Source organism: Archocentrus centrarchus, chromosome 13 (assembly GCF_007364275.1).
Source record: "Archocentrus centrarchus isolate MPI-CPG fArcCen1 chromosome 13, fArcCen1, whole genome shotgun sequence".
NCBI classification, from domain to species: Eukaryota; Metazoa; Chordata; class Actinopteri; order Cichliformes; family Cichlidae; genus Archocentrus; species Archocentrus centrarchus.
The window spans coordinates 30,703,626-30,775,268 of record NC_044358.1 but is presented as its reverse complement, the minus strand read 5'-3'; the positions used below and the strand labels follow the sequence as shown (position 1 = coordinate 30,775,268).

At 40.6% G+C, this 71,643-nt stretch overlaps 4 protein-coding genes across 6 annotated transcripts in view; 2 read left to right on the top strand and 2 right to left on the bottom strand.

The window, feature by feature from the left end:
* LOC115791038 (nuclear mitotic apparatus protein 1) overlaps positions 1–11,082 on the top strand; it is a 12,132-nt gene extending 1,050 nt beyond the window's left edge. For 2 of the 3 annotated variants that reach the window (XM_030745122.1, XM_030745123.1), the window contains exons 2-22: positions 123–172; positions 263–348; positions 437–510; positions 986–1,074; positions 1,151–1,225; positions 1,357–1,450; positions 1,579–1,744; positions 1,887–2,023; positions 2,340–2,451; positions 2,754–2,871; positions 3,839–3,979; positions 4,114–4,230; positions 4,318–4,944; positions 5,106–5,315; positions 5,449–5,630; positions 6,994–7,072; positions 8,111–8,303; positions 9,022–9,158; positions 9,454–9,738; positions 10,076–10,174; positions 10,288–11,082. In XM_030745122.1, coding sequence (XP_030600982.1) covers positions 134–172; positions 263–348; positions 437–510; positions 986–1,074; positions 1,151–1,225; positions 1,357–1,450; positions 1,579–1,744; positions 1,887–2,023; positions 2,340–2,451; positions 2,754–2,871; positions 3,839–3,979; positions 4,114–4,230; positions 4,318–4,944; positions 5,106–5,315; positions 5,449–5,630; positions 6,994–7,072; positions 8,111–8,303; positions 9,022–9,158; positions 9,454–9,738; positions 10,076–10,174; positions 10,288–10,620 — 3,393 coding nt within the window. In that variant the 5' untranslated portion in view covers positions 123–133 and the 3' untranslated portion in view covers positions 10,621–11,082. The remainder of the gene's footprint in view (positions 1–122; positions 173–262; positions 349–436; positions 511–985; positions 1,075–1,150; positions 1,226–1,356; positions 1,451–1,578; positions 1,745–1,886; positions 2,024–2,339; positions 2,452–2,753; positions 2,872–3,838; positions 3,980–4,113; positions 4,231–4,317; positions 4,945–5,105; positions 5,316–5,448; positions 5,631–6,993; positions 7,073–8,110; positions 8,304–9,021; positions 9,159–9,453; positions 9,739–10,075; positions 10,175–10,287) is intronic. The other variant, XM_030745124.1, reaches the window with a different exon arrangement.
* Positions 11,083–13,908: 2,826 nt separating this feature from the next.
* LOC115790491 (uncharacterized) lies at positions 13,909–15,955 on the bottom strand. Its single transcript, XM_030744294.1, has 7 exons — positions 15,922–15,955; positions 15,205–15,432; positions 14,968–15,070; positions 14,800–14,873; positions 14,337–14,687; positions 14,203–14,250; positions 13,909–14,020 (listed from the first exon to the last, which is right to left on the bottom strand). The coding sequence occupies exons 1-7, from the start codon at positions 15,953–15,955 to the stop codon at positions 13,977–13,979; spliced, it is 882 nt and encodes a 293-aa protein (XP_030600154.1). The 3' UTR covers positions 13,909–13,976.
* An 18,260-nt stretch (positions 15,956–34,215) lies between these two features.
* LOC115790289 (cysteine and histidine-rich domain-containing protein 1) lies at positions 34,216–43,646 on the top strand. The gene is given in 13 exon segments (XM_075074415.1): positions 34,216–34,279; positions 34,477–34,526; positions 36,360–36,432; positions 40,633–40,789; positions 41,064–41,167; positions 41,258–41,348; positions 41,853–41,906; positions 42,027–42,126; positions 42,455–42,468; positions 42,470–42,563; positions 42,685–42,712; positions 42,715–42,749; positions 43,061–43,646. Coding segments are annotated over 13 exon segments (1,011 nt in total). The 3' UTR covers positions 43,208–43,646.
* Positions 43,647–43,813: 167 nt separating this feature from the next.
* naalad2 (N-acetylated alpha-linked acidic dipeptidase 2) lies at positions 43,814–54,648 on the bottom strand. Its single transcript, XM_030745384.1, is given in 22 exon segments — positions 43,814–44,489; positions 45,606–45,698; positions 45,856–45,937; positions 46,049–46,313; positions 46,642–46,732; positions 47,571–47,662; positions 47,778–47,845; positions 47,938–48,005; positions 48,113–48,191; positions 48,269–48,311; positions 48,313–48,347; positions 48,350–48,388; positions 48,632–48,717; positions 49,191–49,286; positions 49,465–49,559; positions 50,691–50,798; positions 50,950–51,030; positions 51,263–51,387; positions 51,463–51,574; positions 53,232–53,418; positions 53,773–53,878; positions 54,381–54,648. Coding segments are annotated over 22 exon segments (2,223 nt in total). The 5' UTR covers positions 54,463–54,648; the 3' UTR covers positions 43,814–44,299.
* Between the last annotated feature and the right edge of the window lie 16,995 nt (positions 54,649–71,643).

Sequence of the window (71,643 nt, the reverse complement as noted above, 5' to 3'; positions counted from 1 at the left end):
CTTTATGCTGTGATGTTCTCTACATTAAGAGTGGGATCGTTATGAATATTCAAAAATGTGTCATGTTTTTCATATTTATAGCAATTTAACATGACTTTTTTTTTTTTTCTTTTAAAAAAAAGGGCCAGCCAACATGGCAACAAATTTGGCTGTTAAGGCGCTCCTTGGCTGGGTAAGCAGAGTTATGTTAGTGATGCACTGTAGTGGAAAAATATAACTTCTTAACCTTTATTCACTTTTTTCCTCAACTATTATTTTACAGGTGAACAGTCTAAAACTGTGCGACGCTGAAATAACCGTTGATGAGTTACAGGACGGGGTGATATTACTTAAGCTTGTTTATATGATGTAAGCATGTTGAAATGTTATGTAACTCGTGTTATGACTGGTAAAGTTTTAATCCTGATTTGTTACTACTGTTGTTTCCCCCTTTTAGAAAAAAGGAGCCAAACTCCTGTTTAAATGATTCCCCTGAGGATCGGCTCAGTGCGGTTGCAGAATTTATAGGTGGTGAGTTTTTTCTTTTCTTGTAAAATGTCTTGCAAGAGTTCCTTTTTTAAAGTGATTTTTTTTTTTTTAATACATATTATATAAATCTCCAGCTTCACTGGTGTGTCATAGCCTTTCAGCTTAGTGCTCAACCTTCACATCCCCGTTTCAAGCTCTTCTGCTACATAAGATTTAACTTGTCCCAGACCAACCACTGAACTGCTGATAATGAAAGTGATGGGCCAGTAGAAGCACTTTGTATTTCAGAAAATGTCAGTGTAGCTGCCTAATTCCTACTTTAAAGCCATGGTTTTGTCTGCCATGAATAATCACCTTGCATTTCTGTTGTGTGCGGTCTACTGGGAAACTGACTGGTACTTCATGCTTTTCTACTCTTACTGAATGCTTGTTGGACTACAACCCACATCCAGTCACTCAGACAGATTCTGGGTTATTGCTGACCTTTGTGAATGAACTGGTCTATTTTGTTTATCAGGTGAATGCAGATTTAGTAACACCAAAGGCACTTCTCTCTGTTGGGAGAACATCAGAGCTGGCATCAACTCGACAGTTGAAATTGCCAAGGTACAAAAAAAAAAAAATTGCAATAATAATAATGACCACAACCAGACACGTGACCTTTTTTTTGTGCTATAACTAGGTGCTTTTGTTGCTCATACACCAAGATATGATGAACGACCGCCTCACTCTGAACATGTTGGACTGTGACGTGGAGGTAAGCTGATGGCTTTTTATTTATTTATTTTTTTCTAATTTGATACTGCTTGTATTGTGGCCACACTTATCCATCTTACTTTATTATCATGGGTTGTGCGGTGCTGCATATGTATTTATTCCCACTGTTAGCGAGAACTAGCCCACCTGTGCGGCTCCTTTGTTCTGGAGAGTGAGGGCCAAGTTTATCTGGCCACTGGTCTTGATGCTTATTTGAGAAGAAGACGTAAGTCACATATGTGAAACCTTTAATTTCTTTATGATTTGCTATAAGAGCTATTCGTATCTCTCACACAGTGCAGATGGATAGCACTGCCTCACTGGCTGGGATTTAACTTGTAAAGTGTGTCTCAGATTTGCCCGTCTCTCAAGAAATTTTTGCAAGATCTGCCACCACGTCTACCTCCAACACGTCGACAGTCTCCTCGCTCTCAGATGACTCTGACGAGTCTCCGGTTTTCCACCGAGCAAAAACAATCAAGTTTGTGGAGATGGAAACTGTGGCTTCTACCTCAGTCAGGTATCAGAGTGGATTTAATCTAATAATATAAGACAATTTTATAGGTTATGTTAATCCAAACCTCTCCTTGTTAAGTTATACAGGGCACTCGGGGTGTTATTGGTGTCCTTACTTTTCTGATCTGCTTTTATTCACGCGACAGTTCTCCTTTAGGGGATGTTATGAACACCCCCAAATTTCAGCTGAAGAAGATGCAGCGAGAGATTATAAAGGAGAGAGACTACAGAGACTGTTTAGAGAAGGAGCTGGCAAGCAAGATCGCGCTCATCGCACAGAGAGGTACCACATTTAACTCTTGAACTTGAAGCAACTGGACTTCAAGTTTTTGAGGATGTTTTCAGAAACCTAAAGACGTCCAGTTTTGGTTTTTTTTGTTATTTTCAAGCTCTCAACACAACTGCTTAAATGTTTATTTTTTTGGATAAAAGAGATTACAACCAGTTAAGAAAGATGTGTTGCATTTGCTATTATTCAAAACACTTTCACTGTGGTTAAGTGTGTCCTGTGTAATGCCTGCCTTTTAATTTTAATTTTTGTTGCCTTTTATCTTCTCTTCAAATCAAACTTTGGTCCGTGCTTGCTCTCCTTTTTTCAGAGTCTCAAATGAACCAGTTAAAGTACCGCTTAGATAAGCTGCAAGAGGAACAAGATGATCAAGAGCACATTGCTAGAGCACAAATTAATGAGCTGCAGATCCAGAACAACAAGTAAGTGGACATCATCAGTGATCAACTTATTTTAATCACAAAATCAGGCACTGCATCAGTTTTTCAGCATCAGTTTGTCATTATGATCTCTCAAGTAGTGGGATATTTACTCCTACAGACCATGAAGCTCAATCAAGATGCTGGTCATACAAATGGTTTTTCCTTCTGTGGTATTCACACAGAAAACTAATAATCTATAGCAAGACTTATATTTTGTGTGTGGGAACACAGTAGATATTTTATACCTCCATGAGTTGTGTAAAGGTGTTTGAAAAAACCTCTTTGCTAACCTTTTGTTTTAGCTTACAGAGGCGTCTTGATGAGATGCTAATGCAAAATAAAGACCTGAAGAATAACGCTTCCCTCATGGAGCACAAAGTCGATGAGCTTACGGAAGAAAATGGTTTGCTTTCTACTCAGGTACTAATACATGTGCAGTTGTTTTTGTTCTGTGTTGTGCATGAATCTCCTATTTTCATACAGTGTTATGAAAAAGTATTTGCCCCTTTCTTGATTTATTTATTTTGTTGCATATTTGTCACATGTTTCAAATCATCGAATATTTCACATTGCCATGGAGGAATTTCATTCCTCACTTCGTTTTTGTGGAATTATTTTAATTCAGCCATATTGGAGGGTTTTTGAGCCTGAACGGCCTCTTTAAGGTCACGCGAAGGCATCTCGATCTGATTCAAGTCTGGACTTTGACTTTTGACTCCCAAACCTTAAATTTGTTTTTGGTTTGGTTTGTTTTGTTTTGTTTTTTTGGACTTGCTGGTGTGTTTTGGATCATTTTTCTGTAGCATAACTTGAGTGCTTTTGAGCTTCAGGGCACAAATAAATGGCCGGATATTCTCCATCAGGATTTTGTGGTAGAGAGCACAATTCATGGTTCCATCAGGTTGTCCAAAATTGGCAAAGCAGCACCAGACCATCTCACTGTCACCACCATGTTTGACTGTTGGTATGATGTTAATTTTAGGAAATGTTAGTTTTATGCCAGATGTAACAGGACGCAAACCTTGAACCAGAGTTGAACCAAAGTTCAACTTTTGTCTCGTTAGTCCACTGAATATTTTCTGTAACTTGAACTGCAGGGTAAATGTATGTTTCCGTTCTGTGTGCACAACATCAACTACATATCTGTGGAAGAAGGACCCGTGCTCTACTTGGGTATTCAATTTTCAAATTAAAATCTTTTGCGAGGGCTTTTCTGCTGTAATGGCTGTAGAAGATTCTTAAAACAAATTTGTATGTTGCACTTAATAATTACTTGAATTCTCAGTTTTGAAGGATTAGCAGTCAGTGAGAGTGGGTTGGCAATAGCAGAAAATCTTAGGTTACACAGAGTCGCATGTTTTCAGGCCGCCTTTGAATATTTTCTCAGGTGAGAGCAGCATGTTCACGGTTTGCCATCTTTGAGACAGAAGTTGGCAGACTGACAGAAGATCACGCGTCTGCTCAAGAGGAGTGGAGAAAGGAAACGAGCCGCCTACAGTCTGAGCTCGACCAAGCCACTGCTCAGAAGGTAGCTGATCGATTCACAACTGCTATCTAGCATGTGTTCACAAAACACAGCAATTGTATTAGTTTTTTGCTTATTTGCAATTAATTGTATTTCTCTTTTTTTAAATGCGTGGTGCTCTCCCTCTCATTTCTCAGGAACTTCTCACGGAGCAAATTGAGATCCTCCAAGGAAAGATTTCCTCTTTGGAAGATGAAATAAGGAGGGCCAGTCTTAGGGAAGATGTAGGAGAAAATATGGGACCCATTATGGAGGTAAGGTGCAGAATTGTATGTAAAAGCTGAGAGAAAAAGACTTTCGTATTCTCCCAGTTTTTGAAATCCATTTACTGTTTGTTACAGATGGATCAGCTAAAGACTGAGGTTTTTACATACTGCAAACATATTGCTGTTCTTGAGGAGGAAGTAAGTCGACTGAGGCTGGAGATCCAGACTAAAGAGGCTGAGGCAGAAAAGATTCAAACTCAGCTAATCAAACAGGAGCAGGAGAAATTACTTAAAACTCAACAGGAGTCTGCTCAGCAGATAAACCTCCTCCAGCAACAACTTGCATCAGCAAAGGCAGACCTAAAACAACATAAAGAGACACAAGCTGCAAACCTCAGGCTGAAAAAGAGCATGCAGGAGTTGCAGGTTACTATACTCAAGGAGAAGGAGGTTCTTGTCCAGGAAAAAGAGGTACTTTTGGCCAGGATACTCCAGGCAGAAAAGGATCAAGAAGCTCTGCAGGAACGAGTCGAAGCCCTAGTCTCTGAGAAGGAGAGACTTATTCAAGCCAACCAGGCTGCAGAGAGAGAGAATGTAGCCTTGCGTAAGCTTGAATCTGTACTGCAGCAGGAGCTGGAAATACTGAAAATGGAGAATAAAAAACTGCTGAAAGCGAAGGGAGAAGAAATAGAGTTGACCAAGAGAGACCTGCAGGAGCAGCTTGCAGCTAAATCAAAGGCTGCTCAACACTACAAGGCCCAGGTTGGTGGGACTACTTGTTTCCCTGAACATGTATACATTTGTTAATTTCCTTTCTGCCTGTCACAGAGCAGGAACATTAACTGGTTTTGTGAAATAGTTTCAGGTGCATTCTTCTTAATCTGGATTTCACAATTATCTCTCTTGTGTTGTGACTACTACAGATGGAGAAGGCTGTGAGTCATTACAACAGCAAGAAGCTGCTTCTCCAGAAACGCCAAGAGGAGGTGGATGCTCTCAAATGTTCTCTAGAGGTCAAAGAGCAGGAAATGCAGGCCATTATCACGGAAAAACGGCTACTTCAGCTTGATTTGGAAAAAGCCCAAAGCAGTGAGAAGATGCTTTCAAACAGGGTGGCCAGCTTGGAGGCACAGGTTGGTATTGCAGTATGAAGCATGTACACTGAATACAATAAGCAGAAATACACGCACAGAGAATAAACTGAAAACCCTGAAAAATAAAAGCGCTTGGAGTCCTTTTGCATTCTGACATTATCTTTATTTTTAGCTGGCATTGGATGACCAAACCTCCAAAGTACAGAATAAGACTCAAGGCAGTGCAACAGGCTGGTGTTTCTTTGAAGTCCCAAACACAAACTCAAGTGGTTGCTCAAGAGCACAAGAGAAGAGAGCCATGAGCTCTGACAGCCTGGACCAGAGCTCTCTGGACGACTCCCTGAACTTGAAAAGGTAAGGCCCAGAAGGTGTGGCCTCTCAGAACCTTTTCGTACCAATCAGATGTGTCACAGCCCGGCTCAAGGGAAGGACAAAACTAGGGGAGGTCACACATGATGTTTGTTTAACTTAACAGAACTAACATAAACAAAACTGTCTGTCAATAGTCTGTGCAATGTGTGATACAGAGTAATCAAAACCCCAAGGAGAACCCCTCCTGACTGATGCTGGCAGCTTCAATATATCAGAGGCCACTCAGCCAGCTCAGCTGCAACCTGTTTACCTCACAACCTCTCCAGAACTCACAGGGTGTCACAGGTGGGGGGAAAAATTAAACCGCTACACTGGAGTAAGGGTGGACGATATAACTCCAAAATCACATTATAATGTTTCAGAGAAATTTGTGATAATATTCATGACAAAAAGTTTTGTCAGTGACTACAGTTTATAGGCAGGAGCGTTTATTAGTGCAAACAAAATGAAGGGCATTTTCCATCCTTTTTCAGTGACTTACTGCCATTGACAGACTACCTAATTCAAACTGTGAAGATGCCAGCAGCAACAGTGCAATAGCACTACCTTACATTTACCTTACAATATAAAGGCCTTGAGGCAACTGTTTGTTTTGATTTGGTGCTATATAAATGAAATTGAATTGAGTAGCAGTGACACAGCATGGATCAAAGTATGTGACTGCTTAACGTTTTAGTTTAAATAAGGTAGCTTAACTTTGTACCTGCACAATACTGACACATAATCAAAGTGAAACACATTTTCTGCCTGGAATGTTGAATCTTGGGTCAAAAATTTTAACCAGCTGCTTGAAGCCCCTGCTTTTCCACCATGTATCCTCATCAGTAACTTCCATCCAATAGTTGCTCTTCATGTCATACTGAGTGCAACTAGTGAGTGCTCCAGTGATGATCGGTTAAGTCATTTATTAACTTTTGGGTTTTGCATCACCAGCTGCTAGTATCACCTTTCTTTTAAAAGCTGTGGCATGAGTAACAGATGTTGGAGTCAGTGGAAATGCTGCACTTATAAACACCAAACAAACCAAGAGGTGTGTTTGTGGTTGTGACAATCATAGTGTTTCAGGGAAAAGCGCCTTTTTAGCTGTTTTGTCTGTACTGAGTGATGGCCCATCTTGGCCCCAGATTTCTGCATTTAAAAAGCACTACTTACACTTATTGTAGGTACTTCCAGTAACTAGCAAACAACAACTGTCCAGACCTTTAACATTTGTTCCTAATTGTGGGCAACTGTTATAAAACTGAATGGAACACATTTGAACAATGTAGAAAGTTATTAAGTTATTTTCTTCACACATCTTTCAGAAATCCTGCGTACTTTGTAAAGTTTCTTTTTCATCTTCCAGGGCCTGCACAGAGGACAAGATGGAGGCAGATTCCACCCAAAATAACCCAACATCTGCCAAACGATGCAGAACCACACAGGTTAGAAACATCAATGTGACCAAGGTGGAGGAACTCACACTCTTACTGCATGATCACAGTAATGTAGGTTACATTTTAGGGGTTTCCATATTCCTTTTTGACTGCAAATTAAAACCATAGGTACCAACAAATCAGGGTTAAGCAGGTTCCGATGCAGGCTGTTAGACATCTTAGTAGCACACAAATAGTTAAAAAGACACAGACAGTAGCATAGTGAAGACTGAGAAACACACACAGATTAACAGAAAAGAAAGAACCTGTTGATCATGCCCCGGCTTCCTCATCACACCGTCCGACCGAGGAGAGCCCGTGCTGAGATTAAGTATGAGTCCAAATAAAATCAAACTGTCCAAATGATCCATGCACTTTGTAAGCATACATTATGGGGTCTCATTAATCTTCTCATACTATCTAAAAGAGCACAAACATCCCAGAGTATTTTTAATTCATCAACAAGATAGTAGACAGATTTATCCCTATAAACAGTATAAATCGAAAAATGGGCAAACAGGATGACTGGTGTCCTATACATGAACCCAAAAAGGGCAGTTTTATGAGCCGAGACCCCTAAGCATGAATTTGAATGAGCAAAAGGTTCAACACTGGGCTAGAGCAGAAGACGAGTATGCTTTGAGAGTGATCTGAGAGGGCCTGCTTGGCCATAGCAGACTGTTAGGGAGGGGTAGCAGAGCTTCTGGTGCCCTGAACACTATTAAGAGCAATTCCAACCGGCCTCAAATCTTCTTACTACTTTTAGACACACAATATGCATTTATTACAGTGTAGAAAACAGTTTAGTTGCAAACAAACAGAAGTAGGAATAATAACTTTAAATATCAGCATTGGGGTGATAAAAATATTCCATAACTATAATACTGTAAGAATATTTGACTGTAGACCTTTTCTAACTTTCATGTTGTGGACAGCACTTTAACTACTCATCAAAATTGCCATTCCTGTTCTAGTTTTGCCTTTCTACACATCTCTGCTCCCACTGAAGTATTATTGTAGTAACATAACTTGATTTGTGATCTGTAGAAGAGTTCTGGCTGCCGTGAAGACGATGAGCCTTTCTACAGCCTTCCTTCAGCTCACTCTCAGCTAAACCCATCCAGTGCCAACTCCACTCGGCCCGTGTGTTTGGAGCTGTTTGACATACCTGCAGAAAGCTGTGCCAGTGACCAACTCATTGGTCTTCCAGGCTACAGACATAGTGTCGTCTATGCACAGCGTAAGCAAACACCTGGGTGACCCACTTAAGTGTTAGTTTCCCTCCTTGTGAGTTTCAAAGTTCTCTACATTTTAGTTAATAGAAACAAACCTAACGTGAATATTTGTGGACTCTTTGACACCTGAGGTCTTGTTCCCATCTACACTGCACCACAGTGGTCATAATAAAATCATATTTATATTGGCAAGTTAAACTGCTACAAATTTTCCTCAGGGCTTCTTTATTTACAAGCATTACAGCAAAAAAAAAAAATAAGCTGTCCAAGTGAGATTTAACTTTATAGTTTTTTTACTCATAATTTTATTAAGTGTCATTTAGAGAGAAACTAAACTAACAGGTTAAATTTATTTATGGCAGAAATCATATTTAAGATTATGTTGATCTTAATTTATCTTTTTTTTTTTTTTTTAAACACGATTACTTATAGAAAAAACTTCATTTATTAAATAAAACAAAAATAATGCCTTTTAAACTGGGTTTCCTTGAAGATTTGTAATTCGCTGTGAGTCTGTCACTGTCTGGCAGGGAGTGAATCTGAACTTTGATGGATGGAAGAAATTAAATGAAAGGGGTGTGCTCAGGGGTGTGCAAAACGAGAGAATTACTGGAAAACTGTATGCAGAACAAGACTGAAAGTGAAATGAAATAAGTCAACTGCATAACTGACAAATTTCAGATGCATGCATATAAAGGTTTTCCTCCACTGGTTTCCTTTCAGCCACAAGTACCTTCTACGTGGGAGCGGAGAACGAGCCTGACGGTGCACCTGAAGACTGGCTGAGGATCGCTGAGCTCCAGACCAGGAACAAGGCCTGCCTGCCTCATCTGAAGAGCAGCTACCCTTTGGAGACTGAGGTTCTAAATGAGGAACACTTGGACTCACACTGTAGCCAACAGGCGTAGTTTCCCATTATGGAGTTCCTAACTAGAAGTCAATATATCGAGTACTCTCGCAGGTTATTGCTGTGGCATCACACCAGTATGGAAGTATTTAGAGATTCAGTGTCTGTTTGCTAAAGGTATTATCCAGTGCTATAAGACTAACATAGCTTTTATAGATGGTTGGAGTATTACATGAATTTTATGTTCTGGTATTTGAACTTTTTATGCTATTTATTGTTAAAAAATCCTTGTCTCTCTCTTTTTGTAGACCGGCAGGAATGGCCCATTCATATTCACAGACGAAGAGCTCCGTACAGGCGACCCATCTGACACAATCCGCCGGGTGTCCAAGATGCCAGGCCAGGTGCAGGGCTCCCATCAGCACTCTCTCACGTTGGGACAGACAGGTGGTACCGTCAGTACTCGTTTCCACCATCTGTCCTTGTTGCCAGGCCAGCTGCCATCAAAAACCATCAACTCGCATCAATCGAGGAGCCTAAAAGGCCCAAAGCAGTCTTCATCCATGTTGTCTGTGCAGCAAACTTCACTTGAGGTTGGTTGAACAGTTATAGTAGCATGAATGTTAATCTTTAATTTTTGGTTCCACTTTTAATATTCCTAAGTTCACTCTTAATAGTAAAAGTGTTTAAGATTTTAAAGGGATCCTTTTCAAAAACATTGGCACAATGTTTGAGTATTTTTCTCCAAAACTATAATAATGGGTGGTATAGCTATTGGACATTCACAAAAATAAACAAATGTATTAGTGCCCACATGTTAAAAATACAAATTCATTTTCTGGGCAGCATGGTGGCACAGTGGTAAGTGGAAGAAAAATAATTTTCCACGTTGGTCTTTTTTTTTTTTTTTTTTTTAATCTCAATCCGAAGAAAACAACAAACTACAGCTGCTTGCCTCGTCCACTCACCCCAAAAAACAACCTGAGCAGTGGACCTTCTAGCTCTATTCTTTATCCTGTCCTCGGTCCAGTGAGTACAATTTTTGATACGACAAAATTTAAAAGCTTGTTGATAATAGGTGTTTACATAGTTAAATATGTTGATGAATGCTTTGCTAAGTTACATTTTTTTTTTTTAATCAGGCTGAATGGAGGCAGTCAGTGATGTTTATGGTTGAAAACAGCCCTAAAAGCAGCAACGGCCTAAAGAAACGTCTGAGCAAACTGCGTGGCTCCGCACGAAAATCCCCACGCAGCAGTTTAAAGAAGTCGCCCGCACAGATGAGCACACGCAGGTCTGAGGACAAAATGCCATCTGGGAGTTCTCATGGAGTGGGACAAGCAGGAAAAGTCGGAAGCTACAAATCACCTCAGGTGGCAACCAAAGAATTAAAGAAATCTCCCCAAACCACTAGCAGGTCTGTAACGTTTCCTGGACTGACAGGCAGTGCTCACAAGGTAAACATGCACAGATAAGTCTATTAGGTTTATAGGGCACACTTGTCTAGTCTCACTTCAAAGTGGAACATTTATTAAAGATTATTTTGTTGAGCTCTTGTAGTCCAGAATTAGTCACAAATGTTCTTAATAAAATGGTAACTGTGTATCATGGTCTAATCTAGTGGAGATGTTATGCTTGAATTTGCTTTTAGTTATTCAGTGTTTTTAGTAATTGTTGAATTTGAAACTATTTTCAGAAACATGTGCCCATAAAAGAAGAGAACCTTTCTTGAAGTTTTAAGAGACTAATTAACAGTAACTTGAATTCATGTTATGGTGGTTTGTTTCTCCACTGGCTGGTTGGTGGTTGTCACAATGTGACAGAACAACTCATGGTGTGTTTCTTGTATAAATAACTAGATGGGGGGGACACATTTCTCTCCACATACTTTAATGATTACAGATGCTACCGAAATGCTCGCGTTTTCCTGTAACTTTTTGTTTAACCTTTTTTTAAAAAAATGCATTTATTTTTTTCCTAATTTACAGATAATGCAAAGGGTGAAAGTTTGAATACCCCCCCCCCCCCCCCCCCCCAACACATACACACAACATAATTTGTTCTTAAATCATCATCCTTCAGGACTTCTTTTTACAATCATTTTACTATTGTTTGTATTTATTTTTTTTGTATTTGTAAATGTTTAATAAAATTATTTAAATATTACAGAAAGTGCTTTGTCTTTGAACCTGTTGGAACTTGTTACGTAGAACATGTTTCACAATAGCTTCATTTTGATATAGTTAAAATATTTCTGAAATATGACTCCTCTCTGCCTGGTAAGGCACAAACTCATTTTATTATATGAATACATCATGCAATACCATCTGTAAAGCATCTGATTGGCACCAGCTTTTATTTTTCAGCATGGCAATGATCCCAAACACACTGGCACTGCTGTAAAAATCATACCTGGATAGAAAACACACAACGAAATACCATCAGTCATGGATTGGCCTCCCCAGAGCCCGGACCTCAACATTATTGAAGCAGTGTGGGATCATCTTGACAGAGAACAGAACAAAAGGCAGCCAACATCAAAAGAAGAGCTTTGAATGTCCTTCAAGAAGCCTGGAGAACTATTCCTGAAGACTACTTAAAGAAATGGCAAGAAAGCTGCCTCAGAGATACAGCTGTGGCCAGAAGTTTACATAAACTCTTAATGGGCATGAATATCATGGTAATTTTGTGTTTTTAATGATTTATTTTAACTGATTTGTGTACCTTTGACCCTGTGTGGATGAGAGAAAATCCCAAATAGATTTAAACTTGTGAACCCATTTTAAAAAAAAAAAAATCATTAAAGATGTATGCAGAACAATCATTTCACCCTGGAAAAGAAAATGTTCAAACCCCCAAATTACCATGACATTCATGCCAATGATGAATACATGTGTATGTGGTGCACTGGCTCCATGGCTTCCACTGTCCAACACCATAGGTGGTGATGATGGAATCCAGAGTGGTTTTCTGTTGTGTCACTCTTTTTTGAAACATGACAGTAGAGCTCATTCAGCCTCTTCTTCAAACTCTGTAAATGAATATTGGTGTATAGGTTAAAGTTATTATCCAAAGGAATGGTGTAACATTTGTATTTTGTCTGAAGAAACACCGTAATCCAGTCATTTTGTAGGTAGATTATAGGCAATTGCTTCTCAATACCACAACAGAGTTAAAGCTCTGTCTCTACATCCCCTCTGCAACGTTATTGTGACCATTTAATTCAATCCTAAAAATGAGTAAAAAAAAAGAAAAAGTAGGAACTTTTTGCTGTCGCATCCAGCTCCTCGCAGGAGAAAGCAGGGGCCACATCAGCGGCCCCAGTCTACCGATGCTGGGAGCCCTGCACAGCTCCAGCACGTTGAGTCATCAGTGCAGTCCGAGCCTATTAACACTGCAATGGATGGACCTGTGGCTGAATCAGTAACGGGCACAGAGCTCCACTTCAAGTCAGATGCCAGCAAAGTGGAGCACGGTACTGGTATGGGCTGGTATTATAAATGATGAGCTGGTTGGACCTTTTCGGGTTGAAGATGGGCTCAAACTCAACTCCTAAGCCTACTGGCAGTTTTTAGAAGACACTCTCTTTAAGCAGTGGTACAGGAAGAAGCCTGCATCCTTTAAAAAGACACTGATTTTCATGCAGAACACTGCTCCATCACATGCATCCAAGTACTCCTCTGCATGGCTAGCCAGTAAAGGTGTTAAAGATGAAAGACTTATCATATGGCCCCCTTACTCACCGGACCTGAACCCAATCGAGAACTTGTGGGCAATTCGTAAACGGGAGATTTACAGTGAAGGAAAACAGTACACCTCTCTGAACAGTGTCTGGGAGGCTGTGGTTGCTGCTGCACAAAAAGTTGATCATCAACAGATCAACAAACTAACACACTCCATGAATGGAAGGCTTATCACTGTTATTAAAAAGAAGGGTGGTGATATTGGTCTCTGATTTTTTTTTAATATAATTCTCACTAAAATAGATCAAAATTAAAAAAGTGAGATGGGAAAATGTGTCTTTTTCACTTAGCTGCGTAATAATTCTGCATAATAATAGTAGCCCAATAATTGTGCCCATATATTCTCCTAAGAAAGCCCAAACCTCACTTTTACTTTCTTAAACATTCATGTTTGAGGTTATTAACATTTTGGATTAACTGAGAGCACTGTAGTTGGTGATTAATAGGGATGATCCTCAACAATAGGACTTGCCTAATAATTGTGCACACAGTGTATATGTATAGATGTTACACACAAATAAAATCAAACATTTTTCTTATAGCTATACTCTTTAATTAACCAGATATTCATGTTTAAATGACAAATATTTTCAAAAACATTCACTCTTACTATGGAAACATCACTGACAAAGGGCACACAAGATCTTTAATGAAATTAATAGAAACATTTCATCACCACTCACGGATTCATTATGTTTATAATTTAAGAGCCCACACCCATTTTAACTTGAAGTAAAATATATTCAGATATTTTTTTTTTTTTATTTTATTAAAAGCATAAAATTTTCCAGAACATGTGAAACTTTGACTCCTGTGTTACACTGGGTTCTTATATGTAAAGGATGTCACTGTAGCAAGATTGTAGCCATCACCTAGATTCCACCATTTCTGTAGAGTGGCTCTATTCATTTAATTATTCTTCTTTGACTTAAATATCTAAAAACATAAATGATGGGAGTCAAAGTTTTCCTGTAAACACACAACAGTAGGCTATACAGCATATGTGCACACAGGGGTTGTTGAGCTGTCCATCTGTTTCTCCAGGAATCTCACCTTGACATGCTGATTAAACATCATTTGCATGCCTCTTATGAACTGCTACCAGATTCTTCTTTAATGTCAATGGAAAGCTCTGCAGACCAAAACACAAACAGGTTTTCAAAATTCTCAAAATGAATAGTGGGACGATTTAATTTCCCATCGTCCCTTATACAGGTACATGTCAGTATTGCAGCTCACAGTATGTATCATACTGATTCAAAAATAAAAAACAAAGTAAAAAGTAAAGTCCTGAAAACATTTCAGTAGATATACCTGAATTCTCAGCAGCCATGTTTCTGGTGAAAGGCCTTATATTCCAATCTGGAGATGAAGAAAACAACAAAAACAATAAGTACTAATAAAAATTAGTTGCACACATCTGACTGGAAAACAAATCAGCAACTTACTTTGACAGATGAAAGGTAAATTGTCATGGCAGTTGGCATCCTGCAACTCAATTTCTTTGTTCACATTAAAACTGATCATTCCGCAGTGCCTGTTGGAGTTGTTTGTTTTCAACTGAGAATCCACAACCTTACACCCTGAAATCCACTTCCACTCAGTATTGTAGCCAAAGACTGACCGTTCCAGCCCAATCCACACCCCTCTCTGTAAACTTGTGTAATTTTGCAGGAGACATTTCACTTTATTCTTCACTGTGTCGGTGGAGATTTCAACCAGGGAGGAATGATTTTTCCGACAGTCCTCCAAGGCATCGATCCAACTTCTGTTTGTATTCTGGAAAACCAGATTTAGACCTGGACACAAAACAATGCAAGGTAAGATTTTAAAAATGTAATACACGCATATTATACATACCAAGTCTCCATATTGTCTTGAAGCAAATTTACTGTGTTGGGCGGAACTTACCGTTATTGGTGCATTTAAAATTAATCGTTACATTTGTGTAACTCTGTGATATCCTGTAGATCCGTTCATTGTTTCTATGGAAGAAAACATGCATGTGTTTTTAAAGCACATATGGCACCAAATATACAGAAACTAAATTCAATAATGGAGTTAACGAGACATATTTACCCTTGTGTAAAGTTTAAAGGCTGATTATTGAAAGTGATTTTTGGCTGATATTCAGTGTTGCATTCCTCACCAACTGTATTGTTTTCCCACAATGTTATATTTCCTGACACACAAAACCAAAATGTAAAGACTCAACAGAAAGTGGGATCGTAGATGTATTAAAATTTTTTTTTATCAGCCTACACACCTGACTTAATGTAAAGTCGTTTTTTTTAAGTGCTGGTTTGCAGTGCTTACCATTTCCCACTCTCAGAGAGAAATTCCAAGACTTGCTCTGTGTGTAATCGGTGTTAAAGCACGTCTCAGAGCTGTACGTTGAGTTACAGTTTTCCAGTGTTTGGGCCACAATTTCCAGTGTGAAACGTTTTTTGTTGCTCGCACAACTTTCAAGTTTCCAAGTCCAGTTGCTAGCTGCATCTGCGTACGCTGTACTGGAGGCTAAAACAAAAGATAACTGTACTGTTGCTGTAAGAAAGAAAGATCACATCAAACATGAACACATTAAACATAATTGTTTAATTATCATTTAGTTATTTCTGTATTACTTTCCCAATTCAGAGAAAATATGTAGATATGATAAATGCAAAGATGAATATCTGCAAAACATAAAGCACATTAACATTATTTTGTAAATATATGTATGTGATAACTGTTTTTGTGCCATCTTCCTTAAGATTATGCAAGAAAATTTATTTACTGTTTGATTAGAGATTAGAGAACTGTAGATTAACTCTCTACTAAATATCCAGTCTGCATTACTTTACAGAATTTTAAATGTTTTTCCCCCTTTTTAAAAATGGTATGAGCTCCATAATGAGAAGAATGAGAGAAATTATTTTTATAATTTAGGTTACACCCAAATTTCCCCTCTGTGGGACAATAAAGGCTGTTTCTTCTTCTTCTTCTTAAACCATCTCAAGATTTCTAACAATGATCAGTTAGTTGGAAACATACCCCACAGCAGTGACAGACTGATCAGCAGCGCCATGGCCTGTAACCACACAAGGTGAAAGAAAATTGAGAAAGCTGAACACCTGGGATTTTATATAGAATAACACACCTTCAGTATTGGCACATCTAAATCCAAAGAGCATGACCACATACAGTCTGGATGGTGTAATAGTACTTTGGTAGTCAAATACTGATAGATGACACTGACAAAGGCCTGTCTGTCCTGTGCTCTTTTGTTGAACTACTGACAGGTCTGCAAATGAACTCATATTTTTCTTTAAGTCCAGGTTCAGGGTTCAGTTTGTCTCTTACATGATCAGAGAAGTGATGCTCAGTAAAAGGTTCAGGTACCCTAAGTTTTTGCAGGCAGGCTAATATGTCCTTTTTTTTCTTGGAGTCACATTTACAATAATTATTCAGTTCTTACATGACTTCATTTACATATATATATATATATATATATATATATGTACATATATATATATATATATATATATATATATATATATATATATATATATATATATATATATATATTATATATATATATATATATATATATATATATATATATATATATATATATATATATATACATACATACACACACACACACATACATGTTACTGTCATGAAATGTTGTGTTGAGGAGATGAGAACCCAAAGCTGAAAAAGTGCAGAATGTTAATATAAGGTGCAAAATAAGAAATTGAAAACTATTAACCTAAATGTAGAAAACACACTGGGACATGGGGACACTGGAGCTGGGAGACATGAGAGGATGCTGAACTGAGCCTCTGGGAGACTGAGACAATAAATGCTAAGAAGGGTGATTAGGGGAAGCGGAGACAGCTGGGAAGAACGAGACACAACTGAACTGAATCAGAGTAGGCGAGACAAAGGAAGAATAATCAAAAAACTCAAATGCTGGGTAAACTGATTCAGGACCATGACAATTTACAATATTTTATAGTTATGATAATATTAAATATCAAACACTGCTGTGTTAGGCTGTCTGTCACAGAATTATACTGGAGTAATAAGCAGCAGGAACTTTGAGAAAAACATTAAAACACTGATGTTACTGAAGCAGTCTTATACAAGATTGTATGCTGCCAGTATTTAGTTTGGTTTTAAACTTGACCAGCCCTGGTCTCATAGCTCCTATTGTGCCAGTGGCTCCTGTTCATCTGTGATAAACTGTCCTGTGCTGTTGATGGTCGCCTCTTCTTCATCTTTCCTGCTGTTTTTGTGTCTTGTCAGTTTGTTGCACTCTTAGTCTTTAAGTTCGTTCTACATTAGGCATTAAAAACCTGAGATCTTTTATAGGAAGTCATCAGAGATGTGGGCGTGGACCATCCTCCTGTAACCATGGTTATTCACTGTCACATGTACCTGTGTGGTCAGTTTTGCAGCTGTTTAAAGCTGACATTACTCTGATCATCATGCATGATTTCACATGATGGACATGATAGTGGATGTTTGGGTATTTTTCACTATGCCCTGATGGTCTGAGTAACTTTGTTATGAGTAATTAATTTGTTTTTTCCAACTGGGCCCATGTGATAAAATTAATGTGTGAAAGAGTGCAAAATGTGTGAATGTCTGGCTCAGTGCAACAGAGATGGCATCCCTAACTTGTAACAATGAACATTTTAGAGGCACTGACAGACTCTAATTCACTGACTTGAGTTTGAATCTGAGGCAGCGACCATCTCCTGCCCTGTCTTTGCTGCAGCAGCAACAGGAGGTAACGTCCTATTTGCCAACAAAGCTTTAGCTCTACTAACAGGCATTAAAACTACAAGTACTGATGCAATGTTTTTTTTTTGTTTTTTTTTTTACCTGCAAATACACTAACAGAGTTTTACACTAACCTTCTTACATGATTCACCTTTTGGACATTCTGAATCGGTACGTAAATTTATAAAAATGCCACACTGTTGTGTCTTAATGCCTCTCAGCCATCACCAGATTTCCGCTTACAAATAAAATGTATTAGTATTATTATATTGTTGAATGCAGCTGTAAGACCAAGACACCAAAACAGGGAGCTTACAGGCACTGATGCAAGGTTGGACCTGTCTGGGGGATACTCAGCAGATTCTTGAATACATCTGCCTTTTAATTAAACAATTCTTTTATGAGGGCTAGCAACGTGCCTGACACCTTAAGGGCAGTGTAATAAAAGCTCAAATGAGGAAATACAAACAAATTGAGAGGTGAAACATTATTAAATATAAGCATCATCTATCTGTGATATGAAAGGTGAATATTAGTTTTTTATTGGTATTTTGCTCAAGTTAGCCCAACACACTGAAAATCAACATGGAAATCTGTTTTCTCCATGAGTTCAGTGTTTAGAACAAAACACTGAAAATACTAGAAATGTATTTTCAGGTGCAGCTTCCAGGGTGAAGAATACAATGAAACCATAATGTTTTTTTCACATTATGTTATATTCGTCTCACAGTATGCAACAGGATAAAAAAAACTTCAACATATTTATATTTGGATCTGAACTATGTACTTCAATGTTTGTATTATTTGTCTTTATTTCCAGAAAAACCTGTATTAAAATGGCTTAACATCATGCACATGAATGGGTGAGTGTGTCCAAACTTTCACTGGTACTGCATGCGTGCTTGTTTTCCACATCCTTGTTTAATCATCATGCAAATCTAAACCCAGACATGCTACAGTGTGTTTAGTCAAAGATGAAGGAAATAAATTCTTATCAGATTTTTGAAGAGCGTGCAAATATATTGGGTTATGCAAACAGGATCCATGGAAACTGGAGCTTAGACCTGTTTTGATGTTGTTTATTGCTGCACAGGAGGTGAACTTATTCACCACCATTCAGAAGTGCCTGTACAAAAAAAATGTTGCTTACACTGTATTTATTATTTGGCACAAACACTGCATAATATATATGCTGTATGAAATACAGCCAAAAGCTCATTTTTATCTGTCATCCCTGGGTGGAAACTTCTTATTGTGTACATTAAAGAGTAAAAGCTGACAATCATTGGACATGAAAGCATTTACAAAATGAAAAACCTGCATTTTTAAAAAATAAATTCTAAATAATAAGAACAGTGCCACATAAGTTACACATCTTGCAGGAAATTCATGCACACACTCGGCATGCGAAGCCTTAATTTGTTAAATTCCACTTTAATCCAGTGGACCGAGGAATATGTACGCGTGTCAGTGTGGACATATCTGGAACCACAGCGTTCCAGTGAATTATTACAAACTTAAACATAACCACAGGTTTTACAAGAACAACAAAATGTATTTTTAATTATGTTAATATGTGCAGTATTTTTAGTCTCAGGTTATTTTTTTCTCTTCGGAACAGGTGATCCAATTAAAAACATGCAAAATTTAATTCCCCTTTCGGTTGACGCTAATTGGCCAGCTGTGCCAGAACATCAATCTTTGAAAGAAACTCAAATTTCAACGGCACAAAATGCTGTTGATTAGAAAACAGTCTGCGGAGCGTCATTTGCAGTGTGTCACCCACTTTACCCTTTTCATTTACTGAGATCAACAGCAGACTTGAAAATGACTCAGTTCTCTAACATGTTCTACAGCATCATGGACTCTAACTTGTGAATGATGGACTTAATGGCGGTCAGGTTATGGTTGATCTTTTCACCGTCACGCAAAGTCAACAAATGGGGCATGTAATTCCTTCACAGCAAGGCCAGCATACATAGGTGGGCCCCATATGGGATAAGTAAGGGCAAACATTATGGGCCCCATAAGGTTTTGTCCGCGCTTTCCACAGTGGCCCTACAGGGGTTTGCCCTGTATGCTGGCAGGGGCAGCATGTCTCAGACAGCAGCCTGCTGCACAGCTGCAATTCAGCAAGACGAAAGAATCACCTGTTACTGTTTTCTTGCTTTTTTTACTCTGTAAGGTGACCTTGAGCATCTTGAAAGGCGCGCACAAATAAAATGTATTTAAATATATTTTAATTCAAACAGTTTGAGCATAAGGACGTTCATCAGTGGCAAACAAAACCAGCAAGATAACCACAAAATAATACTCTGATTGCAGGTCCACAAAAGTTTGATACATCCAACAACAGTGAGAAGCCTCTGTGTTAAAGCTACTTAATAACCTAAATGGAAAAGTAAAGTAACACATTTTAGCTTTTGTACTTTGTTTCACAGGCTTGAACATGACATCTCAATAATAATTGTGCAGAAAAAAGGTAAAAGGTCTTTGATCATGTAGTTTACATGCACCACACATCCCAGTTGAACTGTCATCTGAGCTCCACTTTGTGGTGAGTTGGATCAAGTGGTGTTAGAGGATGCTGAACAGCCCTGGCACTGCCTAATGCAGGGATCCTCAAATCCAGGCCTTGAGGTCCGGTGTCCTGCAGGTTTTAGATGTGTCCCTGATCCAACACACCTGAATCAAATGGCTGAATTACCTCCTCAGTATGCAGTCAAGTTCTCCAGAGTCCTGCTACTGACTTCTATATTTGTCTCAGGTGTGTTGAAGCAGAGACACATCTAAAACCTGCAGGACACCGGCTCTCGAGGCCTGGATTTGAGGATCCTTGGCCTAATGTATGATAAGAGCTTGATATCTGGCAAAGGCACAGGTTGAGGAGATCCTAAACTTCCAACTCTGGCAGAATTTTGAACTGAAATGTTATCCAAGAACACTTTGAAACTAACATTCCTCACTCAAAAGTCCAGCAACTCGTCTTCTCAGTTTCTGGGTGGGAAGATGCTGCTTGGCTTGGATCTAGTTTAGCTATGTCTCATATAGTAAAACATCTAAATAATTTTATATCTTGGAATTGCAGAGATTTAAACAAGTGAGATAGGAAAAAAAGTCCCCCAGCTTCATTTAAATCTAATCGCAGAGACATTACTGTGAAAGCGTTTAGTCAAGTAGGAAGAAAATCTTATCAGTCACAACCAGGATCCATGGGACATTTTTCATTTGATGTCATATAGTCTATAAGGGGTGAGGCTGAATTACCAGTTCATCTGGGGTGGCTGTAGCTCAGTAGGTAGAGCAGGTCACCTACTGATCGGAAGGTCAGCGGGTCGAATCCTGGCTACTCCGGGCTACATGCCAATGTATCCTTGGGCAAGATACTTAACCCCAAGTTGCTCTCCGACCGTTCTGTCGGAGTATGAATGCGTGTGAATGTTAAGTAATTAGAAGCACTTAGCTTTGTAAAAATGGAAGTGCTTGTATGAATGGGAGTGCATGGGTGAATGCAAACAGGTTGTATAAGCGCTTTGAGTGCTCATACTGAGTAGAAAAGCGCTATATAAGAATTAGTCCATTTACCCATTTACCATCTACCACTAATCAGAAGTTCCTGTATAATGAAAAAAAAAAGGATTATGACATGGTGCTTACTTTGTATTTTTATTTGGTATAGCAAATGCATAATACAATATTATCTAGCTGCAGCCAAAAGCTCATTTTTACCTGTAGTCCTGTGTGGAAAATTTAATGGCGCACAAATAAGAATAAAAACTAACAATCATTTGACATAAAGCCATGTACAAAATGAAACTCTCTTCATAAAACAACAATACATCAGAGGTTATACACATCATTATGGTGAAGGTGGAGGAAACTCATGCACATGCTCAATGCATATGCAGGGACTTCTGCTCATTAATTAGTAGCCTCATTAAAATTCCAAACATGTTATAATCACATATTTTATTCACATGTTGCAATCGCTGTCAGTGGTCAGATAATCTGACCAGTAAAACATGAGACTTGCTTTATAAATGGCATTATAGAAGTTAAATGCTAGGTGCCAATCAAGTGTGTTGGACTGTAGCATTAGTAGACAGATTATTAGATGTGTTACCTTTTTCTATGTTTTAAACTTCACAAAATGTCATTGACTGATATTTATTTAAAAAAACTCAAAAGCTTACATCTTATCAGTATTTGTGAATTTATTTAGCATGTTTTAGTTGAATACATTAATGTGTAAAGAAAGCTACATGTCTGCTAAAATGGCTATCACCCAGGTCCCACTATTTCTGTAAACCCTGTGCACTGAATTATTCCTCTTTGCCCAAAATGTCTGAAAGTCATCACCAATGATGGGATCCAAAGTAGTTTTCCTTTGATGAGGCAAATTCTTTTCTTGAATTGTTTCAGTGGCCATTAGCTGGAATTGCAGGATCCTCCAGTGTCAATGCAAAGCTCTGTAGCACCAACAAAATTATGAAAATAAAAATTTCAGTTTTAATAGTTTTCATACGTTCATTGAATAATTGGTATTTCAAAGTATTCCCTCCCTCCAAAAATGGCTAATAAACAGTTCAGTAGACATACCTGCATTCAGAGTAGGAGCTTTAGCAGGGTAAAGACTGCTATTCAAACCTTGGAATGGAAAAAGATGAGATTTAGAAACATCTACACCCCCCCCCCCCCCCCCCCCCAACACACACACACACACACACACACACACACACAGAAATAACTTACTTTGACAGATGAAAGGTAATTTTTCATGGCAGTTTGCATCCAGCCACTTGATTTCTTTTGTCTCATTAACCATGATGATTTTTCCACAGTGGTTATTTAAGGAGTTGACAGGAAAACTGCCGTTCCACTGAGAATAATTAACCTGTGACCCTGAAATCCACTGCCATTTAGGATCGTTGCCAAAGACTGATCTTTCCAGGCCGATCCATGCCCCAGTCTGTGAGCTCCTGTTGTGTTGTGAGAACTGATATCTTATGCATTCCTCGGACTGGTTGGTGATTTCAAGCAGGGAGGATTTTATTTCCTGGCAGAACTCCAATGCATCAATCCAACTTTTCTTTTCTGAGTAGAACTGCATATCTGAACAAACAAAAGGCTAGGTTAACATTTCTGCAAGACAGATTTTAAGATGTGGTAACACTGAGCTATCGTCTGCCTCACTGCTGTTATAGCAAAGCTCTAAGAACTCTTTTATAGGTCTTATACAATAAACAGACATAATTTTTCAGTTTTACACATTGGGGATGCTTGAAAATAAATCAGATGCAATGCAGGTGAAACGAATCATTTAAAATAACTATATTTTTAGGATGTGGCTGATGGATTAGCATTATGTATGCTTTATCCTATTACTTGCATTATTTGCATTTTTTCTTCTGACTAGTTTAGGGCTGCTGTTTACCTGGATGCACCGGTCCACCTTTTGCAGATCTTGTGCTAAGTCATATTTCAATGGTCAACAACAGTCAGCAGACATTTTTAATTACTAAAGTATAAGCAGAAGAGAATGGATGGCTGGATCGTTAATTTTCTTATTTTTTGGTGTCCCAAAGCCCTAGGTTAAATACAATTCCAAAAACTACCAAAACAGCAGCAAGACAATTTTATAGTGTTGATTAAAACTTACTTGTGTAATTACAGATTTCGGCAGGGCGTGGTTGAGTACAGTTAAATTTCATCCTTACGTTTCCATTATTTGTCAAGGAGATACATATTATTTCTCTGCAAAAAATATATATAGCAAGTTAACAGAAAGTATATATTATTGGAGCAAATCTTAAAGATTAAGGATTAAATCAACAACTGAATACACACATATTTACCCTGCCTCAAAGTTGATACATGTTTTGTCAGTGATATTTTTGCCACACTGAATTCCACTGTCGGGCAGAGGATTGCATCTGCAATTAGTATTATTATCCGCCTTTGTGCAATCTGATTATTGGAAACAATACATGAGAATAAACAGCATACACACACTTTATGTAAATTTTTAAACCATGAACATTTTGGAGCGATAAGAACAGAAGGGCGGTTTGGAGAGCTTACCATTTTGTACAGCCATAGACAAACAGTTGGTTTTGTGTATATCAGGACTGTTCTCTAGCACACAGTGATCCATGGTCTGAACTACAAGTTTGACTCTGGGATGGTTTGTGCTGGTTTGCAAACAGTTAACTGTCCACTTCCACTTGTCAGCTGTGCAGATAACAGGGCAGGGATTTCCTGACAAAATGCCTGTTGATCAGATCAGAATTGTATTTATATTCTTGTTTCTATCTATCTATCTATCTATCTATCTATCTTGTTTTGAAATTACTTTTCATCATTTCTATAATGATGCTGGACAGACCTGGCACACCTAAACGTATTGTGAGGGTGCGCTGGGAACGCCTGGCAGAAGCCCCAGTCCGGGAGATCTTCAACTCCCACCTCCGGCAGAACTTTGACAGCATTCCGAGGGAGGCTCCTCCGTGAATCGCCACCTTATCGTGGTGGAGGGGTTTGTGTGTCCCAGTGATCCCAGGAGCTATGTTGTCTGGGGGCTTGTCCCCCTGGCAGGGTCTCCCATGGCAAACTGGTCCTGGGTGAGGGTCCAGACAAAGAGCGGTTCAGAAGACCCTTATGAGTGAAAAAACAAGGGAACAGTTTACCCTGCCCGGGATAGGGTTACCGGGGCCCCACCCTGGAGCCAGGCCTGGGGAGGGAGCTCGAGGGAGAGCGTCTGGTGGCCAGGCATTAGCCCGTGGTGCTTGGCCGGGCGCAGCCCGAAGAGGTTACATGGGCCCGCCCTCCTGCAGGCCCACCACCCGCAGGAGGTGTCGTAGGGGTCGGGTGCAATGTGTGTCGGGCGGTGGCCGAGGGCGGAGGCCCTGGCGGACCGATCCCCGGCTATCGAAACTGGCTGTTGGGACATGGAATGTCACCTCTCTGGTGGGGAAGGAGCCTGAGCTAGTGCGTGAGGTTGAGAGATACCAGCTAGACATAGTTGGGCTCACCTCAACGCATGGCCTGGGCTCTGGAACCAGTCTCCTGGAGAAGGGCTGGACTCTGTTCCAGTCTGGAGTTGCCCTCGGTGAGAGGCGGCGAGCTGGGGTGGGTATTCTTGTATCCCCCGGCTTGCTGCCTGTACGTCGGAGTTTTCACCGGTGGACGAGAGGGTAGTTTCCCTGCGCCTTCGGGCTGGGGAACGGGTCCTGACTGTTGTTTGCGCTTATGCGCCGAATGACAGTTCAGGGTACCCACCCTTTTTGGAGTTGCTGGGTGGGGTGCTGGAGAGTGCTCCATCTGGTGACTCCATAGTCTTGCTGGGAGACTTCAACGCTCACGTGGGCAATGACAGTGAGACCTGGAGGGGCGTGATTGGGAGGAACGGCCTGCCCGATCTGAACCCGAATGGTGTTTTGTTATTGGACTTCTGTGCAAACCACAGTTTGTCCATAACAAACACCGTGTTCGAACACAAGGATGTCCATAAGTGCACATGGCACCAGGACACCCTAGGTCGCAGGTCGATGATCGATTTTGTAATCGTATCATCAGATCTGCGGCCGTATGTTCTGGACACTCGGGTGAAGAGAGGAGCTGAGCTGTCAACTGATCACCACCTGGTGGTGAGTTGGATCAGGTGGCGGGGGAAGATGCTGGACAGACCTGGCACACCTAAACGTATTGTGAGGGTGCGCTGGGAACGCCTGGCAGAAGCCCCAGTCCGGGAGATCTTCAACTCCCACCTCCGGCAGAACTTCGACAGCATTCCGAGGGAGGCTGAGGACATTGAGTCCGAATGGACCATGTTCCGCACCTCCATTGTTGAGGCTGCTGCTCAGAGCTGTGGCTGCAAGGTGGTTGGTGCCTGTCGTGGTGGTAACCCCCGAACCAGATGGTGGTCACCGGAGGTGAAGGGAGCCATCAAGCTGAAGAAAGCGTCCTATCGGGCTTGGTTAGCCTGTGGGACTCCGGAGGCAGCTGACAGGTATCGACAGGCCAAGCGGAATGCAGCGCGGGTAGTGGCCAAAGCAAAAACTCGGGTGTGGGAGGAGTTGGTGAGGCTATGGAAAAAGACTTTCGGACGGCATCGAAGCGATTCTGGCAAACCGTCAGGCGACTCAGGAGGGAAAGCAGTGCTTCACTCACACTGTTTATAGTGCGGGGGGGGTGCTGCTGACTTCAACTGAGGCTATAGTCGGACGGTGGAAGGAATACTTCGAGGACCTTCTGAATCCCACTGACACGCCTTCTGTAGTGGAAGCAGAGTCTGGGGATGAGGGGGATGACTTGACCATCACTGGGGGTGAGGTCACTGAGGTAGTTAAACAACTCCTTGGTGGCAGAGCCCCTGGGGTGGACGAGATTCGCCCTGAGTTCCTGAAGGCTCTGGATGTTGTAGGGCTGGCTTGGTTGACACGCCTCTGCAACATCGCGTGGAGATCTGGGGCAGTGCCATTGGATTGGCAGGACCGGGGTGGTGGTCCCCATCTTTAAGAAGGGAGACCGGAGGGTGTGCTCCAACTTTCGGGGGATCACACTCCTCAGCCTCCCCGGTAAGGTCTATGCCAGGGTGCTGGAAAGGAGGGTGCGTCCGTTAGTCGAACCTCGGATTCAGGAGGAACAATGCGGTTTTCGTCCTGGTCGTGGAACGCTGGACCAGCTCTTTATCCTCTCAAGGATATTCGAGTGTGCGTGGGAGTTTGCCCAACCAGTCTACATGTGCTTTGTGGACTTGGAGAAGGCATTCGACCGTGTTCCTCGGGGTGTTCTTTGGGAGGTTCTGCGGGAGTATGGGGTGTCTGGCCCATTGTTGCGGGCCATTCAGTCCTTGTACAACCACAGTGAGAGCTTGGTCCGTATAGCCGGTAATAAGTCGGATTGTTTCCTGTGGGTGTTGGACTCCGTCAGGGCTGCACTTTGTCACCGATTCTGTTCATAATTTTATGGACAGAATTTCTAGGCGTAGCCAGGTGGCGGAAGGCTTCTTCCTTGGTGGCCTCAGAGTCTCATCTCTGCTTTTTGCAGATGATGCGGTTCTGTTGGCTTCATCAGGGGGGGGCCTCCAGCTCGCAGTGGAACGGTTCGCAGCCGAGTGTGAAGCGGCTGGCATGAGAATCAGCACCTCTAAGTCTGAGGCCATGGTCCTCAGCCGGAAAAGGTGGAGTGCCATCTCCGGCTCAGGAACGAGTTCTTGCCTCAAGTGGAGGAGTTTAAGTATCTCGGGGTCTTGTTCACGAGTGATGGGCGAAGGGAACGGGAGATCGACAGGCGGATCGGGGCTGCTTCTGCAGTGATGCGGACGCTGCACCGGTCCGTCGTGGTGAAGAGGGAGCTTAGCGTAAAAGCGAGGCTCTCGATTTACCGGTCGATCTACGTTCCTACCCTCACCTATGGTCACGAGCTTTGGGTAGTGACCGAAAGAATAAGATCGCGAATACAAGCGGCAGAAATGAGTTTCCTTCGAAGGTGGCTGGCCTCTCCCTTAGAGATAAGGTGAGGAGTGCGGCCATCCGGGAGGGGCTCAGAGTAGAGCCGCTGCTCGTCCACATCGAAAGGAGCCAGTTGAGGTGGCTCGGGCATCTGATTAGGATGCCTCCTGGCCGCCTCCTGGGTGAGGTGTTCCGGGCATGTCCCACCGGGAAGAGGCCCCGTGGTAGACCCAGGACACGCTGGAGAGATTATGTATCTCGGCTGGCCTGGGAACGCCTTGGGGTCCCTCCGGATGAGCTGGAGGAGGGGGCTGGGGAGAGGGAAGCTTGGGCTTCTCTGCTTAGGCTTCTGCCCCCGCGACCCGGCCCCGGATAAGCGGAAGAAATGGATGGATGGATGGCATTTCTATAATACTTTTATAATATGTTTTGAGAAAATCATTTAGTGAGGAAAATATATTTTAAAAAGTGAAAAAAACTAAACGAATACAGGAAAAAATGTATAAATTAACAGACAAATAAAAACTATATTCTTTTATGTACTGTATTGTAAAATTCTTGAGGGATTACACAAAACAAAAATTAAAAGATCTGGATTGTTTCCTTTATTAAAAAAAAAAAATCACAAAATAGTGCAGCAGAAAAGAACTTCTTTTTCTGAGTGAATGTCTATAATAGTTTGATTTTGTAATGTAGATGAAATAACTTAAGGTTTCTAACTGTGACCAGTCAGTAACATACCCAGAGCAGCGATAGAAGGATCAGCATCAGCAGTGCCATGACCTGTAACAATACAGAAAAAGAAGTTGAAAACAGAAAAAAAAAAATTTGCACGGCAAATTTCATATAGAAAAACATTGTTATAGTACCTCCAGCCTTTGTCCAAATGTTGACAGAACTGTTAAAAGTACTACATTGCATACTTCTGTGTAAACCTCTGCAAATTAACTTAGATTATTGAATTTAGTGCAGATCTTGGCGTAGTTTGTCCATTAATAAAATCAAAATCATAGCCATTAAATTTCTCTTTAAACACAACTTCTATAAACTACTTTAATAATAATTCTGTATATGCCAATTTTATGATGTTTTATTAAATCTACCTTGAACTTACCCTGTTAAGATTTGTTGCTGTTGTGTTAAAAATATTGACAAGGAACTGTGACCACACGCTGCTTTATAGAGATGCCTACATGCCACCTGTTTTGACTAAAGAAACAAACCCACACCTGGGTGCTTATTTGACATTTTTTAGAAATAACGCCCAAAAAAAACTGTGTTATGTGGTCATTATGGTGAAGGTGGAGGGAACTCATGTACATGTTTAATGCATATTCAGTGACTTCTGCTCTTTAATTAGTAGCCTCATTAAAATTCCAAACATGTTATAATCATATAATCATTTATCATTTATTTACTTTGTAACTGTAACAATGTTTAATAGCAGATCTCTCTTATCTATATATATACCGTTTTACATCACTGGCTGGAGAATTATTAGACAAACTGTGTCCAGGTTTTTTTTTCCTTTACTAAACTGGTGAACATGGAACTGAGTTACAGATAAGAGAGATCTGCTATTAAACATTGTTACAGTTACAAAGTAAATAAATCGTGCACATGCATCTGTTTCCAGTAATATCTAAAATAAGAAAAACAATGATTGGATTTTGTTTCTTTCTTCAACAACTGCAAGGAATTATACTTCATACACCGAGCTACAGAGCGTGCATTGTCAGCTGTCCGTTTTGTAGTTATGTAGTTTTACAAAAAAAACCCCAAAACAAATTAATTTGCAATAAAATTAAATTCTCATGGCAAATAAAATGAATGATTTGATAAACCAAAACTATATGACTGTGAGGCAAATATTACAACATCTAGAACAAAGAATAGACTGGAACCATAGATAGAGCATGTTTTCTTCTTCGTGTTAACCCTTCATGCTTGTCTCACAGGCTGAAACTGAATTAAAGGCTTTCTTTTTTAATTTTTAACAAGCACGGTGGTGTGGTAGTTATAGCACCATCGCCTCACCACAAGAAGGGTCCTGGGTGTGAATTTATAGATTCACTTAGCAAGCAAAAGGTTTGCTGGTTCATTTTCAGCTGGAGACGCAAATCACATGTGTGTCTTCCCCTGTATCTTTCCCCCATTTCCTGTCTCTCTCCACTGTCACAGAAAGCTGCTGTGGCCAAAAATGAAAAAAAAAAAAAAAAAAAAAGGAAGGTTATCTGGTGTAAAAATCTGCTAAGTCAAAACATGCAGAGCTACCCACTGTGCTGACCCGCTGTGAAAAAGAGAGCAGCTGAAAGTAGCTTTATGTAAACCCTTAGAATTGAAAGAGGGTGTTCTTTGTGCAGCAGCATGAAAAGATTTGACATATTGACACTTTTATGCCACTGGCTGAGAATTCTGATCAAGAAATTTCCATGTTTGCCTTTAGTGAATCAGTTAAATTGGAATGTAGTTATTGATATAGTAGCTCTGCAACTTCAGGACTGTTCTCCCTAACATTCTGGACCACGTCTAGGGACACGTGTTTCGCCCCCATTTTGGACAGTCCGATCATATTTCTGTGTTCTTCTGTTCAGTGTACAGGCAGCTCCTCAAACAAGCCCCAGAGTAAGTAAATGTATTAGAATTTGGAGTGAAAACACAGATTTGGTGCTTCATGCTGCTTTAATTCCAAAACCTGGGATATTTTTAGGACTGCTGCCTTGAGAGAAGATGGCTCTGTGGATTTTTTATTTATTTATTTTGTATTTTTAGTGAAAGAAATCAAACACATGTCAACATACAACAATCAACAAGGGAAGCATACCATCCATCACAAATCAAAGTTTTGAGTCCTGAACTATATTCTTAAAGGAAGTCGATCCGAAGGGGTTTCACGTACTCCACTTGGTCCAAATTTCATAGAATCTGTCTTTTTGCATCCTGAGGGAGAAAGACAACTTTTCCATGGCATATATATATTGTAATATGTTTATCAAGGCTTCAATGGTAGGGGGCTCCACTTTACACCATTTTCTCATGATAGCTTTCTTACTTGCAACAAGTAGCATATTCAGTAGTCTTTTATCTCCATTGCTCCATTTGGACACAGGTACATCACCCAAGTACGTTGTTTCACATTTGAAGGGAATTTTATTTTAGCTCCAAATATATTATTAACATGTTCACCTATCTCTTTCCAGTAGCTGGTTATAACCTGACAGTCCCAAAAAATGTGGTAGTGGTTAGCACCCTTGGTTCCACACTGTCTCCAACATGTGTCCCCATACCTGGGTGGCGTTTTTGGATAGGAGTGATAAAATATCTAATTATATTCCTCCAACTGAATTCTCACCATGTGTTAGACCCCCGTTGTTGTCCATTGTAGTTGGCACATTTTAGTCCAACTTTCCTTGGAGATAGTCATATTTCCCTCATTTTCCCACTTTTTCTTTATACTTTCAGTGCTGTCATGTTTGCTTTGCTGGATTCCTTTGTATAGCCTAGATATAGTGTGTTCTGTGGTTTGAGCTCACTTAAGGATAGAAATATCTGCAGAAAGCCTGGCTCCGTCTTTCAAAGTTTACTTTCCAGTTATGATTAAAATGGTGTCTCACTTGCAAATATCTATAAAGGTCATTCTGTGCTAAACCATGTTTTTTTCTGTAGGGTCTCAAAGCTTGAAAAACCCTTTGCAGATGAAAGAGAAATAGGTTGTTAATCCTTTTGGTATCCATCTTTTAAAACCATCGTCCTGTGTATTGGTGCAAACTCAGAGGGCTCTGTGGATTTTGAGGAATATACATCACACTCCACATCACTTGCCTCTGGTAATGCAGTGGCCTACAAAAAGCCAGATAGATCCATTAGGTAAGCCAAGAGGCAGTACAGATTGTAGTTGGAGGAATGCTGGAGGAATGCATGTGACAGGGCTTGCAACACATTACCAATTCTCACCAGAGGAACATCAGGGTCACAGCCTGCCACACTGTGCTACCAGATGAGGTGAATGAGTTCTATGCACAGTTTAATACCCTCAACACAGCCAACATACAGATATTCTACTACCGGAGGCAGCACGGAGCTCTTCAGTCCACTGTAACTTCAACTGAGGTTTGCAAGGTCCTAAAGAGGACTTAACCCCAAAAAAGCAGCTGGGCCCTGACAAGATTTAACCAGCTGCGTTTTCAGAGCTGGTTGAGGATTTTACAGACATTTTTAATTTGTCCTTCTCCCAGTCATCTGTGCCTACATGCTTCAAGTCCACCACCATAGTGCTTTTCCCTAATAAAATCAACATTATCTGTTTGAATGAGTATCGTCCCATCGCACTCACTCAATTCTATTGAAGTATTTTGAGAGGATAGTCATGTCTCTATTAAAGAAACCATTCTGGACTGATCCTCTGCAATTTGCATACTATCCAAACCATTCTACTGATGTCGCTGTTGATGCAGCCCTTTTACACCTCGGAAATAAAGACACTTTTGTTTGAATGCTTTTTATAGACTACAGTTCTGCATTCAATGCTGCCATCCCAAGCATACTGGTTGAAAAGCTCTTTGCCCTTGAACTAACACCCTCCCTCTGCTGCTGGGTCTGGACTTCCTTGCAGACAGACCTCAGGCAGGCAGAGTTGGTACCAGAACATCAGCCACAAAGACAGTGAGCACAGGGACCCCCACAAGACTGTATGCTCAGTCTACTCCTGTATACTCTCTTCACCCATGATTGTGTCCCCTCTATGAGCAACACCTCCATCATCAAGTTTGCTGAGGATACAACCATCATTTTTTATTTTTATATACAACATGACACAATTTTATATAATACATTTCTGAATGTCTTACTATTGTAGTAATAGTATGCATAACTAATTTCACTTTATATTCTCACCCCTTCTTTATATTCTACTGCTTTATTTATTTTTTATGCTTATTCTTTCATTTCATTTTCATATAGTTATTTATTCATTATTATAATTATGTGAAAGGAACTCACAAAGGAAGAATTTCATTGCTCAGCGTAACCACTGTGTTTTGCAGTGTAAATAAGAATAAACTTCTTGAATCTAAACACTGTTACAATAATAAACAAAATCAAAAATACGTCCAATAAAGAAGTGTAAATTATATACAGGCCATGCATGTTTTTAGTAATATCTAAACTAAAGAACAATGATTTGGGTTCAGTTTCTGATGCATATGAATATTATAGTTTAGGCAGTGAACTGGCTAATATGACAGACATTAAATATGACACATGTGTAATGTACCAATTTTACACACACACACACACACACACACACACACACACACACACACACACACACACACACACACACACACACACACACACACACACACAACACAATTTGCCACAGTAAATATTTACCAGGGCAAATAGGCAAATGATTCGGTGTTCTGTGGAAATGTAAATGACCTGACTGCAGAACAATGACTGATCTGTCACTGCTGAACATATTTGCAGGTATGTGGTTGAAGCTGGTCATGTTATGACTTCAACACACCTGTCTCCGCTAAATTTAATGTTCCATATATACATTGTACTTCATTGTACTGTTTTATTATAAGTACATATTTCTTCCCTTTGCATGGTGGTGTAAAGGATTACCTGCAAAGCTGTTCATCTTCTTCACCTACAGAAAAACTACACGAACATAGTTTATATTGTTACGAGACAGCTCAAATGCTACAGCATGAAGTGGAGACTGGCTCCATGGTGCAGCGGGGCATAACAATATCATAACAATAAAGTAATCTTCCTGTCTAGCATCTATGCATGTAACTACCCTCATTAAATGTGTGAACAACTCGTTTTTTAATTGTGAAAACACAGTCACAGTGATAGAATGATGAAATCTCTCAATAGCTCATACTCCCATACCCTTCTCAATGCTTTTATTCTGCACCAATTCATAAAACAAATAATAAAGAGACAGATGTCAGTCATGGTGTTCTACAGCATCAGTAATTAAAAAGCAACTTATTAGAAAACTGACCCTTGAACGTAAACACCCAGGTGTTGGAGGTGGAGCCTATCCCAGCTGCCAAAAGGTTGTGTACACCCAGAGCCTAACCACTGAACCATACTACCTAAAATAGTTTTGAACCATACTACTGTACCTAAAATAGTTGTAGCCCCTTAACTGGCAAGGGCCCGGTGACGGGCCGTTTGTAGTCCCTTTTATATGGCAGGCTAGACCCTCCCATTTTTATTGACACCTCATTCGGCCAATCATGTAACTGGCTGCACCAAATCACCTGACAAAGCTACGTGACGCCCTCTGAGTATTATTGGCTCTGGGAAACCCATTCTTAACATGATTGGCCGAATGAGGGTTGTCAGTCAAAATGGGCGGGTCTAGCCTGCCATATAAATGCACTTCATTCGGCCGGCGGACCAGACGCAGCCAGTTAATAGGCTATGAAATGGGTTGTTCAGAGCCAATAATAACCAGAGGGTGTTATGTAGTTTTTGTCAGGTGATTTTTTTGCTGCCAGTTAAGGGGTTAAAGTAATTTAAGTATTTAAACAGAATTTAGCATAAAATATGTAGCTTTCATATGAATAAATTAGTTAATTATTTTGTAAAATAATTTTACTGATCAGTGCTTGTCACAGATTGTCCTTAACAAACAGGATGTTTGATCGTAAGGATATTCATTAGTGCAGTTGGCACCAGGGCATCCTGGGTCACACAAACAAAACCAGTTAACAAGAGAAGCACAAAATAATGTACTCTGATTAAAGTTCCACTGAGTTCTATACGTCCAATAACAGTCAGAGGCATCAGTGTTACAGTTACTTAATAATCCAAATGGAAAAGTAAAGGAATACACTTTTACTTTAGTTTTTGTACTTTCTGCATACTTGAACATGACATTGTAATGGTGGTGCAGGAAAAACAGGTGAAAGGTCTTGTAGATCATGTAGACTATGCACCACACAGCCTAACTGTCACCTGAGCTCCACCTCTACACTACTTTAAACACAATTTTTTCTCAGGAAAAGAAAAGAAAAGATAGTTAGAAAGCAGAGTTGTGTTACGAGTTGACCTTGTGGTTTACCTTGTGAACGAGAACATGTCTGTGTTGTGTTACAACAGGAGTTGCGGACAGCGGTTTGACCCGAACAACAACTCCGATGGTAAAAAAACTTTAAAAAACGAAATTATACTTGAGACTTTGTCTTTCCTTATATGTGGATATTTTACCTTCAGTTTAACCTGTATGTTTGTAACTGACAGCGGCTCATTTATATAAAGCATCGAAAGTAGCTTTACTCCTTGCTGCTGCTGGTCAGGTTGTTATTAGAGTTTCTTCTCGCTGTTTCTGCGCGCACAGATGCTTGCCGCTTCCATCCAGGGGTGCCTGTGTTTCACGATGCTCTCAAGGTAAGCTGGGGTCAACCCCTGTATTACTTACATGTTAAACTTATCCATGGAGCTTGCATCATCCCTGGTACACTGTAATCATGGTCAGTTTTAACCCCATCAGTCTTTGTTCTGCTGTCAGATTGTGGTAACTGTACGGAGTTTCAGGCCAGGGCACAATTTGATAGCAGAAGTGTTTCATTAAAAAAAAAATTTTAATGTAAATTTGTAGTCAAAATTATGACGAGGTCCCATGGACTGACTCACATGTATTTAAATGTCTATTTTTTTGATTATTTGTTATCAATTACAAATAAAGAGAGTTCATCTGTTCGAGTAGGCCTTTGACAAATAATAATAATTATAGTATAGTATACTGTCATGACAATGCAGTCATGGCAGTATTGCTCCCTTAATCACAATCTTAACATTGTGATTAAGAGAGCATTCATACATTAAGGCTTAATAAATTATGTCCTCTTCTGGTTACCTAGGTGTTCTTCTGGTGACAGGGGTGACCCTACAGGCAGGGATTTATTTTTTTTATATATATATATATTGATGTGTGTGTGTGACTGCCTTGGCATGTAAAATCTGAGGTTTTAAGTGACCGTAAAAATTACTTAGCTTACTAATTAAAAATTATGACCAGGGGGGTCTGAAACTCACCCATCAGGGTCACTGGAAGCAAAGCTTTTTTTTAGGCCTAGTAAAACAACAGCACTCATTTCCTTATGAGGTTTTAAAGGCATATTTTTATATCCTGCATGCAGTAATACACATTCCAGTTACAATCAAAAAAGTCTTTGAACACCTTGCGAAACATATGAAAGAAACAGTGACACAAAAATCACTACTTGGTCAATTAAAGTCGTCAGAGCTCTGTGGTGCACATAGACTGATCATATACATCAGTTCCTAAATGCTAAGAACCTTCCATCGTTTTTTCACCCTGAAAACATTTCTTCGGTATTTTATGACCACCCAGTAAAAATAGCATCAAAAGGTGTTACACTTACAAACAGCCAGCCTTTTGGGATGGAAATAAATTTTTCTAAGAGTTTGCTGGATGCGTGTGTAATAGCTTATGTGATTGGTCACTCTAGTGTTGGAGTTATGGTATAAATTCCATTCTGTTTATATAAATTATCATATCTTCTGTTTGTATATTTTCTATAAGTTGTTTTATGTACATATGACTGTTGTTTGTATGTTTGAAATGGGAACACGTGGTGACATTCTACAAGGAAGTTGTAGTTACCTGCAGGCTGTTTCAAGCCTGCAGAGAACACATATAGGATACGTGTCTCGTATACGCCATGTTACATGCGCACATGTCACAGTATGCTTACGACCATATATGGTAAGGAAAAAGCCAGAATGTTGTTTATTACATGCTGTAAACTGCGTTTGGTGTAACCCACGTGATCTTATTGTGAAAGTCCGAATAAAAGCGCTGCGCAGGAAGCGGTCCTTCAGGACAGATAACTTCCGCTCAGCCGCGAGCTGAGTTCAAGGAAACGGATCTCTCCTCCTTGCGCAAGTTCAAAAGAGTTGTGTGTTTGTTCTCTGAGTTATTAAAATGATCTGAACCTATCACTAGTAACTCAGCTTTCAATGTTATTCCATGGCATATGATATAAAAACTAACATGTTATTGAGCTCAGTAGAATATGAGTGAGAAACCTCTATGATCATAATGATCATAAATGGCAACTGTATCAACAGTTTTACTCAGCAACACATGATGTAAATCCATGTTTTTGTTTAAATGAGAATGGATGTGATGCACGTCATGAAGTTTAACACAGAGAGTTTTCTGTTGTGTTTTAAGTGCTTCATTCCTGTTACCAGGGCTGGTCCTGCTGCAAGATACGCACCACAGACTTCTCAGACTTTCTGAGTATTAAAGTGAGTACAGATGGCAGTAAGTTGCTGCATTGTTTAGTTTTGATATTTGATCCAGTTTTTTTTTGTTGTTGTAGTTTTACATGCTTTGGTGTAGAACCCGACCCATATTAGCAGCCAGTATTTGCTATGTCCTGATTATATTGGGATGAGTGTTTATATTGTATACTCTATCCACCAGACTCTGCAACTTCCCTGTTGGGGACACAGGTATCCTGCTGGTGGTTATAAATGGTTTCTGTTAAGCAGGGCTTTCTGGCTCTGTGCATACTCACATAAAAAGGGGTGTTTCATGTGTCATGCGACTTTTTTCCACATAAAATGATCCCTGTGAATGTCACCTACTCCAGTCAGAGATGTCAGATGATGAAATGGTCATAAATCCTTAAAGAACATAAACAATATAACAGTAAAATGCAACACTGTTAATCGCTAACATGGTGGCTCCACATTAGAGTTCTGAAACTGTATACATGTAAATATTAGAGGTTACTGTTCCATAATCTAATAAAAGAGATCTGAAAATAACTTTAGTTTGTTGGCAGATCAAAGTAAATTAATTTTATTGATTGATGGATGCTCCTCCGTGAATCGCCACCTTATCGTGGTGGAGGGGTTTGTGTGCCCCAGTGATCCCAGGAGCTATGTTGTCCGGGGGCTTGTCCCCCTGGTAGGGTCCTCCCATGGCAAACTGGTCCTGGGTGAGGGTCCAGACAAAGAGTGGTTCAGAAGACCCCTATGTTTGCAACAACGAGGGAACAGTTTACACCTGCCCGGGATAGGGTTACCGGGGCCCCACCCTGGAGCCAGGCCTGGGGAGGGAGCTCGAGGGAGAGCGTCTGGTGGCCGGGCATTAGCCCGTGGTGCTCGGCCGGGCGCAGCCCGAAGAGGTTACATGGGCCCGCCCTCCTGTAGGCCCACCACCCACAGGAGGTTTCGTAGGGGTCGGTGGCAGTGTTGTGTCGGGCGGTGGCCGAGGGCGGAGGCCCTGGCGGACCGATCCCCGGCTATCGAAACTGGCTATTGGGACATGGAATGTCACCTCTCTGGTGGGGAAGGAGCCTGAGCTAGTGCGTGAGGTTGAGAGATACCAGCTAGATATAGTTGGGCTCACCTCAACGCATGGCCTGGGCTCTGGAACCAGTCTCCTGGAGAGGGGCTGGACTCTGTTCCAGTCTGGAGTTGCCCTCGGTGAGAGGCGGCGAGCTGGGTGGGTATTCTGTATCCACCGGCTTGCTGCCTGTACGTCGGAGTTTACACCGGTGGACAAGAGGGTAGTTTCCCTGCGCCTCGAGCTGGGGAACGGGTCCTGACTGTTGTTTGCGCTTATGCGCCGAATGACAGTTCAGAGTACCCACCCTTTTTGGAGTCGCTGGGTGGGGTGCTGGAGGGTGCTCCATCTGGGGACTCCATAGTCTTGCTGGGAGAATTCAACACTCACGTGGCAATGACAGTGAGACCTTGAGGGGCGTGATTGGGAGGAACGGCCTGCCCGATCTGAACCCGAATGGTGTTTTGTTATTGGACTTCTGTGCAAACCACAGTTTGTCCATAACGAATACCATGTTCGAACATAAGGATGTCCATAAGTGCACATGGCACCAGGACACCCTAGGTCGCAGGTCGATGATCGATTTTGTAATCGTATCATCAGATCTGCGGCCGTATGTTCTGGACACTCGGGTGAAGAGAGGAGCTGAGCTGTCAACTGATCACCACCTGGTGGTGAGTTGGATCAGGTGGCGGGGGAAGATGCTGGACAGACCTGGCACACCTAAACATATTGTGAGGGTGTGCTGGGAACGCCTGGCAGAAGCCCCAGTCCGGGAGATCTTCAACTCCCACCTCCGGCAGAACTTCGACAGCATTCCGAGGGAGGCTGAGGACATTGAGTCCGAATGGACCATGTTCCGCACCTCCATTGTTGAGGCTGCTGCTCAGAGCTGTGGCTGCAAGGTGGTTGGTGCCTGTCGTGGTGGTAACCCCCAAACCAGATGGTGGTCACCGGAGGTGAAGGGAGCCATCAAGCTGAAGAAAGAGTCCTATCGGGCTTGGTTAGCCTGTGGGACTCCGGAGGCAGCTGACAGGTATCGGCAGGCCAAGCGGAATGCAGCTCGGGCAGTGGCCGAAGCAAAAACTCAGGTGTGGGAGGAGTTCGGTGAGGCTATGGAAAAAGACTTTCGGACGGCATCGAAGCGATTCTGGCAAACCGTCAGGCGACTCAGGAGGGGAAAGCAGTGCTCCACTCACACGGTTTATAGTGCGGGTGGGGTGCTGCTGACTTCAACTGAGGCTATAGTCAGACGGTGGAAGGAATACTTCGAGGACCTCCTGAATCCCACTGACACGCCTTCTGTAGTGGAAGCAGAGTCTGGGGACGAGGGAGATGACTTGACCATCACTGGGGGTGAGGTCACTGAGGTAGTTAAACAACTCCTTGGTGGCAGGGCCCCGGGGGTGGACGAGATTCGCCCTGAGGTCCTGAAGGCTCTGGATGTTGTAGGGCTGTCTTGGTTGACACGCCTCTGCAACATCGCGTGGAGATCTGGGGCAGTGCCAATGGATTGGCAGACCGGGGTGGTGGTCCCCATCTTTAAGAAGGGAGACCGGAGGGTGTGCTCCAACTTTCGGGGGATCACACTCCTCAGCCTCCCCGGTAAGGTCTATGCCAGGGTGCTGGTAAGGAGGGTCCGTCCGTTAGTCGAACCTCGGATCCAGGAGGAACAATGCGGTTTTCGACCTGGTCGCGGAACGCTGGACCAGCTCTTTATCCTCTCAAGGATATTCGAGTGTGCGTGGGAGTTTGCCCAACCAGTCTACATGTGCTTTGTGGACTTGGAGAAGGCATTCGACCGCGTCCCTCGGGGTGTCCTTTGGGAGGTCCTGCGGGAGTATGGGGTGTCTGGCCCGTTGTTGCGGGCCATTCAGTCTTTGTACAACCGCAGTGAAAGCTTGGTCCGTATAGCCGGTAATAAGTCGGATTCGTTTCCTGTGGGTGTTGGACTCCGTCAGGGCTGCACTTTGTCACCGATTCTGTTCATAATTTTTATGGACAGAATTTCTAGGAGTAGCCAGGTGGCGGAAGGCTTCTTCCTCGGTGGCCTCAGAGTCTCATCTCTGCTTTTTGCGGATGATGCGGTTCTGTTGGCTTCATCAGGGGTGGCCTCCAGCTCGCAGTGGAACGGGTCGCAGCCAAGTGTGAAGCGGCCGGTATGAGAATCAGCACCTCTAAGTCTGAGGCCATGGTCCCTCAGCCGGAAAAAGGTGGAGTGCTCTCTCCGGCTCAGGAACGAGTTCTTACCCCATGTGGAGGAGTTCAAGTATCTCGGGGTCTTGTTCACGGGTGATGGGAGAAGGGAGCGGGAGATCGACAGATGGATCGGGCTGCCTCTGCAGTGATGCGGACGCTGCACCGGTCTGTCGTGGTGAAGAGAGAGCTTAGTGTAAAAGCGAAGCTCTCGATTTACTGGTCGATCTACGTTCCTACCCTCACCTATGGCCACGAGCTTTGGGTAGTGACCGAAAGAATAAGATCGCGAATACAAGCGGCAGAAATGAGTTTCCTTCGAAGGGTGGCTGGCCTCTCCCTTAGAGATAGGGTGAGGAGTGCGGCCATGCGGGAGGGGCTCGGAGTAGAGCCGCTGCTCCTCCACCTCCTCCAGCTAATCCCTCCGGATTAGCTGGAGGAGGTGGCTGGGAGAGGGAAGCCTGGGCTTCTTTGCTTAGGCTCCTGCCCCCGCGACCCGGCCCTGGATAAGCGGAAGAGAATGCATGGATGGATGGATGGATGATTGATGGATGTTCTTGGTGTGCGTTCTGCATTCTAGTAGCTGCATTCCCAGTAGTATAAAAATATATAACAACAGATTAGAATCAAGTACAACATTTGCACACTTTATGGATCACCACATGAATATGCAGCTTACAGTTTGCACTTCAGTTAATTCAGTTCACTTCATTTTGTAAAGTCCAGCATAATGACCTGCACATATAAAACATATTCCACCAGCGGAGAATCTACTTCCGCTTTATTTTTAAACTATCATAGTATCTTAGTAAGGACTCCTACATAACTACACATAGAAAATGTTATAGAAATCTGTTGATGTTTGTGTGTCTGAAAGAAAAAAATGAATTCTTAATCAGATTGGTATTGGTCTTGAAAATCCTATATTCATTGGGCTTTGCTTTGGTGTTTGTGTGTATAAAAGGGCTGCAGCCGGGGCCCCCCACAACAGTGAGAAGCCAGCAGAGGCAGTGCGGCCTGAGGTGAAGACTTCAGCAGAGAGGAAGGAGATTGGAGAGGAGTTGAAACCTCGAGGAAATCCTTACATCATTCAGGCTCCTAAACCACTGGAGCAGGTCCACAGGCCGAGGTTGGCACTTTGTTTCTCTCTGTCTTTTCTAATTAGCAGAGCAAAGGGCCATCGCTGTTGTTTTTGCTTTTCCATATGTATAAAACTAACTTCCTGTGAAGGATAATACATAAATATTGACAGCTGGTTGATATTAACATCCACATTTACAAATTTCAGGGGACTAGTTCTTTTGAATGGTAGCCATCTGGGATGGCTATTTTTGTGTTTCTTTCCCCCTCTTTTTGACTTGATAATGCAAAACCCATATTTTGACTGCATGTGTTTGTTTCAGAGATGAGGCACCGCTGGTCAGATTGCAGCAAAATGTGTCTGCTTCACTGAAACAGGCTCTTGAAAAACTTGACCTTAATGGCACCAAACATCCTGAAAACAAAGGTACACACAGAGATTTTGGTATCACTACAGAGAATGACAAAAAAATTAAATGCTTTTTGAAAACTAAAGTGCATTTATTTTACTGTACAGAGGAAGAGGGGGAGGAGGTGAAGATTGGTACTTCCTGTAAAAATGGAGGATGCTCTGAGGTATGCTGCTGATTTTTCTGCCAGAGTCTAAAGTAAAATGAGGAGTCAGTTTAATCAACATAGAGATACTATTTTATCTCTATGTTGATCTCTATGTTTATCTCTAAGTGAAGTCAATGTTCGAGTACTTTAAACCTGCATTCCTTATAAGGGCCAGCAGATGGCGACTTCTTGGGTTGCATTATTGTCTTAATCGATAGTTTGGTTCATGCAACATCATGTTTTTGTAATTGATGGTCCTATTTAGAGGATGTATAGACAGCAAAGCAGGCTATGGTTTAGGGTGTGGCTACCTTGTGACTGACAAATCTCTGCTGTTTGAATGGGCAGCATCCTGGGTTTAGTGCTCAAATCCATTATGCTCAGTAGACAGTGATTTCTTATTCTAAACACAGTTTCCTTTCTTCTATTTCTCTCTTTTCTCTCTTTTTGAGTGATAATTGATGACATAAAAAATAAAAAGTTGTAAGATGTATGCAGGATTTCTGATTGGCTGGCGTGGACTTCTTGCCTTCAACAGGCTTATTCTGGACCAGCAGGGATGAAGAAGTCTGCACTCACCACCCTGGAGTTCCTGTTTTCCATGAGGGGTGAGAAGACACACAAGGCACTGTTTAATTACATCAGCAAAGTGTTCATTCATCAGTTTTTAACTGTATAGGCACTTTAGATCGACTGATTAAAATAGTATATATGTCCGTATTCTGCAGTATGAAATATTGGAGCTGCTGTAAGAGGAAAACATCGGACTCCTTTCTGTCCCAGCAGGGCTGCACTACAGGAAGTCACCTGTGGAAGAAAAATGATCAGGTCTGTCAGGAGATAATCCAGCTTAGATCAAAGCGCAGGAATATAAGAGCACATTATTATGGGTCAACACTCTGACACTTTGATACTTGCAAGAGATGTTTACTCCAGTTCATGTCCTGTGTATGCACAGAACTCTTAAGGGCAGTCCTGTTCAATCCCCCTTTTGATTTTCCCTTCAGTAAAAACATAAACATACTTCATAATTTCTTAATACCAATACCCAAAACATATTTTTTCTCATCTTGTAACCACTAAAATGTTATAATAGTTGATCACATAGTTGATGATGATAATCATCTTCTCTTTCTCTGCTTCTCTCTATCTCCAGGGGACGAAGGTAATTTGACTGGCACCAGACTGGCAGTCATGTTATCATCTCCATCTATGCAAAGTGCTCCTTGCCAGAGCTGAGTTATGTAGAGGCCAACAGCACCATGGTAAAAACCACACGGAGGCACACAGATTGCTCTACCTCTCTCCCACATACACCCTATCATATCTCCATATAACTAATGTTAGTATAATGTTAATACTAACTAATTCCTCTGATTACCCCAGGTGAACATCCACATAGTGTTTGAAGGAGATAAGAGTATGAACAGAAGATTAGCCTGTGGGGGTAAGTGACCACCTTGTGTTTCATTATAGACTGTTTTGTAAGGCTTTGAGCTGTGGTTCATATTGAGCTATATTGCACGAACACAGTTGATTTTACTTTAACTAGTGTTAATTAATAATGTTAATGTAACAAATAATCTATATTTGTTTATCATATGCGAATTAAATTAAGTAAAAACAATCAGGATAAAATCTCTGAATAACAGCCAGCCTGAGTATTTGGAACGTTAGGACTTTAGCGCCTCCTTGTGGTAGTAACAACTCAGCCGAGAATAAACCCTGTCTAAAAGAAACATCCGTTTTCTGCATCCTGGAGGCCGTGGAGGTGAAGAGCAGCGTGGTGAATCTGATGGCTGCTAAGATGGAGGTGTCTCTAAAGAAGGCTGAGCCAATCACATGGGCTCGTCTGGACCTGCCCTCCCTCCCACAGAGTCAACAACAGGAAGAAACCACGCAGGCATAGCGGACCTGAACCTCACTTCCAGCTTGTGCTTCTCCTTAGCCTGTCTTTTTGTGTCTGTCCTTCCCTCAGTATTTTCACTGTGACAGATCTGACCTTGATCACTTGAACCCGTGTACCCTCAGTCCTTTATTCTCAGTAACACCTCAGGACTTGATACAGGCACTAACACTGACAGCATACTGTAGCTTTAATGAAGGCTTAAAGGATATAACTGTGGTTAGGCATTTTATTTATCCAGTCACATGGAAGAACCCGGGAAAACATGTTGGTCCTTGAGCCATTTTTGGCACCTCTTAAATATATGCATCGAATGGATATGTGTTATATTTATTTACTATCAGCCTCCACAATATGTAATTAATTTATTACTTATACATTTTTTAAGTGTCCTTAGACAAAAAAAAAAAAACAACACAAAGACCTCAAAAAAAAATCTCCAGCATAGCTATGAGTGTTAGATTACTGGTGTTGTTGCCAGGGTTTATTCACCAGAACTGTATTTTTTATTTAGAAAATATGATTTATGTCATGCTTTTGTCTTACACTGTAAATTTTCCTGAGCGGCAGAACATTCGATCATCATTCGATTCGTTATTTGAAACTGTTGTTTGATTGCTCCATCTTTATTGTCCCCTAATGACATTCCTTGTATGCTATGCCTTTGACAACTCAGCATTTTAAACATAGGCTAAATGTTTGACAGCATTTCCATTACATGAGATCATTTTATCATCCAATAAACTTTGTTGTGTACCAGGCATTCGAGGGAATTTATCAAAAATTAAAAATTGCAGTCTTAATAAAACTCATTAAACACTTTCTTGATCTTGTACATCACTAACATCTGAGTTATTTTGTGCCCATAAGTAATGAATGGGTTTATTGGGATGACTTGTAATCAAAAATTATTACTACAAAACATTAAAAACATAAATTATTTATGGAGACACATCATAAAACAGAAACCTGAAAGAGTAAAAATGCTTCTGAAGACTTTAACAAAAACAACCAGATAAGCATGGACTGCCCTGTCAGTTGCAGATACTGGATATATTATTTTTGTCAAGTTAAATATATATTTTTAGATTGCCTTCATGCAGGTGGTGTCAGGGTCATAGCAGCAGCGTGGACCGTGAAAGCCGCTATGCTGATCTGACGCTTGACTTCTTCCCAGGCCTTTGCTGGGTCACCTGAGTTCTTAATGTCAAATAAAGCATCATAGATTCCAGGGAAAGACTCCCCTGCGTATTTATTATGGCTGCTGGGAGCAAAGATCACATGCCTGAAAAGAGAAGAGATGAGAACAGTGGAGGTGTTATGTTAGGGGATGCACCCAGAGGTATTCCAGGAGAAATACTTGTGTGGTATTTCTAAAAACAAGCTCAATAGGGGTACGAGAAAAGAGGAACAAGAGACTGACACACAGGCTCTTGTGATCAGCTGTGTTTTTAAATGTAGAAATCTGAGAAGCAGCCGTACATGCAGCTAAAAGGGAGTGTGCACAACAGTTATCCAGCTGTTTGAAAGGATCAAAACAATATTCAAAATCGGTTTCTGCAGCCAGTTTGAGAGTAGTGTAGTTATAGAGTAATTATTAAAATATAATTACATAAACAGGCAGCTGCACTAAAACGTCACATGACAGTGTTAAAAAATATTTCTAAAACTCAGATAACTGAATCACAGTATTGGTGTCATTTAGTAGCATTTTCTTTTTACTGTAAAATACACATGAAGATATATATGTAGCACATAAATGTAATCTTGAGAAGCTGAAAGTCAGAAGCTGCTACTAGTTAGTTTTGACAAATCTTCTTCTTTCGGCTGCTCCCTTTAGTGGTCACCACAGCAGATCATCTCCCTAAATCTCACCTCCTCTAGCATCCTCCTCTGTCACATCAACCTGCTGCATGACCGCCTTCACCACTTCCAGGAACTGTGGTCTTCCTCTCTTCCTGCTGCCTGGCAGCTCCATATTCAACATCCTTTGTCCAGTACATCCAATATCCATCCTCTGCACATGTCCAAACCATCTCAGCCTTGTGTCTTTAAGAGCTGTCCCTCTGATATACTCATTTCTAATCTTGTCCACTCTGGTCACTCCCACTGAAAATCTTAGCACCTTTAACACTCCCACCTCCAGCTCTGCCTCCTTTTTGTTATTGCCACCGTCTCCAAACCATACGTCATAGTAGGTCTCACTACCATCTTGTAAAACTTCCCTTTCACTCTATTGCTGCTATCCATGACACCCTGCCTGCAAGCTCTTCTTAACCACTCCTGTGCAGCATCCGTTGCTTTGGATGGTTGACTCCAGGTATTTAACTCATCTTCCTTCACTATCTCTACTCCTTTCTCTAATATAAATGAGTTTTGTTTATGTGTGTAAGAGACTAACCTGTAGAAAGGTCTGCCAGGTAAGCCCAGAGGGTCTATAAAGGCTCTCTCCAAATACATGAGCTGATCGTTCATGACCCGTAGCTGCAGAGGACTGCACATACACACAAAATTCTATTACATCTCCAACTGCATTTCACTACATGTCAAGACTCAACACACATTTCAAGGAATATAGACCATGCAGAGCAGTAAAATTAAGCATTTTTTTAGGCACCAGAAATGTGTGAAATGTTAAACACAACTCTTACTCTGCTTTGTTGAGAGTCTGCAGGCGCTCGTGGAAATCCCTGGCTGCAACGGAGAAGTTGTGAACTGCAGAAAACAGGGAATCTAGGAAAAACAAGTAAAAATACATAGTGTAAAAATACATAGAATCTGACAGCACTTCTGTAGTCTTTTAGTCATTATAACATTATTATGCTAACAGTGACCATAACTCACCAAATGACACTTTATACTTCTCCATCTCTACTGGGCTCCTCTGTGCCAGCTGTGCTATGCTCTGTGCATACTTCCTCAGTGAGTCTGCATACTCATTAACATCAAGAGGGAGGAGGTGGGAATCAGCCAGCAGGAAGATGAGCCCACCTCTCACCTGGGCCACCGCCTGAAGCCTCTTAAAGGAGGGGTCGTAAAACCTTTCCACGATCTCGAAGGTTTCATACACGCTGTGATAGACTGGATAGCTGCTGTAGAGCTCTGTTTTCTGGATGGACAAACGCAACATTTTACAAACCTTTACCATAAAAATGCTTCAATCACCTCCTGCACCTCCTAACAAACTTAATGCTTTGACAAAGACAGAATCTGAATTGCAGTATATTCCTTTCAGTAACACTGACTTTGTTTAAACCCCAAATCTGATCCATACAGTGCAAATAGAAAGAAATGATATATTTGCACAAATGAGCCACTAAACCTAAGATGCAGAGACAGAACTTTGGATATGCAAACACTTGCATCACGGATACAGCAAAACTATATAGCAATACACAAATAACAACAAATATCATTTATGTTGATAAATGCCTCACCTTGTTCTTGGTGTATCTGGCCCTGCCTGCAGCAATTCCCAGACGGATAAAATAGGCTTCAAAATCACTGCCTGACCCGAGTTTACTGATCCTACAAAATACCAGAATGAAGAATAAACAGGTTTGTTTGATTTATTCCCTGATATTTTATTTATCAGTGAATTATAAGCCACACTTTTCATATTCAAAATTTAATTTAAACCAAACACACAGCCACAAAAAGACAAGCTTTAACAGATGCAGCTTTTTCAGTAGATTGTATAAACACTCACTGGACACATTATTAGATAGACCTTGCAGTACTGGGTTTGCTGCCACCACACACACATATGAACACATATGAATTTGAGTGACATCCCATTCTTAATCCATGGGGTACTGGCCTCAAGTTCTTCTGCACCAAACTCACTCATCCATGTCTTTATGGACCTTGCTTTCTGCACTGGTGTGCAGTCATGCTAGAACAGGAAGCGGCCATCCCCAAACTGTTCCCACAAAGTTGGGAGCATGAAATTGTCCAAAATGTCTTGGTATGTTGAAGCATTAAGAGTTCCAATAACTGGAACTAAGGGGCAGAGTTCAACTCCTGAAAAACAACCCCACACCATAATCCCCCTCCACCAAACTTGGCACAGTCCAGTCAGACAAGTACCTAGCAACCACCAAACCCAGACTCATCCATCAGATTGCCAGTTGTCAATCTGATGGATGACTGAAATATTTAGCAGCGAGGAAACTGCACAACTGGAGTTGTTGCACAGGTGGCATCCTATCACGGTATCATGCTGCAATTCACCGAGCTCCTGAGAGCGACCCATTCTTTCACAAATATTTGAAGAAGCAGTCCGTATGACTAGGGGCTTGGCTTTATGCACCTGTGGTTATGGAAGTCATTGGAACACCTGAATTCAACGATCTGGACTTTCTACCTGGGCGCATCACGATCATTTGTCCAGTTGTCCCTCTTATGCCAGCTCTCATACAGAGATACTCCCTCTTCTCCTTCCTCTGGACTGGCTATCTGCACAAAAACACAGAAACACACAGCGTCAAGGTGAAAAGAAGAGAATGCTTGCAGGACAAGCGTTATTTACTCAGATCAGTGGCAAATATGTTGTGGGTTTAAATCTGCTCACCTGCTTTGTGACATCATACACCAAAGTGTGTAGTGATGGAGTGCAGTCAACCCTCAGAGTGTACATGCCTGGAGTTTTAAAAGACATGTAAACATGCAAATAAAACCCAGAAACAACCTGGACCTAAATAATGTTTCAGTATACACAAAAACATCCTCACCTTCTATTGCAGAGTCTGCATTGATGTAAGCCACAGCTCTCTCCTGCAGTAACTTGGCATTATCCTGTAAGAAGGTTGAAGTGAGGTCATTTTGTGTGTGTGTGTGTGTGGTGCCTGTGTGTGTGTGTGTTCATGTGTGTGCGTGTGCGTGTGTAGTTGCAATTTGGTACCTCTGGCCCATTCTGTAGATCCCAGCAGTCCAAACTCCTCTGCATCCCAGCTGGCAAATATTATTGTCCTCCTTGGCCTCCAGCCTACACACACAAACACACGCGAATGCCACCTGAGTATTAATACATAATTCATTCAATCACTGACTTGATAGCTTTACCTTTACTTAGCAGTTTGCCAGCACTTCTGACAGCTTCATGGACGAACCGCAGCACCAGACATGGGATCAATTCCTCCAACACCCAGGCATCGCGGTTGCCCCTCCGAGATCCATACACGTCTATACAACCCACCAACAACACATGAATAAAAAGACTGAGAGACCTGAGAATCTGTTTCCTGAGAAGCTAACAGATTTTTTTATGTCTCCAGATGGACAAACAATCTTAACCGTATTTTCATCTGTACATGCAGGCATCAAATTCATTTGTACTATATCTACACTACAGTCTGCACTTTATTGATGTTAACTGTGTGTTGCAGGTGTCTGTAAAACACTGCAGAAATGAAGGGTTTCTTGTACCTGGCTCCAGGGCTCCTCTAATCTTTCCAATGACGTTGTAGATTCTGGTTACCTGGTTGTTAGTATGAATGTTCATACGCACCTTCCTGATACAGGCAGATTGAGGAATGAGTGATACACACAAAGGGGCAGAAAGAAATATGAAGACATAAGAAGCCCAAAATAATTGACTGATGTGAGAACTTGGGGATAGAGCCTGGGGAATAAGTTTTAATGCCCACAAAATGGTAGCATTTCTCTGTATGTTTCTTGATGGCAGCGGCCCTCAGAACAGTTTAACCTGTAGCTCAAAATTCAGCTCTGCTAGGAACGTTTTTAAAGTAACAAACAGTTAATTCTATTTGTCTATACACAGATGTACAAAGGGCTCCATTGTATTTTGGTTGGCTTCGTGCTGCCTCGTCACAGAACGTGAACAAGAGCAACAAAAGGAGGGGCCAAACACTGAAACACAGAATGGAGAGTGGAGTGAAGTGGCAAAGGAAAGATTAGCAGCAGGAGAGGAAAGGAGTTTTATTTGAAAAAGTATGAAGGATTAAAGCTTTAGAAAAGAGCTTACTGGCTCTTGAAGTCTTCTGTAAAGCCTGGGCCAATGCTGTAGGAGACGTTCAGAGCTCCTTTCCAATTGTTGGGTGGAATCTGTCCTCCCATGTTTCTGTTAAATGAAAATGGTTCACATAGTCTGTAAACAACACAATAAGCTGCTGTTTCATCCAAGAAAATGTTTGATTTGTTGTCCTAAATTCCAGAGGGACGTGAAAGTGAAAACAGTGCTCCAGTAGAACTTAAACGCGATCATTATTACCAAGTGTTTGAAAAGAAAACATTTGTACTTCAGAAGGTGAATAGCATCATGGAAGCCAATTGGATGCACAGGAATGCTGGGGAGTCCTATTCCATCCTCCAGGCTGAATCTGTAGGTTGTATTCTGCAAGAGAGGAGATCTTGTTATAGTTGTGGTCAGAAGTTTTAATCCACTCATCATTTGCATAAATATCATTGTAATTTTGGGCTTTTAATGATTTCTTTGAACTGCTCTTTTTCAGGGGGGAATGATGTACAGCATACACAGTAAAAAGTGTATCGTGAAAACAATCTACATTTCTGCTTTAGCTGTGGCAGAAAGAAAAAAAGAAAAAAAGAAGCAGAAATGTAGATTGTTTTCACTTAAGTCAATTCGACTTTCTGCACATACACTTTTAGTGTATAATGACTTTAAAAAAACAAGAGTTGGGTGCACAAGCTTGATTTTATTTAGGATTTTCTCTAATCCACACTGGGTCACATATATACCGTATTTTTCGGACTATAAGCCGCTACTTTTTTCCCACGTTTTGAACCATGCGGCTTATAGCCCGGTGCGGCGTTTCTGTGGATTTTTCTTTAACCACCAGGGGGCTCTTTAGCAGGATATGAATCATGGGACGTCAAAGTTGGAAATCAAAGAAGAAAGCGCCAACAAGTGCTAGCAGCAGGCACAAAGAGATTTTTTTCAAACTCCCTCATCATGGAAACCACAAAAAGAACTTCCTATGATGCCGCTTTTAAGTTGAGGGCTATCGACCTGGCACTACAGGAGGGAAATAGAGCCGCTGCACGTAAGCTCGGCGTGAACGAATCAATGGTGAATTGACTTGTTATAACTCAAATTTGGGGTTGTCTGTCCCCCTCTGCTGAGTGCCGAGTAATTGTGGAAAACCGAGAGCGCGGAGATACCAGCGGCTTATAGCTTACATACACCCCACTAACATTTGGTTAAATGTGGCCTGGCAAGTTACACTTTGACCAAACTTTGGTATCCATCAACAAGCTTCTGGCATAATTCTGGCTGGATACTTGACTGCACTTCTTGGCAGAATTGGTAGAATTAATTTAAATCGGCTGGTTTCCGGCGTTCAACCAGAGATTGATTTTTTTTTTTTAAGTCATTTAAAGATGTATGCTGTACAATCATTCCACCCTGGAAAAACAACTGTTAAAAGAAATCATTAAAAGCCCAAAATTACAATGACATTCATGCCCATGATGAGTGTACAGACTGTAGTACATGGAAACACACACCTTTGGCAGGGTACCCTGGTGTGAGTGGGTCTCCTGCTCCATTCAGGTTGAGAACATTTCCTCTCTGAGCTCCTTTGCCGGGTAGGTTCCAGCCATCGGGGTAGGGCTGCAAACAGGCACATTTTAAAATACAAATTTTTCTATTTTTTTCCAGTTATGATGTGGCAGTGGTCAACAGTGATGCCTTAATCATGAGTTTATTGCTGTTGTTTGTAGGATCTGTCACTATGTCATGGCTTAAAACTTTAAACTCCCACCTGGACTCCAGCAGCCCAGTAATCTGCTGGGTCTGAGAACATAATGATCCCTTTCGCTCCGGCTAACATGGCGTTTTTCACCTGGCAGACAGACAGGGTGAGAGAGAGAGAGGAGCTGTGGGTTATTTTGATGCAAACATATAAATTCTTCCATATCTGATCTGAATGCAAGGACAATATTGTTCTCGACGAATCATCATAGGGTACCAATGACCGATGTGATGTTAATTGATTGCATTAACTACTAAAAAATGAGTGAGAATTAATCATATTAGCAATATTTTGAAATGCACCAGATAAAGACTTTTCTTACCTTGTTACCTCTGAATATTTTTCCATATCTGACAATGACAATCTTCCCAGTCACATTGATGCCCATCTCCCTTTGTAACTGAGAAAAGTCTTCTGTGCGACCATAGTTCACATACACAGGTCCCCCTGGAGCAAAACACACGAGGAGACGAGGCCTCAGTTGCCCGTTTTAACATTGTGATTGTTCGCGCACGTGTGCACGTTTATTTACCTCAGGCTGTCCTTTGGCAGAGAAAGCACTGTATGGTGGCACAATATTGGCAATATCTTCATAACCCTGTGGAACCGGTTCAGCCAAGGAAGTGTTAAAAACCTGGGAAAATAAAGACAGACGAGGCCAAACAAATTAGATTAAAACAATTGAGATAACGCTTTCCTCTTGTTGGCCAAAATAATAAACTTTGTCTTGCCAGTCATTTGTGGATTCAGCTTAGATTTTATCAGAGTTAAAAACACTTGAAAGCTATCCTTTGGTGTCCGTTGCAAAGCAGTTTATTGAGGTTTATTGAGCTTCTACAAAAAGAGCAACAAAAAAAAAAAGCCCTAACCTGGGCTCTTCTGGACCCTTGCTTATTTAGAGCAAAGAGCCACTGACTCCTCCTCTCAATAATATGCTTGTTACACTGTGAAGTCCCTCTCTCTCAGTAAACATATCAGGCCTAACTCAGCATTTCCAGCGTATTTCAGCCTGCCTACTACACACACCTCCCCTCAAAGTATGTTCAGGATGCCTCCCAGTATAATACTGCCCACTGACTGTACGACAACCTCCCTTCACGGCTACTGCGTGAAACGAGATTTTAAGGCACATAAACACAGAACTACAGCTTCCCTGAGATCACAGAGAGTTAAGGTACAGGGTTACACTCTCCAAGCGCACAATAATGATATACATTTTTTTACGATACCAGTTACATGCATCTTAAGTGAACTTCAAATCATATTGAGTGAGATTAGATCTGGTATATAAAAAGTCCAAATGAGCATATTAAGAGTGAAATTACACGTAATATATCAAATAAACTTCAAATTATATAAGGTCACATTTAAATGTGCAATGAACTTAACTGAGAATCATTCACTCCAATATATAACTCATAATTATTCTCTCTCCCTATCATAAATGCTGTAATGTGTGCAGTAATGTATTTAAGTACAGATTTAAGGTACTTTTTACTTGAGCAGAGTCTTTCATGACTCTTAATACTTTAAATCCACTGCACTGGAGGGTAATAGTGTTTAAACTTTAACTACCTCTGTGTGATGTACAGCTCAAGCTGGCTGCCTGAACTAGCTTACATACTTGAAACATTTAACTGCTCTGATTGTGTTTAAAAGCCTTAATGCATCCCAGTCAACTGAAAAATGACAGCGTGCTAACGCTGGTTTTCAGTGCTGTATCATTATCAGACACCTACAGAGGTTTTATCTCACACCAAGGCCTAAAAAGGACCTTGGACTTGAATGAGTAAGACTTGCAGTTCTGCGGTGAAGACTATGAGAAGAGTGGGGGAGGAGAGGAGGGTTGGAGTGTTACTGTGTTTTTCATGCGGCTGTGTGATCACCACATGCCGTCTACAACCTTGTTATCTATCCAAATACAATGAGAGGTAGTCAGGGGTCTTAACTAATGTCATTGTTCAAGTGTACGGAAAAATCATGAGAAGCATTTAGTCAAAGTGCTTGAAGTTGTAAAATGGATTAGTATCACCCAATATTTCCCACTGTGTGAACTGCAAATAACTCCAAAGTTGCTTCTCTGTCTGAACACAAGACTGGGAGCTATGCAGTGGCCTGGCTATGACTTCCATCTTCATGCTATAACAAATCGGAGCAGACAATATCACACCAGAAACAAGTACAGGTTTTTTCAAGGCATGCATCGTATAGAAAGGTTGAACCTATCTGCATCTGAGTCTACGTGAACATATACTTTAAGTGCACATCTCGTCCGCAGGCATGTACTGTACCTCGTTGCCGAGGTGATCAACTACTGAGATGTAATTTGGTTGTGACTTGTTGGGATAGGACAAGAGGACATCATAGGGCACCATCTCCACTGAGTCTAATCCAAACATCTGCCACTCTTTCATGATCTGCTCTGCATACTTGAGGGTCTGCTCTGTGCCTGCCAGGTGGGGAAGTTGTGAAAATTTCCTGTGGGGAGGGTGTTAACAGTTAGAGTAGCAGTGTTATGTTGAGAACAGCACTTTGAACCGATTACATAAAAATATATGTTAAGAAATTATTACACACGCGTAAAACTGACGTGTGATTTCACTTAAGCACAGCATTGGTCCAAATGTCCATGTTTTCACTTCCACTGAAACAATTTATGTTATTATAGCTCAACTTCGGCCTCTGAATGACCAGTTATGAAGATATTAGTATTGTTCAAAAAATGTTTAGCATAGCTATCTCCTTTAACGGAGACCACAGCATACAGTCATTTGCTTTAGATTACTTACAGTGCTGAACAGGACAGATTTAGTATATTGGCGATCTTTTTACCGGAGATGCTCTCGGATCTGATCTGCCTTCATTTCCTCCAGAAAATCCTTCAGATAATGGCTGGAGTCCTTGTGGTTTTGAGAGTTTGCATGCTTTGCAAACCAGCCTACAACACACAGAGCACAAACAAACAGTGGGTGAGCTGCAACAGCATCACTTCTTTTGAGAAGAGAGCCATTACCATACATGCTGTTATGCATTTAAAATGGCTACTTTAAAGAAGAAAGAGCAGGCTATGGATTGACTCTACTAGTTGAATTTGTGCTTAGCAGAAGGAGGTCAATGGATTTATGGAGTAAGTGTTAACCTGCTGTGAGCACAAAGCTGTGAAATCTGTCAGTGTGGTGACATTCAAACACAAAACAGTGACATCAAGAATGGCACTAAGTACTGTTACATTTCAGAGGAATAATTTTAGAGAAATTCACAAAAAATGTCATTTAATTAACTGTCCAATTTCTTCATTAATACATTGATCGAAGTCACCTATTCCACTGCTGTACCAGTACTATTACTAGTGGAACAGCGGGTGCTTCATTAAAAACAAGCAGAAACGCATTCAGTCAGTTTGTGTCCAGCTAAAGCTTGTGTTGTGTTCTCATGCTTACCTATGCAGAAGCCCAGCAAGAACAAAACAGTCACAATCACAATCCACCTGATCCACCGAATTAACCTGCTCTCTTTCCTCATTTCAAAGCCACACAGCCCCAAGTTTTGCACACACTCACACAGCTGACTCCACAGGGCACGCTTGCAGAGACAGCGATAGAGAGTAATTTGTTTGAGGAGTGTGCAGCGGGGGAATGGCAGAGTGAGATGGAGTGCGACAGATAGAGAGGGCGGGAGTGTGGTGGTTGGCTAAAAGAGGCAGTGAGTGAAAACTTGGACAGGCGTACAAAGAAGAAACTAGTTGTTAGTGCTGGGCTTTGCCAGTGAGCTGATTGCTGTCTTGTGCACCTTGGCTGTTCTGGTGCTGACTCAGTTATTACTCAGTGTAAGACAAGATAACCACCCTGGACAGTTTTCCTAGAAGCATGCACAAGCTGTGGGGGGGAGGGCATTCAGTGCAGAAAGAAGTCAAGGGTCGAGAGGGAGTTTCTACAGAGTGAAATGGATCAGCAGATAGTAAATCACCTCAGGTCATAGGGAAAAGGTGTCTTTAGTTTCTAAACATGTCAAGAGCTGAAATAAATTAGTGGGATTTTTTTTTTTTTGAAGAGGACAAAAAATGGTGCAACTTATATAGTAGGAAACTCCCAGTCAGGAGATTTCAATCCAGCTGAACAAAACAAAAAACATGCTTTTGCACACAGAGAGAAAGAGTGCGAATGGGCGTGGGATGTACCTCCCTAAACAGCAATTCCCACCAGTTTTTGGATATTTTTGGGTTTTTAGAGCATCATATGTCTAAATGACAAAAAAATATTAACAGAGTTCACCACAGATTATATCTGGCCTGCAGTCAATGTTCCACTGAATCCCTAAGCTGCCTGAAGGAAATTAGTGTAATTTTCATGTCTGTTTGTGACTCATGTTTCTAAGATGTTGCTGCTTTGTGTAGCTGTGCTTTGCTTTAACTAAGTGGCCTGCCCCCAGTCATCACCAATCAACAATAATAATAATAAAAACACTGTTGTATGAGCTGCTCCCAAACAGTGAAATAAATACATAATAATAAATCGTAAAAAGCCTTAATTTTTGCTGAAGACACCAGATGGCGCCATCAGTCCTTTGCACAGCCATGTTTGGTACCTGACACACTATCCAAACCATGAATTCAGCTTGTCACAATTGTACTTCTTTTTATAACTGTCATAAAGTAATTCTTTCAGGGCATGATTACAGTAAAGTACTTGGTTGTCTAAACAAACTAGCTAACTAACTAATAAAAATAATAAAGAAAAATAAAAACTGCAGCAATAAAACAAACAGCTAAGTTCTTTAATAATGATGCCATAAATTTTAATAATAAGCTGTCAGTGGTCTCCTATTGCATAAACCACTCAGTGTTAACAAGTCCTTAAAAAAACGAATTGGATTTTTGGTGCAGTCATTTTTTCTAGAAATAATTTCATTTTTAAAAAAATACATTAAAGTTGTTCCTTATAGTGCCATTTACAGTTCCACTGAATGGTTCTGAGTGTGTGCAAAAGCGTGAAAACTGCAGCAAAGTAATGATTTTCTTCAGTATTTCAATAACTGCGCTGCTATTCCTGGGCAACTTTAGCCCTACCATACAGAAGCCACAATGTATTTAAGCTTGCTACAAATTTCTAGATCTCAGAAAGTTGTCATGAAGACTCAAAGACTGCAAAACATTGTAGCTGTTTAGTTGTCAAAATTCTCCATGTGAAGCTTTGTTTATAGCTATCAAGCTATTAATATTTTCTTTAAAACAAGTGATTTCATCAAATTGTTCTTAAAAAAAAAAATTTTTTTTTTACTGTGAAAGAAAAGTAGGTTATTAGCCAGCTACTCTCCTGCTACAGGCCATCTGAGACCAAAGAAAAGAGGAGTTTGACACCCCTGCTTTAAATCATTCATGCCATATTTTTTTTTAAAATGGGAGGACACTTCACAGAGACACGCTGGTCTATAGCGCCCTCTAGTGTCAGAAAGAAGAAATAAGGACGGATGAATTGAAGTTTATTGTTCTCCTCATGTTTGTTTGTGCGTTATATTTATTCAAACAGGTGTTGTGCGAAATTCTGTTCCCCCATGAAAATCTGTTCCCCCTGTGTCGGGAGAGCGCAGACAGAGAGGCTATCCGACAGTCTTCACAGCGCTTCTGATCAATTTCTCAGTAAAATCTTTTACATTGTTTATTTCTGTCATCAAGAACAACAGGTCCTGTGAATATGAAAACATTTCCTTTTTATTAGGGCTGGTACTCAATTAAAAAAATTAATCTAATTAATTAGAAGCTTTGTAATTAATTTATCGAAATTAATTGAATTTTACTCGCATTTCAGTATTTAACATGAGAAATATTGATTTAATCAGCACGATAGTTTTGGTGTGTACTAATAAAACTGGAGGAGGGTTTCTTCCTTGTTTTCTTCTGCTGGATGTGTCAAATGTTTAGGAACCCTCGGCCTCCTTTAGTGCTAATGGTACTGTTGAGAAATTTGGTTTCTTTGTAGCTTTGGAGCACAGGCTCAGTGAATTTGACACATGCCTCCACAGCACTGAAAATCAATCAATAGGTAATCAGGCTCCTGGAACCAGTGCAGGTCAAAGTAGGTGAGCCCTGGTTAGCTGCAAGTACATTACCACAACTGAATACGACTGTGCTGATCAAAAGCAGCATTGTATAAGCTTAGTTTGGGGTCTGGAGCTTGAGTATCCTGGGTTTAATTAATGATCCACACACTAATGTGTACATGTATTGTTTGTTTGCTCACTACAGTTGTGTTGGTCTGTGCTAATGTGCTTGGAAAAAGGTTTTCTGACTGATAAGCTGGACTTTAACAGGAAAAACTTGCATTAGGTACCACAATGTACCACTGCAACACAGGAGAGATTGATTGAAACTGCTCTCAAAATCTGGATATTAGTAGATATTCTATTCAAAGTTATTCAGAGTTTAGGATCAGTCTCACAATGAAGCAATTATATATTTCTTTACATTAATGGTTGGTTTAGCGTTACTCAACATAAAACCAAATTTCATTCAGAAAACTGAACCTTTCTAATTGACTTCAAACTTTGAGCTGTGGTGTAGATTGCACTGTGATTATTGATTAGAGCAGATGATACAGGAGCATCAGTTCAGGGAGAGACTGTTAAAAAGTTATGAGCTGTCTTCCTGCAGAGAAAGTGGAGTCGGTCATCCTCAAATGCTGCCAAGAGAGGCAGCTGGCAGGATTGAATGATGCTCTGCCTCTGTGGTCAAGTACAGACATAGGCTTTAAGCAAGCATGAGCCACTAATAAGCATGACAGATTAATAAGCATCAACAACATGCACTTCTTAAACACCTATGCACCACTAATCACAGAAATGAGCATGCAATAAAGTGGACTTGTTAGGGACAGTTTGCTATCAGCCTTCAAACACTTCAACTCAAGTTTCCTGAAAGACAGAGTTCAAAAATTCTGATCTTTGAAACAAAATCCTCATCACATACATGCATACAATACACACTACTGCTCAAATCTTTGGGGTCACTTAGAAACGTCCAGATTTTAACAGGAAATTGCCTTTAATGTCACATTACATTACTTTCTCTTCTAAAAGCTCCCAGATATTCCTCCAGTTGACTCAAAATTCCTCAAAGAGCACCAACCGTACCCACAAAGCTAGAGGTCTAGCCCCTGTTGACAATTTAGCATTTATTTAAATGAATATTGTCTTGAAAGGTACCTATAAATAAAATGTAGAATTAGAAGTAGTAGTAGTAGCAGTAGAAGTAGTAGTAGTAGTAGGTTTAGTAGTATTGGCATCTCTAATAGTAGTATTGTCTTTTTTTAGCTTCCTGAAGTTCCTGCAGTAGAATTGGAGGCAGAGCCTTCAGCTTTCAGTCTCCTCTCCTGTGGAAACAGCTCACTGTTTGGGATTCAGGGACTTGATGCACCGAGCACTGGCTTTCACTCCCAGTGTGTTCATATCACTCCTGCATGTCATTAACATTTGTATTTTCTCTCCCATCAGGTGTGTTTTCTCCTGTCTTCCTATGATTTCATATTTTTTTATTTTCTCTCTCCACTCACCCCCCAACCCGTCACTCCTCCCTAAGCCTGGTTCTGCCGGAGGTTTCTTCCTGTTAAAAGGGAGTTTTCCTTCCTGTTGCCAAGTGCTTGCTCATAGGGGATCACTTGATTGTTGGGGTTTTCTCTCTAATATTTTAGTGTTTTTTGCCTTACAATATAAGACAGCTGTTGTGAATTGGCACTATATAATTGAACTGAATTAGACTGAAATTGACTACAAGTCCTATCAAAACTAAAATCGTCACACACCCAATTTGGAAAACCAGCAAAATAAAATACAGTTACATCAACCACAAACTGACCTGCCTATGTAGACACATCAATAGCAGCTTCTTCCTGAGGTCCTCTTCATCTCCAAAACTCAGCAGAGGAGCTTCTGTTTCACAACCATTAGACCAGCAGCCGTTATGTTTAACTTTCATTTAATTGTTGTATCCTGTTTAAAAATAAACATTGAAAAAGATATTTTGATTGCATAGTTTATTCTTTTTTTATGCAAGTCCTTAAATGCATACATGTACATATGAAGAACTAGCAGTCATATTAGCCTCCTGAGATCCTACGCCATCATACGGACACATTACATTTAGACTTTTCTTCACCTTACAATTCATTCTGTTCATAATTTCTTAACAATGATGAGCTTATTGTTTTATGCTGTAAAATAAAGCTATTATCTCCATGTGAGGACATACTTTAGGGAGGATGCTAACTGCATTTCACTGTTTTAACATTGTTCTTAGCATTGTTTTTTCAGTGACAATAAAACGCTATTCTATTCTATTCTATTCTATTCTTTTTTTTTTTTAAGCCTGTCAGGTCTGGCATTTTTCGCAATTGGAATGATGATCCGAATGGACTGATGTACCAACATATTTCCTTTTACAAGAACAGCTCTATACGTTTTCTATAGGCTATTCTTGTTAATGTATGTATTTTTATTTTTATTTAGTTATTTATGCTAGGCCTGACAGGCAATAAGGAAAGGGAGAGAAAAGAGGGATTAAAAAAAAGGAGAAGAAAAAAAAAAGGAGGGGGGAAAGAGAAACAAAGGGAAGAAAGGAAAGAAAAAATACTTGAAGATATACATACATACATTCACATATCTATACATATCTATATATTAAAAAAATATATATGCAGCATCTACTGTATGCAGTGAGCTAATGACTAATCCACAAATGTGCCTTATAGGTCCCATTCCTACCAGACTGTTCAAAGAAGTTTGATTTAATTTCCATATGATTCATGCATCTTTATTAAAAGTCTATAAACCACAGGCTTATCTGCAGTTAACTGATCATTTGCAGAGGAGTTGTTTATTTGAAGTGGAACAGTTTGCAGCCGAGTGTGAAGCCGCTGGTATGAGAATCAGCACTTCTAAGGCTGAGGGCGGAAAAGGGTGGAGTGCCCTCTCCAGCTCAGGGCTGACTTCCTTCCCCAGGTGGACGAGTTCAAATATCTCGTGGTCTTGTTCGCCTGGGAGATCGACAGACGGATCGGGGCTGCATCTGCAGTGATGCGGACGTTGCACCAGTCTGTCGTGGTGAAGAGGGAGCTGAGTGTTAAAGCAACGCTGTCGATTTACCGGTCGATCTATGTCCCTACCCTCACCTATGGCCACGAGCTTTGGGTAGTGACCAAAAGAATAAGATCGCAAATGCAAGCGGCAGCAATGAGCTTCCTCCGAAGGGTAGCTGGCCTCTCCCTTAGTGCAGCCGTTCAGGAGGGGCTCAGAGTAGAGCTGCTGCTCCTCCACGTCAAGCGGAGCCAGCTGAGGTGGCTTGGGCATCTGATTAGGATACCTCCTGGGCCTCTCTGACCCTGAGTTTCCTGGAGTGACACGCATATACAAAAAAAATTAGCTGAAAATTTTAAACAGAAAATGAGATAACGAGTGCTCAAACTTTCAAATTACTTTTCATTTTACGGGGCACAAGTTGGTCAGCTTCTGGTGCATCAGCCCCACCCACGCATCCCTGCAAAAGAGTGTCACAGTGGAGCTCGTGTGCACCTTGCAGCTAAGAATTAGTGGAGGAGAAACACTACGAGCATGGCTGCAATCACCACCACAGTATGCAGGTATAACAATGGCTTTAACCCTTGCAGGATAAACATATCATTTCTAACTTCAGTGCTAGTTAGACATGAATTAATCAGAAATCATGAGACTCTAGTTTCAGTGTCCTGCTCAGTGGCACTTCAGTAGATATTTGCAGTCAACCAGGGGTGTTTCCAGGATTTTTCTGGCCAAGAACCAACCCACTTCAAAACTGAAATTCAGTGAATTCTGCTGATTTCAATTGTGCACAGAGCTCTTGCCACTATAAATGTTGATTAGGAAAAGTAAGGAAGACTGAAGCACAAAAAAGCAACCAGGAGATGATGAAGCTACCACAATGCAGTCTGGATATAACCCTAATTATGATTTACTCTATTTAGCAGTCAAATTTGTTGCAAACCAGGTCACCACTAATTTATTATCACATGAAAGAGGAAAAGAAACCCATGAGGTGGTGAGGGTGTGTGAATGGATGAGTGAACGGTATGTTGAGTGGCATAAAACAAAGGTGTCCATTAAAGAAGAACTCTTCCTGCTGCAGCACAGAGATTTGCTTAGATAAATGTCAGGCCATCTCAAAGTAAAGACTGATATCTGGCAAGCTTGCAAAGTAAAGGAGAGAGGGTGTGGATCACACCACTGTGAGGCATATGAGTCAATCAAAATATATTGTTGAATCTGTAATCCTCATTGAGAGATCAGCTACCAAATACAAGTTCAATGCTTGGATTCAACTCCTTCTGGTTAATCTGTCAGGGAATAAAGAGAGAACAGGCCTGGCCTGGCTATGAAACTGATGACTGTCCAATTACTTTTGAGCCTCAGTCTTTAGAGAATTTGACCAGCTTTAATTATGGCTGCAGATACTTCAGATACACTTACCTTCCTAAGAAAAATCCATACATACTGGCAACAATACACCAGCCCCTAATTGTTACTGTAAACTAACATAATTCAATATTATACAAAAATTGGAGCCAATTCCAAGTCTAAAATATGTATAATCCAGTAACCCAAATAGAAATCTGAGTTCTAATCAGTCTTTATTCACACAGCTTCCAGATGACAGAAGACAAATCTTTGTGACCGGTCGCTACAGTATGTTAACAGACTTGTGTGTCAGGAAGGTCTACAACTAAGATCCTCGAGGGGCAGTGGAGTCGGCCACAATGACAAAATCTCCTACAGCAAATATCTTCTCCTTTGACCACAGTTGTTCCTGTAACAGTAGTATATATCCTTTAATCCATCGGTGCCAGAAGAGATCTGTGAAAAATTGAACTTGCTTCCAGCGTCATTTGATATACAAGTCACCTTTTTCAAAAAGTCCAGGTGGTAAAGCCGGTTTGCCTTTTAGCAAGATGATAGGATTTGGTGTCAAGTATTCAAGATCATTAGGATTGTCTGAGATTTTTGTAATAGGACAATCATTCAATATGGCTTCTAGCTCATTAAAACTTAATTTCACTCCAGACTGAAGTAGCACATTTTGAATCCTTTTGTGGTCCAAGCCTGATAGAGCTTCTCTTAATGCTGAAAGGCTGAAGTTGAATATTAATTTTTTGGGATGCATTGCTGTTTCAGTCTCAGCCCACTGAAAAACAATGTATTTCAATATGATACACATTGTAATACTATGTCCATGGCATAGCTGCATGCTTTCCATATCCAATCTAGAGGGCATAGATTTTTTTAAGAAATATGTGATTTAGGGTGTTTGACCTGCTTCTGGACATGTTGGACTGTTTTCATCCAATAGATGGAGATTTTTGCATAACTGTGCAAATGTACCTAATTATAGACTAGTAAATAAACCATTTGTAATATATAAATAATAATTATGCAGCATACAGAATTGCTGAGCATCAACAGAATAATATCAAACACAAGTGGTCAACAATTGGGCCCAGTGCTGTAAATGTTATTACACTGCTATACCACAAAATGGCATGGTGGCACCCCAAGAGCACAAATGGAACATAAAAGTGAGGTCCACTAGTCTATCCATGCAACCTGACCACAGCGTGAAGAAAACAAAATGCTGTCACCACAGGAACAGTGATTGAACCAGGATAAACCACCACAGCTCACAAATGCACAGTTATGTCTGAACATGCATGAATAAAACCAAGGTATGCCCAGCTAGCTTGTCCCGTCCACTGAACTTTGTAACTATTGAACAACTCTGACATATAAGAGTCATGATTCTACAGTGTGGCAGGCAGGATAAGGACCCAAACACAGGACTCAGGAGGCAAAGCATGAACTCAGAAATACACAACTTTGTTTCTGGATGCACATCAGATACAAGAAAACCAGAAAGCTCACCCGGTGCTAATAGGTCAACCACTAGGAATACTCAGGGAAACTCTGAACCAGGAAACACACCTAAGTGAGACAATGTGACCAAGAACAGGAGGACACAAATGATACACACACGAGGTGATCAGGGAGAGAGGACACACCTGGGAGCACAGCGGAACAAGACAAGGGGAGTAAAACTAAATATGATACAAAGTAAAACAGGAAGTAGACATGGAAACAAATACTGACTTGAGGACACAGGGAAGCAGACACACTGAGGGAGTACAACACCTACACTAGAGCACAAGATCATAACTAGACAAGAGGAGGACTTAAACTACAGAACAAGGAACAGAGACCAGGACTGAATCCACTTAACAGGAGAACAAAGTGATCGGCTGCCATAAAGTGATTTTCGATGTTTCTATGTGTTTTTATGTGTAATGTCTGTGCTTATATTGGTGAATAGAGTAGTCAATAGGATTTATGAAGAGCTTAAATATAAAATGAAGAAATGACCTGTTTTTCAAGTATGTTTATAACTCTGCATTATTGCACGTACATTATAATAAATCCAGTCCTCTTTGGTCATTTAAAATATCTTTATAGAGTGTAATGTTATATTTGTTCTGATTTCTGCTGCCCTCTTGGCCAGATTTCTCTTTAAAATCTGACCAATCACAGTTTTTACCCTGATAAATAAAGAATATATAAAAATCGCTGCCAAAAACTGATTGCAGCTTCTACCTTGTGACAGAAATGTTGTTTCTCACTCAAAATGACTTGATATCATTCATGAGAGAAATGTTTGACATATTTTTCACAGATTATAGGTCAGCAAGTCATTTACAACAGTTTAAATATGGTCAATCATTTTCTGGCAATCACTTATTGGCAGACAACCGGGAACACAGGAAGGCTGAGAACTGAAACCGGATTAAATAGAAAGTGAACAACAGCCAAGAACAGATCTCAGAAAACTAAGAAGCCTGAGGATAGAAACAATGAAACCAACCAGGAATTAGCAGAAAAAGACAAAAATTCAAAACTGCAAAAACACAACAAACTAGCAATCAAACAGTAATATAAACTATATATTGAAAAATGAAAGTCCTAAAATTATAAATACTGGGTCATAAACCCAGGACCATGATGATAAGATCCAAGCTAAACGTATATTAACTAGTAACACACTGAGGACGCTGACACAGGCCGACAGGTTGTTTTTGACACAGCATCATTAGCCGGCTAGCGATAGCTAAGTACGTCTGTAGCTGGTTACAAACTAAACTTGTAATTACTCATGGAAACATACCCTTGTCTTTTTTCTTCCTCTAATCTTCTCCTTTCCTTCCTCTCTGCCTCACAGGGACAGCTCCTTTATGACACGTTTCTGTTTCGTAGCTTCTCCCACAAATAACTAAAATTGACGGACCATCAGGTCGCCTGGAGCACTGCCGATGCGCATGCGTGCCCAAACTACCTAAATTCACGCTGACAGTCAGCAAGTGGCCTACTCATTAAATTAGTATTGTTACAATTGTACAAATATGAAGAGGTGGAATAGTTTCTTCTTTCTTTTAGGACACTGGCATGTTAAAAAAGGACAGTTTCATCACAGATGTAGGTGAGCTTGGGGGCCCCCTGGTGGTCAGAGGGCCCTATGCAGCCGCATATGTCGCCTATGACTCGGCCGGCTCTGACTGTGTTGTTGTCGTTTTATTTGCAAGTTTTGATTTAAGCCCCTGATTTAATCTAGTATAATACTCAGTTTTATGTTGTTAGGCCCGTAGGAATTCTAAATTAAACTAACAAGTAATAGAGATCAGGTACATTTAATTCTGACCTGCCGGAGCGCTGGTGCTCCCGACTGCCAACTGCTTTTTAATGCCGGTAAAATAGAGCAATAAGTCTTTTCGCATATAAAACCAGAGGATTTACATTTATGTATAAATCATTCAACGTGTCACAGAGCGCTGTATCCTTCCTCTAAGGGGTTCGCAAAAGTCACGTAGAAAGCACTAACAACAAACCGTACTCCATCGTGTTTCTGTATCCAGCATAATATGTAGATACAGAAAATGGTTTTCAATTTCTTTGTGGGGTAGTGTACTCTTAAGGGTTACCTTCATACACAGTGGCGCAAAAAGTAGGTATGCAGTATATGCAATGCATAGGGGCGACACACAGGGGGCGCAAAGTGATATGGAGAAATTATTTCTCCAGTCGCATTCTCTGCATTTAACAGCTGTGTAAATGATATGATCAATAACAGAGTCACGGTGCTGATTAGGTGTCCCTGTGCTCCTTCACCTCCCCTCCTCCTGCCCCCCACCCTTTTCCACACACACACACACACGCACACACACACACACAAAAGGCGCGTTCGAGAACGCTACATCAGTTTTCCTTAGAATCGTCACCTGACGACAAAAAAACAAAACGGAAAACGGAAAACGGACGACGGAGAAGGATTAAAATGTTGTTTGGAAGAAAAAAGGCTTTTCAAAATGGTTTAAAGACAGTCGGTAAGTTATTCCAAAAGCCTGTAAAAGTCTTTAATACAAGTCTTGTATTATATAAGTCCATAAATAAGTGAGATCTGCACATATGAACACGGTAAACCTTGAGAGGGTGCCTGTGTGCGGGTTTGGCCTAAAAATGTGTCTTATGCACCTCAGAAAGTACACAGCTGCACCCCTGTTCATACATATTATTATAAGTAGGGTTCTGACAGTATTATTGAGGTATAGGGAGTTGAAATATTTCACATGATGGTACTTGAGCATGTATAACTGTAACGATGTAGTCTGGCGGACCTGTTCTACTATAGGCCTCAAAGGGCTACAGGGGGACGGTAAGATTGAAGTCTTTAAGAGCATTTAAGGCATGGAAACCTTTCCTGATTTGCCTAATCTTTGTAATTTCTTATATTACAACTCAAGGTAAAAAAAAAGCCAGAGGACAGGAGACATGAAAGTGCTGGATGAAGAGAGACAAACCAGCAGAAAGGTGGAGCAGAGGTAACTGTGTATGAAGTACAACAAACTGTAAGTACAGAAAGACATAATACACTAATGTAAAGAGGCTAATCTACCATTAGAATCATCTTTCAGTAAGTACATTAACAGAAGTGAAAACTGCTGTGCTGATCAAAAAGGGCAATACATTTACTTAGTTTGGGGTTTGGAGCTTCAGCTTTGTGGGAACAGTTGGTGGCAAAATGGAGAAAAAACATCTTGAAAAATTCTTATTGTGAGAAAGGGAAAAAAGAATCCATGTAAGAAATGGATTTAAAAAAAAAAACATTGAAAAAATGAAATTTTATTACACCTGGGTGTGCCACTCCCTTTACTGAAAAGTGCAAACTTGTTTAATCGCATTAGAAATGGGATGATCCCCACACTAGTGTGTAAATGTATTGTCCCTTTAATCGCTACAGTTGTGTTGGTCTGTGCTAATGTGCTTGGAAAAAGGTTTTCTGACTGATAAGCTGGACTTTAACAGGAAAAACTTGCATTAGGTACCACAATGTACCACTGGAACACAGGAGAGATTGATTGAAACTGCTCTCAAAATCTGGATATTAGTAGATATTCCATTCAAAGTTATTCAGAGTTTAGGATCAGTCTCACAATGAAGCAATTATATATTTCTTTACATTAATGGTTGGTTTAGCGTTAACATAAAGCCAAATTTCATTCAGAAAACTGAACCTTTCTAATTGACTTCAAACTTTGAGCTGTGGTGTAGATTGCACTGTGATTATTGATTAGAGCAGATGATACAGGAGCATCAGTACAGGGAGAGACTGTTAAAAAGTTATGAGCTGTCTTCCTGCAGAGAAAGTGGAGTCTGTCATCCTCAAAATGCTGCCAAGAGAGGCAGCTGGCAGGATTGAATGATGCTCTGCCTCTGTGGTCAAGTACAGACATAGGCTTTAAGCAAGCATGAGCCACTAATAAGCATGACAGATTAATAAGCATCAACAACGTGCACATCTTAAACACCTATGCACCACTAATCACAGAAAATGAGCATGCAATAAAGTGGACTTGTTAGGGACAGTTTGCTATCAGCCTTCAAACACTTCAACTCAAGTTTTCCTGAAAGACAGAGTTCAAAAATTCTGATCTTTGAAACAAAATCCTCATCACATACATGCATACAATACACACTACTGCTCAAATCTTTGGGGTCTCTTAGAAACAGTCCAGGATTTTAACAGGAAATTGGCTTTAATGTCACATTACATGAGCTTTGTCACTAATCTTTTCACAGGTGTTTCTTAACAAAATCATTGAGCATAAATCACTTGTGATGTTTAAGTGAATCTCTACACACACATGCAGAAGCCCATTTTTAGCATCACTCACTCCTGTGTTTTAGTGTCACATTGTGGTACTTAATGCAAATTGATCATGCCAGATGGATAATATATGATTACAAACATCTTCTTACCAACAAGCAGAGCTCCAAAGTATTTTGTGGGTCAAAAGCAGCATTACATTAGGTTAGTTTGAGGTCTGGAGCATCAGCTTTGTAGGTTATTTAACTCAAACTGGATGAAAGAAAGAATTCAAAACCTTGTTGAAGGATTCATATAGTCAGAAATCAAACTGTGGAATGTGTCAAAGTGATAAAAACTGAATGTTTTCTACAACTGGGTGTGTCACGCCCTTTACACAAAAGTGCAAACTTGTTTAATCGCATTAAAAATGGGATGATCCACACACTAGTGTGTCAAAATTGATTGTTTTCTTAATCAGCACGATAGTTTTGGTGTGTACTAATAAAACTGGAGGAGGGTTTCTTCCTTGTTTTCTTCTGCTGGATGTGTCAAATGTTTAGGAACCCTCGGCCTCCTTTAGTGCTAATGGTACTGTTGAGAAATTTGGTTTCTTTGTAGCTTTGGAGCACAGGCTCAGTGAATTTGACACATGCCTCCACAGCACTGAAAATCAATCAATAGGTAATCAGGCTCCTGGAACCAGTGCAGGTCAAAGTAGGTGAGCCCTGGTTAGCTGCAAGTACATTACCACAACTGAATACGACTGTGCTGATCAAAAGCAGCATTGTATAAGCTTAGTTTGGGGTCTGGAGCTTGAGTATCCTGGGTTTAATTAATGATCCACACACTAATGTGTACATGTATTGTTTGTTTGCTCACTACAGTTGTGTTGGTCTGTGCTAATGTGCTTGGAAAAAGGTTTTCTGACTGATAAGCTGGACTTTAACAGGAAAAACTTGCATTAGGTACCACAATGTACCACTGGAACACAGGAGAGATTGATTGAAACTGCTCTCAAAATCTGGATATTAGTAGATATTCCATTCAAAGTTATTCAGAATTTAGGATCAGTCTCACAATGAAGCAATTATATATTTCTTTACATTAATGGTTGGTTTACTGTTACTCAACATAAACCAAATTTCATTCAGAAAACTGAACCTTTCTAATTGACTTCAAACTTTTGAGCAGTGGTGTAGATTGCACTGTGATTATTGATTAGAGCAGATGATACAGGAGCATCAGTACAGGGAGAGACTGTTAAAAAGTTATGAGCTGTCTTCCTGCAGAGAAAGTGGAGTCTGTCATCCTCAAAATGCTGCCAAGAGAGGCAGCTGGCAGGATTGAATGATGCTCTGCCTCTGTGGTCAAGTACAGACATAGGCTTTAAGCAAGCATGAGCCACTAATAAGCATGACAGATTAATAAGCATCAACAACGTGCACATCTTAAACACCTATGCACCACTAATCACAGAAAATGAGCATGCAATAAAGTGGACTTGTTAGGGACAGTTTGATATCAGCCTTCAAACACTTCAACTCAAGTTTTCCTGAAAGACAGAGTTCAAAAATTCTGATCTTTGAAACTAAATCCTCATCACATACATGCATACAATACACACTACTGCTCAAATCTTTGGGGTCTCTTAGAAACGTCCAGGATTTTAACAGGAAATTGCCTTTAATGTCACATTACATGAGCTTTGTCACTAATCTTTTCACAGGTGTTTCTTAACAAAATCATTGAGCATAAATCACTTGTGATGTTTAAGTGAATCTCTACACACACATGCAGAAGCCCATTTTTAGCATCACTCACTCCTGTGTTTTAGTGTCACATTGTGCTACTTAATGCAAATTGATCATGCCAGATGGATAATATATGATTACAAACATCTTCTTACCAACAAGCAGAGCTCCAAAGTATTTTGTGGGTCAAAAGCAGCATTACATTAGGTTAGTTTGAGGTCTGGAGCATCAGCTTTGTAGGTTTGTTTAACTCAATCTGGATGAAAGAAAGAACTCAAAAACTTGTTGAAGGATTCATATAGTCAGAAATCAAACTGTGGAATGTGTCAAAGTGATAAAAACTGAATGTTTTCTACAACTGGGTGTGTCACGCCCTTTACACAAAAGTGCAAACTTGTTTAATCGCATTAGAAATGGGATGATCCACACACTAGTGTGTCAAAATTGATTGTTTTCTTAATCAGCACGATAGTTTTGGTGTGTACTAATAAAACTGGAGGAGGGTTTCTTCCTTGTTTTCTTCTGCTGGATGTGTCAAATGTTTAGGAACCCTCGGCCTCCTTTAGTGCTAATGGTACTGTTGAGAAATTTGGTTTCTTTGTAGCTTTGGAGCACAGGCTCAGTGAATTTGACACATGCCTCCATAGCACTGAAAATCAATCAATAGGTAATCAGGCTCCTGGAACCAGTGCAGGTCAAAGTAGGTGAGCCCTGGTTAGCTGCAAGTACATTACCACAACTGAATACGACTGTGCTGATCAAAAGCAGCATTGTATAAGCTTAGTTTGGGGTCTGGAGCTTGAGTATCCTGGGTTTAATTAATGATCCACACACTAATGTGTACATGTATTGTTTGTTTGCTCACTACAGTTGTGTTGGTCTGTGCTAATGTGTTTGGAAAAAGGTTTTCTGACTGATAAGCTGGACTTTAACAGGAAAAACTTGCATTAGGTACCACAATGTACCACTGGAACACAGGAGAGATTGATTGAAACTGCTCTCAAAATCTGGATATTAGTAGATATTCCATTCAAAGTTATTCAGAGTTTAGGATCAGTCTCACAATGAAGCAATTATATATTTCTTTACATTAATGGTTGGTTTAGCGTTACTCAACATAAAACCAAATTTCATTCAGAAAACTGAACCTTTCTAATTGACTTCAAACTTTTGAGCTGTGGTGTAGATTGCACTGTGATTATTGATTAGAGCAGATGATACAGGAGCATCAGTACAGGGAGAGACTGTTAAAAAGTTATGAGCTGTCTTCCTGCAGAGAAAGTGGAGTCGGTCATCCTCAAAATGCTGCCAAGAGAGGCAGCTGGCAGGATTGAATGATGCTCTGCCTCTGTGGTCAAGTACAGACATAGGCTTTAAGCAAGCATGAGCCACTAATAAGCATGACAGATTAATAAGCATCAACAACATGCACATCTTAAACACCTATGCACCACTAATCACAGAAAATGAGCATGCAATAAAGTGGACTTGTTAGGGACAGTTTGCTATCAGCCTTCAAACACTTCAACTCAAGTTTTCCTGAAAGACAGAGTTCAAAAATTCTGATCTTTGAAACTAAATCCTCATCACATACATGCATACAATACACACTACTGCTCAAATCTTTGGGGTCTCTTAGAAACGTCCAGGATTTTAACAGGAAATTGGCCTTTAATGTCACATTACATGAGCTTTGTCACTAATCTTTTCACAGGTGTTTCTTAACAAAATCATTGAGCATAAATCACTTGTGATGTTTAAGTGAATCTCTACACACACATGCAGAAGCCCATTTTTAGCATCACTCACTCCTGTGTTTTAGTGTCACATTGTGCTACTTAATGCAAATTGATCATGCCAGATGGATAATATATGATTACAAACATCTTCTTACCAACAAGCAGAGCTCCAAAGTATTTTGTGGGTCAAAAGCAGCATTACATTAGGTTAGTTTGAGGTCTGGAGCATCAGCTTTGTAGGTTTATTTAACTCAAACTGGATGAAAGAAAGAATTCAAAAACTTGTTGAAGGATTCATATAGTCAGAAATCAAACTGTGGAATGTGTCAAAGTGATAAAAACTGAATGTTTTCTACAACTGGGTGTGTCACGCCCTTTACACAAAAGTGCAAACTTGTTTAATCGCATTAGAAATGGGATGATCCACACACTAGTGTGTCAAAATTGATTGTTTTCTTAATCAGCACGATAGTTTTGGTGTGTACTAATAAAACTGGAGGAGGGTTTCTTCCTTGTTTTCTTCTGCTGGATGTGTCAAATGTTTAGGAACCCTCGGCCTCCTTTAGTGCTAATGGTACTGTTGAGAAATTTGGTTTCTTTGTAGCTTTGGAGCACAGGCTCAGTGAATTTGACACATGCCTCCACAGCACTGAAAATCAATCAATAGGTAATCAGGCTCCTGGAACCAGTGCAGGTCAAAGTAGGTGAGCCCTGGTTAGCTGCAAGTACATTACCACAACTGAATACGACTGTGCTGATCAAAAGCAGCATTGTATAAGCTTAGTTTGGGGTCTGGAGCTTGAGTATCCTGGGTTTAATTAATGATCCACACACTAATGTGTACATGTATTGTTTGTTTGCTCACTACAGTTGTGTTGGTCTGTGCTAATGTGTTTGGAAAAAGGTTTTCTGACTGATAAGCTGGACTTTAACAGGAAAAACTTGCATTAGGTACCACAATGTACCACTGGAACACAGGAGAGATTGATTGAAACTGCTCTCAAAATCTGGA

Bases quoted from the DNA above. Each gene is read 5' to 3' on its own strand.
- LOC115790491 (XM_030744294.1), bottom strand. From the start codon at position 15,955: ATGGCGCTGCTGATCAGTCTGTCACTGCTGTGGG. The intron at 15,433-15,921 runs GTATGTTTCCAA...TCTTTCTTACAG, and splicing joins CAGTCTGTCACTGCTGTGGG to CAACAGTACAGTTATCTTTT. The intron at 14,688-14,799 runs GTAAGTTCCGCC...TTTTGTGTCCAG, and splicing joins TTTTAAATGCACCAATAACG to GTCTAAATCTGGTTTTCCAG.